The sequence below is a fragment of the Lemur catta genome, chromosome 22 (assembly GCF_020740605.2).
Source record: "Lemur catta isolate mLemCat1 chromosome 22, mLemCat1.pri, whole genome shotgun sequence".
Lineage (NCBI taxonomy): Eukaryota > Metazoa > Chordata > Mammalia > Primates > Lemuridae > Lemur > Lemur catta.
Genome location: NC_059149.1, coordinates 7,170,032 through 7,237,368, shown reverse-complemented (window position 1 = coordinate 7,237,368; position 67,337 = coordinate 7,170,032). Strand labels below are relative to the sequence as shown.

The 67,337-nt window shown below is 44.4% G+C and overlaps 1 protein-coding gene across 1 annotated transcript; it reads left to right on the top strand.

Annotated features, from left to right (window-relative positions):
* The first annotated feature begins 7,843 nt into the window (after positions 1 to 7,843).
* Positions 7,844 to 53,707, top strand: IDO2 (indoleamine 2,3-dioxygenase 2). Its single transcript, XM_045535772.1, has 10 exons — positions 7,844 to 8,063; positions 18,203 to 18,298; positions 30,947 to 31,066; positions 33,774 to 33,892; positions 35,764 to 35,778; positions 37,223 to 37,322; positions 38,648 to 38,765; positions 45,657 to 45,708; positions 51,213 to 51,361; positions 52,612 to 53,707. Exons 1-10 carry the CDS (start codon positions 7,965 to 7,967, stop codon positions 52,965 to 52,967), a joined length of 1,224 nt encoding a protein of 407 aa, XP_045391728.1. The 5' UTR covers positions 7,844 to 7,964; the 3' UTR covers positions 52,968 to 53,707.
* Positions 53,708 to 67,337: the final 13,630 nt, after the last annotated feature.

Here is a 67,337-nt window from a genome sequence, read left to right as displayed (position 1 = left end):
GTGCAACGACAAGATCATAGCTCACTGCAACCTCAAACTCCTGGGCTCAAGAAATCTTCCTGCCTCAGCCTCCAAGAGTGGTTAGGCAAGCCTACTATCACACCCAGCGATCTGCCTTGGCCTCCCAGAGTGCTAGGATTACAGGCATGAGCAACTGTGCCCGGCCTGTTTCTTTTTTTTTTTTTTTAATTCTCTCTCAGTACATGTTCTTTTTGTCCTTATGGAGAGATTATGGCTGCATGAGGGCATGTGTTATTTCATTTGGTAATTTGTCAGTTCCATATGGATAAATCCATGGCCTTGTCATTTTTGCATCATAACACTTAGCAATGTATTTAAATTATTAGCTGTTAAAAGAAGAATAAATGAATACTGTGTTGGTTCAGAGGATTGCTTCATGAACAAGGTTAAATCTGATCCTATAAGCATCAGAATCTCTACCTAGACCACTCATTTGTTCAATCACCATTTAGCAGACAAACTCAGTGTGGCAGTTGCTGAGTAGATACTAGCGATAGAAAGATTAAGGGTACCAACTCCACCCTCAGAGAACGTGCTGGTGGCCAATTAAACCAAGGGATTATCTCAACCCAGTGGAGGAGGAGCTGTACGGATGTGAACAGAGGGTCGTGGAACCCAGAGCGGGAGCCCCTCACCCAGGCCAGAGGGCCACAGAAGGAGAAGGGAAACTCCCACGGCCAAAACGGGGAAGGAGAGGGCAGTCTGGAGGGGTGTGTGGCAAGAATAGACCTTCCTAGATGAGGTAATAGATGAGATGTGTTCTAAAGGGTGATTAGTATATATGCATGTAGACAAAAAACGATAGAAGTTTCCAGAAATAAAGATGTGCAAAGCACAACACTGTAAGCGTGTTCTGCGTGAGGAAGGACGCACAGCTCAATATGACCGAAGCACAAAAGACTAGAAAGGGACTGGAGTGGTGACAGACGAGGCTGGGTAGGTAGGTGACACTCAACCATGACTGGCCTCAAGGGCCTTGCACGGAGGTCGTTTTGATGTACCCTGAAAACAAAGGGAAATATTTTAAACAGAGAAATGACATTAGTATATTTGAATAGTTGAATAATATTTGAATGAATGACTGAAAGGCTTTTTTAAATAAATAAGTATCTACATAGTAAATATTTAAATGACTCTAGGAGTAGCTGGCAGGGAAAAGTGCAGGGGTGAGGTGGCGTGGAGTGATCATGAAGGCAGGGTGAGGAGTTAGGCAGCGATACGAGTAAACGAGTCTGAAATGATGGGAAAATATTACAGGGTCTGACTCGAGGCAGAGAGATCAGCCAGGGGATTACTATGGTATAATGCTCCAACAGTAAATGGCAAGGGACTCCAGACGGTGACAGCGGACTGGAAACAGAGAAACATGAGAGCGCAGTAAGGCAGCAGGCCTGGCAGGCTTGGAGTTCTGCTGGAGGTGGCTGTGACAGAGGACCTGCAGGTCTCTGCCTGTGGCGTGCAGCGGTGGTGGGCCAGCTCTGTGCGCAGCCACACAAGGTCTTGCATGCAGAAGGGCACCACACTTGGCTTAATGCTTAATGCTTTATTGTCACGGTCTTAAAATTATTCATCAATTTGAACAAAGAAACTTCCATTTTCATTTATCACTGGCTTCTCAAATTATATTGCAAGTTCTGAGAAATACCATTCACTACGAATGGAGTCTGAGAAGAAGATGAGGCCGGGCGCCCTGGCTCATGCTTGTGATCCCAGCACTCTGGGAGGCCGAGGTGGGAGGATCCCTTGAGTTCCGGAGTTGGAGACCAGCCTGGGCAAGAGTGAGACCTCGTCTCTACTAAAAATAGAAAATATTAGCAGGGTGTGGTGGTGTCACTCACCCGTAGTCCCAGCTACTCGGGAGGCTGAGGCAGGAGGACCGCTTGAGCCCAGGAGTCTGAGGTTGCTGTGAGCTAGGCTGATGTCACAGCACTCTAGCCCAGGCGACAGAGTGAGATTCTGTCTCAATAAATAAATAAATAAATAAAATAAAAAATAAAAAGAAGAGTTTTCGTTCTTTTTATGAAAGATGATGAGTATACTTAGACCTGTCATGAGGCTGCAGGCTTTCTGCTCAAGGCCTTCAGCTAGTGAGTGGGGATTTCTGTTAAGCCTTTAACCCTGCCTGAATGGACGACACCTAGTAAGTATTTGCCAAGCTAAGATATTTCATGGGAAACCTCTCTGGAATGGTCACGGGAAGATGTCTAGCAGATGAGAGGATATAGGGGTCTGCAGACCAGCAAAGACCCGACCAGAAATAAAATGTTGGGAGGCATCGGCCTGGAGAAGATGACCTGAATGGATGAGGTCACCCAGGGAGAGGGGCCAAAGCGAGAGTAAGTGAAGGCCTGAACTATGGAGAACACCAGCAACAAACACAAGCAGAAAAACAGAAAAGAGCCACAGACAGGAAACCTCTGAGGCTGGAGCAACGGCTTTGCGTCAGATTTCCTGGGTTCTAGCCTTGCTCTGTCACTTACTAGAAGTATGACACAGGGTTTTAACTAAACTGTGCTGAGCTGCGGCATCCTCAACTGAATTATGGGAATAACAAGACCTAACTCACAGGGCTGTCCTGAGGGTCCAGTGAAACACTCCAGGGCAGACACTTACCACAAGACTGACTTACAGAGGAAACTTCAGTGATTGTTAGCTATTATTCATTATCATTATTATTTTTTTTAATTATTATTTTTTTTTGAGACAGAGTCTCACTCTGTTGCCCAGGCTAGAGTGCCGTGGCGTCAGCCTCACTCACAGCAACCTCAAACTCCTGGGCTCAAGCAATCCTCCTCCCTCAGCCTCCTGAGTAGCTGGGACTACAGGCATGCGCCACCATGCCCAGCTAAAATATGTATATTTTTAGCTGTCCATATAATTTCTTTCTATTTTTAGTAGAGACGGGGCCTCGCTCTTGCTCGTGCTGGTCCTGAACTCTGAGCTCAAGCAATCCTCCCACCTCGGCCTCCCAGAGTGCTAGGATTACAGGCGTGAGCCACCATGCCCACCATCATTATTATTTTTAAGTGTAATAAATAGATGAGAAATAGATGTCGTGGAAGATGTCACGAAGAGAAGAGAGTTAAAAAATAAACCAAAGGAAGTAGGCTAAAATGCCAGATGCCTGAATAACCTAATCAAGGAAAGGACTAAAAAGTCCCCATTGACTTTCAGAACAAAGAAGTAATTAACGTGCCGGTTGGGAACATTCTCCGTGTGCCAGTACTGTTTCTGCTGATTGCTCTCTACCACTCAGATTTAGGACTTTATCAATATGGAAAATGAAACTAAGCTTATCTGATGTTGCTCTCAGTAAACACATAAATGATGCCCCAAAATTTCAATTGTGAACATGTTCTTCCTTTTCTAATTATCTCTTGATCCATTTCCAAAAGGCCCTAATACCCAATTTAAAAGAAGTGGGGCCCTTGTTATGCACTGATAGCAGTGTGATTTATAGGAAAGCTGAACATGGAGCCCAGGACTCTGCAACTCCCAGCCCTCCTGTTAGCAGAGGAAGTTTCTGAGCACAATTATGTCCTAACCAACTTCTTCTTAATAAATAGGAAAGATGCCAGACGGCGCTTCATGCAGGGTGTGGCCCTGTGTTTCTCACTGCAAGGCAAGTTCCTAGGAGTGAAGTGGCCAACAGAGACCAGTCCAAAGTTCTAGCTGACATCCAGACCCCAGTTCTAAAAATATGGGGTCCATATGAGACTCCCAGAGATCATTCATTCAACAAATATTTACCGAGTGCCACACAGTGGCCTTGCTGCTACAGGAAAATACAAAATTGGGTTAGATATGGGTTCTGTTGTCCAAGTGCTTATAATCTAATAGTAAAGGAAAAGTGAAAAATATGAGTAATAGTCAAACTAGGTAGAACCTGACATGAGACGTGAATGAAGTACAAATTGATTGTAGAAGTTTGCAGCAAGAAAGAGTAGTTCTGGAAAATAGTCCCTGGTACTGAGGTAGTAAAAGATGGGTGGAGTTTATGTTGGGCACACTCTAATCCTCTCTTCTACCTATTTGCAAATATATGTACGATAAATTATTGTTAACCACAGTCACTGTACTGTGCTGCACTAGAACTTATTTCTTCTAATTTAACTATAATTTTGCACCCATTAGCACACCTGTCCCACCTCCCACCCCCCGCCTCTCATTCCCAACACACAGAAATGACAAATGTCTGAGTTGATGAGGATGCCTATTACCTTGGTTTGATCATTACATATTATTAATATGTATCAATTAAAAATTAAAATGAAAAGAAAAACTTAAAAAAAAGATAAATGGAGTTTGCACGTGGTGACAGTCAAGAACATTTTTTTCAAAGAGGAGATGTTACGAATAAAGATGTAATAGAGGGAGCGGCAGAAAGATTTTCTGTCTCCTTAAAACTCCCCCCACTCCTTTTGGAAGCTGCATTCTGGCTGCATCCCTGAGGCAGGTTGAGTCTGTGGCTAAAACTCCTGGAAGGCTCCAGCCCCCGGGTGGGCGGCTGCTGGAGTTCACAGGCTTTGTCTTAGCAGAGACGGCACATTTAGAAAAGTTAACTTTATTGCCTGAAGCTGAGAACTGTCCCTTTAAAAGCTCTGTATTTCTGCCTGTGTTCAGGAAATTTGGCATTTTGAGAGGAGAAGGTCTATCTTATTTCCTCCTTTGCCGACAAAGTAGACTCTCTCTCCTTCCTCATCAAACTGCTTGTCCTCGTTATTAGGCCTCATGGACACGTGGCCGAGTTTTCAGTAACAAGGAGCCGATGGTCACTGAGTACCGGTTGTTTCAGGAGCAGCGAATCACTTTTGAGGGTTTGTGCAGCTAGAAAGGCGTTTAGGGGTCAGATCACAGGCATGATCATGGGCCAGACCAAGAAAAGTTGGACTTTATTTCATTGCCTGCTAGGCGCTCTGGAAACCTGTTGTGGCAGGACCCGGGACATTCACAGACCCACAGGTAACATGGGTCTCGAGTTTGGGAGCCAGAAAAGCCAAGACTGAATATGCAGACACAGGGAGCTGGGAGCAGATGGGTGGTTAGGATCAGATGGAAATACACATGAACACGGAGGTGGAGAAATCACTGTAATTACTCTGCAAGTATCTGTAAGTCCAGGGCTGAAATAGAAAAAGGAGTCAATGATCTAAAACAGAAAAGATATAGTCGGAACAATAGGAAAGGACACAGAAATGCATCCTATGAAGGATTTCCAGAATGAGGAGAAAACAACATGAGAAAAGCAACCTTCACTGTTATATGTTAGGCGCTCACTGGTAGTATCTCATTCATTCATCACATGTCTCGGGGGTGAACATTACTTATCGCCGGCAGATGTGGGGACAGAGGAGGCTCAGAATTCTAAGCTACTTGATGGAAAGGTCGCACCGCTAGTGACTGATGGAACAGCCTACCCTGGCAGGGCTGAGTGAACTAGCAGGGGGGTCCTGGACAGGAAATGTGGATTGTGGCCAACTCTGGTGCCAACTTCCAGGACAACACTTGCTAAGTCACTTGATTCCCATAATACTTGGGTTACTCGTGTTCAGTGACAGCTTTGAGCCACGTCATTTCCTATGTCCCTTTCAGTTCTAATATTTCATGATTCCGTGGTTTTACTATGTTACAGTAAACTCTTGAGAGGGTGCAGAGGAAATGGGAGGAAAAACTAGGCCTGGCATAAAAAATAACTGGGATATCAGGGGAAAATTCTCTTCATCTGACAGCAAAGGGAAGGACGAGAGGGTGGTTCAACATACAAAGTTTGAGAAATTGCATGGTGGAGGCATAAGATACTGAACTTCAAAATTGGTTGGATATTGGGCTGAGGGGAAGTGGATAGTTTTTTTTTTCTTTAAGATAAAAATTCTTTTAACAAATTAAGTATAGAAGGAATGTACCTCAACACAATAAAGGCTGTATAAGACAAATCCACTGCTAACATCATACTGAATGGGGAAAAGTCATCATATTTTCTTCTAAGAACGGGCACGAGGCAGAGATGCTGGCTCCTAGCACCCTTATTCAGCATAGTACTGGAGTCCTAGCAGAGCCTTCAGGTGGGTGTAAGGTTTGTTTGGAGTGGCCGGCGCCAGAGAAAGAAAGATGAGCAGAGTTGAAAGGGATAAGTAAAGAGGCTTTATTGGGGTGCTCCCGGGTGGAGGCAAAGGGTCCCAAGAGAGGGGCCTGGGCGAGCCTCATGGTCCCACGAGTGGAACCAGAGAAGCCGCCCTGCCCAGAAGTCTGGGTGGGTTTATATAGGTTCTTAGGGATGGGGGATGGGAGCTTCTTCGGCCAGGAGATGTCTGCTAGAGGAGTAAGAAATTTCTTTGTTTCAGTTTTGGGGCGGGTATTAAGGAATAGGAGGGGCTTCTTCTTTTTTCATTAGGGAAGGGAGGGGTACCTACCACCAGCCTTACAGTGGGGAACTGGGGAATTGGGAAGGGCTCCTGGGAGCTTCAGAATGGGCTGTCAAGCAGTCAGGCTGCTTTGGGCACACAACCTTCAACACTGAAACCTCCAACCTCCTCGGGAACTGTTAAGTGAGTTATCACAGCACTGCCTGCTTTTAGCTTTTCTAAGTATCTTAGAGAAAGGAAGGAAGGAGAGATGTGTATGGATACATTAGCATCTAAATAAATTTTTTTACAACCTTATGACCTAAGTTCAGGATCCACTAAGCAAAGGACACGGCCTTCAGAATGTCCCCAGTACAGATCTGTGACCTGGAAATTATTACACTGGGCTCTACATTAGTGTGAATTTCGAACTGTGACGGCCCCTTTGACAGACAGACCAGCAGCCTGCTCTGGTGAACAGAGCAAGGGCTTGAAAATGGAGACACCTTAGCGCAAGCCCTCGCTCTGCTGATGAACAGCAGAGTGACACTCACAGGGCTATTCACACACGTGTGTCACAGCTCATGATCTGTTGACTCTGGTAGTATCGACTTCCTAAGTAAAACTACCTGTCAGCAATAGCTTCTCACAGTCTGTCTGATGAAAGTAAAGAGTTGGATCTGACGATCTGTTCAGGCTATTGCCAAGTTTGTTGGTATCTATTATCTCATTTGTGAAACTTAAAAATATATATCCTACTTTACTACTTTAATATGATCAAAGATCTCAAAAAATTATTAAATATTTCTTAATAAATACAATCAGAATCTTAGACTATTTTGTTCAAATGACACACAAGCCCTTCTGAGCTTCTGATATGCCCTCCGAGTCCTCTTCCCACCCTCCTCACTGTCAGTCACTGAAGTGACAATAGTTTACTCTCTTTGGAATAATTCTGACCCAGTTGTCAAAGTCGTCATGGACCAGATTCCTGTTAGGGTATGAGTTTGATCAGCCATGTTTAAAGGTCTAGTTCATTTCCCCTTTTCCAAAGTGGAACATGTTTTTCTCTGGGTTTAAAACCAATCTTCTCATATTGTACATGTGTGAAAGAAAAGGAGAGGGTGTCTGTGTGTTTGTGTGTGTGTGTGTGACAGAGAGAGAGAGAGAGAGAGAGAGTTAGTTTTGTCTATTTGTCTTAATCACTAGCCTTTATTTATTTATTTTTCTTTATTTATTTCAGACTATTATGGGGTTACAAACATTTTGGTTACATAAATTGCTTTTGCACCATTTGAGTAAGTTATAAGAGTGCCCATCCCCCAGATAGTGTGCATTGTACCTGTCAGGTGTGGGTTCACCCGTCCCCTGCTCCCCCTACCCAGCCAGTCTTCAGCTGTTTACTCGGCCTGGTCTCAGAGAAAGCTCCTGGCGGTCTGGACTTCAACCTCAGGGCAAGGTCCTCCCCCCTGGCTGAGGCACTGCACAGCCAACTGCAACCAACAGGTATAGTGTAGAACTTTCCTTAAGCTGGGTCTTTGGTCCATTCGGAGTGGTTGTCTGTTCAGTGGCAGCTTCAGTGCAGACACTGCAAACAAAATAATGGCGCCTCCAAGACACAATGTGAAGACGGCACTGCCATTGTCCTTAGGAAGATATCACATTTCGGAAGAGTACGGCTTTCTTCTTCCAAATCCTCTGGTAAGAATAGAGCCTCGCACCAGGTCAGAAACAAGTTTCTTGAGATACTGCTTGGGTGGCTTTTTGTAAATATATGTGGTTATTAAGAGAGGTGTAATATTAATACCAAGTTATTAGCCTGAAAAAGATGCTACATATAAAATAGAGTTATAATTACCAACAAAAGAGAAGTGATAGGCCAGGCACGGTGGCTCTTACTGTAAAACTAGCACTCTGGAAGGCCAAGGGGGAAGGATTGCTTGAGCTCAGGAGTTGGAGACCAGCCTGAGCAAGAGTGAGACCCTGTCTTTACTAAAAACAGAAAAAATTAGCGGGGTGTGGTGGTGCATGCCTGTAGCCCTAGCTACAGGGGGGCTGAAGCAGGAGGATGGCGTGAGCCCAGGGGTTTGAGGTTGCAGTGAGCTAGGCTGACTCTACTACACTCTAGTCCAGGCAACAGAGTGAGACTGTCTCCAAAAATAAAAATGAAAAAGAGAGAGAGAAGCGACAGCTACAGCAGAGGATATAAATGGAATAGTTTTTGTGCCAGTTTCTTTTACTAGATTGTCAGTTAGCCCAGGAAAATGATAAGCCAATCTGTATTTACCAAGAAAAAGAATGAACTTAGATAAAGATCAATGATATGCACAAATATAAGAGCCACAGCAATAGCTGCACGGGGCTTCCCAGGCCTGTTCTCCTACACACTGTAAGGTATTAGCCAGACTCAAGGTCTTCCAGCAGAGAACAGCTGGGATTTCTCTATTACAAATTCTATCTTTCTCATTGCATATGTGCTTGTAATGCAAATTTTTCCAAGGGGGCTTATTGATAAACTGCTCTGGGGCACTACCTCTAACATTTTGGGGTAAATTAGCCAAACTGACTTTCTCCTGGGAACAAAAAAGAGAACATGAAGGATCTTGGGTGCTTTCAGGGGTGGTGGGAAGAATTTCTGAGAAGAGGAAGGAACTGATAACAAACAGTACCTCTTTCTTAACTCTACTTAGGGATTAACCTGAAATGAAAATCTGGTTCATTAGCTGGGCCTTTTCAACAATTTTCTCATTGCATGTAGTCCAAGGCCTAGAATGCTAAAACTCTACGAGTTTTTACAAACCATCTGGTCCCAATTCCCTCTTTTTACATTTGGGCCACTTGCCCAAAGTCATTATTAGTGGCAAAAGCAGAGCTAATACTGAAGACTCTTAACCTATTTTTCTATCACATCCTAAATAAGGGCCAAGACCACACAGTTAACAGTCTCGGGATCTGATGGTGCAGACATTGCAGTAACGGCATAAACTGCCTGCCTTTCTCCCACCAGCCTAATTTTCCATATAACGATGAATGAAGAATGGTCTAGAATTCAATGAGCTTTTATTGAATACCTACTCTGATGCCTATTTACTTCTAAGTGTTATCGGAGAGATACCAATGACAATAAGAAGTATTTGCTGCTTTCAAAGTTCTCTGTAGAGAGCTGTTAGCTTTGAGCCACGTCACAAATCTGCAAGTCATTTGGGCATGGAAGTAACGAAGGGTGTTGTGCAGAGTGGGTTGTGGTCCAGAGTACTGGACTGTGTTCTCTGACAGTTTCACTAGGGTGACCAAGTGGACCCATTTGCCAGGCACTGAATGGAGTCCTGAGATGCAAGACTTTCAGTACTAAACTGGGAAAGTCCTGGGAAAGCCAGATTGAGTCAATTGCCCTAATTTTCATTTACTAGCTCTTGTGACCTTGAGTGAATCACCAGCACCTGACCCCCAGTTTTGACATTTGTTGGATGGGATCTGATGCTGCCTCCACTACACTGCTGTGGAAGCACTTTGGCAAATCCTGTGCAAGGACTAGAAGGGAGTCCTCCTGAGTCTCAGCCCAGTGCTTGTTAAAAGCTCGACTCTTCACGCCTGTAACCCTAGCACTCTGGGAGGCCGAGGCAGGAGGATCACTTGAGCTCAGGAGTTCCAGACCAGCCTGAGCAAGAGCGAGACCCCGTCTCTACAAAAAAGAGAAAAATTAACCAGGTGTGGTGGCTCGTGCCTGTAGTCCCAGCTACTCAGGAGGCTGAGGCAGGAGGATCGCTTGAGCCCAGGAGTTGGAGGCTGCAGTGAGCTGTGATGACACCATGTCACTCTAGCCTGGGCAACAGAGCGAGACCCTGTCTCAAACAAACAAAAACCAAACAAACAAAAAACCCTCCATTCTGGCTGTATAACCTGATTCAGGAATTTTTCCATCCTGCGTAGTTCACAAGGAAGAAGAGGCCAATAGTCCATCTTAGTCTTATGAGGATTAAATATGTACACTAAGCTGAGGAAAAATAGTGTCACAACGTAGGAGCACATCAGACAGGGCCGCAACTGTGGAGTTCTCTTTGCTGTTCCCTTTCTTACCAACATAGGGAGCAGGTGAGAAACAATAACAGCATCAAGTTGTCATGACAGTCTGACCCCTCAGAAAAATCTCCCTTCCTCAGCTCGTATAAAAAAGTCCCTGACAAACTGGTTCTACTCTGTTCTAGCCATATTCCCCAGAACTCTCAAAAGATAGTTCTTTGTTTCAGTTTTAATTTTCCTTTCCTTTGTGTGAAAATGTTATTTATCTTCCTTTCTGGGAAGAGGTAGGGTTTGCCGGAATCTCCCCCAGGTTGTGTCACAAACAAGGAGAGCCCCGGTGGCTGCCCAGCAGATGGTGGCATTGCCAACACAGATGGAAAAATCACAGTCAGCGCCTCTGCTCACGGGACAGCGGCACTGCTTCCTTCAGTGTGATGACAAGTGTCCAGTGGGCTGCTGCTCCCTCCTGTCAACTGCCCTCAAAGATGGTCTTGGGGCATCTCTTTCAAAAGAGATGCTCTGTTGGTTTCTTACTATAAAAATGTGCTTGAAAGTCTTGCTGAAGAAAACACAGTCAAGCTAGTAAATAAAAAAAAAAACAACATTCTGACTTCAAGGGAGAGATCTGACCTGGCTTCAATTATTCTATCCCACTGTTTTTATAAATGCGCAAACCTTGCCAAGCTCCAGTGTTTCAGTGTGGCAAATGTATGCCTCACAGACTCATATCCACAAATATACCACAAAAATCTTTTGCCAGATCATGTGTCTTGTGTGTGTGTGTGTGTGTGTGTGTGTGTGTGTGTGTGTGTGTGTGTGTGTGTGTGTGTTTTGAGGGGAAAAGGGGTAATTTCTCTTTAGATGTAAAGATCACAAGGAAATTACTTTGGCAGGAAAGGAGGTTACAGCAGGGGCAGAACTGTGAGGTCTCAGATGCCAGGCTCAGAGTTCGGATAGCGTGTCTGGCAAACGATACAGCGCTGGCTGGTATTTGAAGAGTTTCCTTGCAGAATGTCAAGGGCGTGGTTGTCTGGAGTGGTGGTTCATGGGCTGCACTACTTGGGGAGTTTTACAAAATACTCATGCCAGAGCTCCATCTAGAATGGTTTGTTCAGGATCTGCAGCCTGCCTGGCCTCAGTGCTTGGAAATCAGACTGAGTAGAGGCACAGAGACCACCATGGTGGCACAGTTGAGAGAGAAGGGGACAGCTGCGGAGCGAGAGGTGCCATGGCATGAGAAGCACCCAGAAGGGACTAGGAGTAGGTTAACACATTGACAGCCATACTAGAAAAAAATTTTTCTCCCTGGGGCCACAGTGTTTTATTAAAACAAAACGATCCTTTCTAATTTGTTATATTTTATTGGTTTCTGTGCGTCAGTTATTTGCAATGCAATCCACGTTTTTATAATCAGATTGTCAATATTCATTGTAACAGTAAGAACATTGACAGGTAAGATTTTCACGAACCAACTGCAGGGTTTTGCTTCATGAGGCCCCCGGGTCAAAACCAGCCTGAGTTAAATACAACTCATGTGGCAGTCCATGTGTTCAATAAAAAAATGAAGGACAGGAGAAATTTTCATTGTACCGTGGGGGCAAAAGGAAAGGAGGGCAAAGAGTCAGGGCTCTGCAGTCCCAGGCTCGCTCTCAAGGCTCTGGGAAGATTCCTTATTTGCCTTTTCCGCCTCCTGGGGGCTCCAGGTGTTTCTTGGCTTTGTGACAACATGACTCTACTCTCTGCCTCCACCCTCACGTGGCCTCTCTGCGTCTGTGTCTTTTCCCCTCCTGTCTGTGTCTTCTGTTAGAAGAACACTTGTCATTGTGACACAGGAAAGTGGCTCCCAATGCCGGGAGTCACTTTTAGTCCACGTGGGTCCTTGGCTTCGGGCAAGAAAGAATTCAGGAGCGAGCTGGGCGCACATCACTGCCTGACCTCTGCCCCTTGCCCGTCCCCGCCTGTCCCCCCACAACATTGGGAGCACTTCAGCGAGACGTCACAGCCTGGCCTCTGCTGTATTTGAAGACTGCTGTGTCCCGGGTGCCCTGACAGCCCGAGAAGGAAGAGCTGGCGTGATTCTCAGGGAAGACGCCTGCCACTCAGGGCGGGTGGGCGCTGTCACCTACAGCTCTCAAACGACAAGATAAACATTCCCCGTCAGATCCACAAAGACCTGTTCATGGAGAGTGGGAGGCTGGTTAGGGGGGTCTGGGGAAATGCGCTTAGATCTGTTCTTTTCTACTTATTTGTTCTCACTCTGATCCATGTTCTTGTCTTCATTTTCAGGTCTCTTGTTACTACACTACTAACCTGACCTTTCTCTCTCCAGCTACCGGCTCAGCTTTTTTCTTTTTAATTTATAAAGAGAAGGAATTTATTTCTTACAGTTTAAAGGCTGAGAAGTCCAAGGTTGAGGGGCCCCATCTGGTGAGGGCCTTCTGGCTGGTGGGGACTCTTCGCAGAGTCCCAAGGTGGTGCACGGCATGGCACGGCCAGGGGGCTAAACGTGAGGCTCAGATTTCAGTGTGTGAAACCTCTAGGGAGCTCAGAAAATTTCACCCCAAAATATGACTCCTTGATATAAAGAGTCGTTTGAATTGCAGGCCCCTGAGATCAACAAAGCACTGGAGGGGGCTTTCCCTCCACCTGCATGAATCGGACGGACCCAGCAAAAGATCAAAGGGGGCAACTGACTTTTCTTCCTCCCCTTGTTACCTCAATATATTGCCCAATGCAATGCAGTGGACCTGGCCCCGATCATTTAAAACATAATACCTGTCCCTCGTTAATTTACAAGTCAGTCTGTCCCCTGCCCCATTCACCCTCCCTTGCAACCAGTTGTCACCCCTAAACAGAATTACCCATTTTCCTCATTTCCCTCCTCCCCTCTAAAGGCATGTATAAAACTGTCTGGACTTCCTTGGGATGCTGAGTAATCACTCTGTGATTCTCCCCATGCACATGGCAAATAAACCTTTCTCTTATTAATCTGCCTTAATTGTGAGTTGATTTTTCAGCAAACTTTCAGGGAAAAGGGCAAGTTTCCCTTTACCCCTACAATATGCAAAAAAAAAAAAAAAAAGAAGAAGAAGAAAGAAGGAAAGAAAAAGAAAATTTAAAAAACAGGGAATTTTTTTTATAGAAAGGAATTCCAAAGATTTTATTATTTCTGTCCATCTCACTTCTGTCTGGGTCTTCTGACTTTGGGAATGAGGGAAAGAAAAACATTTAAAGTTGCTTCAATTTTTTACTCTCTTGCCCCCACGCCCATCCTCTCAGCCCCACCGTTCTCTGTGTGCTTACTCTGAGGAGGTTTGGAACACACTGAACTTTGAGTCAGAAGAGGTTTGATCTGGTCACTAAGCAGATGTGTAACCTCAGGAAAGTCATCTGACCTCTCTGGACTTAAACCTTCTCTATTTTAAAATGGAAATAATGAGATAATATGAATATGTCCTAACTCATAACATGTGCAATACAAATGTAGAAGGATTACAGATTTAAGCATTAACAGTAAAACTGGAAATACTTTAAAAGAAATGATGTTAGGATGGGAAGGACCTTCTAAGTGAGATTGAAAACCCAGAAGCATAAATGAAATGTTGATTCATCTGACTACTCTGTTAGGAACAGGTATTTCAGACACACACAGAAAAACCCAATGACCAAAGCGTAGGAAAAGATTTTCATCTGCTCACATTTTACTGGCCAAGTCAGTCACATGGTTGTATCTACCTGCAGTGGGCAGGTACTTGCAGCCGTACCTTGTGCCCAAACAGGGAGAGCTATAGCATATTTGAGAGCACTCGTAACAACTGCCTCCTAACACACCTCCTAACATCTCTCAGTTAAGAAGAAATATGCTGCTTGGACTAAGCAAAAGACGCTACGTTCTTTGTTTCGCCTGTGCCACAGTAACCAATAATGCTCCAGACAGCGGCCGCTCCACTGATAAAGAACAGAGCCGCCACCTGTTCCTTGACAGGCAGTGTGAGAAAGCAAGGAAGTCTTTTTGTCAAACTGAGCCACTGGCTTCTGTGTTGCTCTGGCCTAATCGACCCATCCAGATGCTACGGACAGGGGTGGACTTGAGGTTCAGCCACGGTGCCCGTCCATCCACCTCTTGTCTCTCACCCAGGCCATTTCACTAATTCTCACAACCAACCACGCCCTGTTGGCTTGCTAAATTGTAAAGCAACCTTGCATAACTCTGTCTTAGTGAGGTTTGTTACAATTACACCAAATTATGTAACAATCACTTGCCTGATAAGCAAAGGCATTCCTTTTAATTTTGCCTTTCTGGAATGTATGCTAGCAAAACTATTGTGCTAAGGCTCTTAGTATCAAAATTTCAAAACATATGAATAGTTAATATTTTCCTCTGGGATAATGCCCATTACACTTTCAGATGCTTTGCTGCTGCTTTCTTTACTGTGTGCGTGATCTAACTTAACTTCTACTTGCAGGAGACAGTCTTGCTTTTACTTATAACCAAATATCCTTTAATGTCATTACAAAAATGATGGAAAGTACTGAAAGGGAAGCTTTGTTACAGCATGGAAACTAATTTTTTTTAATTCTTAATATAATTTTTTGTAGAGATGGGGTCTCACTGTGTTGCCCAGGCTGGACTTGAACTCCTGGCCTCTAGGTTTTTTCACTTCATGAACACATTAAAATTTGAACCCTGCTTACACGACCTTGACCTAAATTATACTATGCCATGTTTAATATATAAACTAATATATATTCGTGACTTCATAGTTTTGGTTTTTAAAGGGGGCAATCTTACTTTAACTTTCTAATGATGCATTTGAACTGCTGATGATTCCCTACTTCTGTGAAATCCTCTGACGTCTTGACTTCTGTAGGGTCATCGTATTCCGGCTGACTGAACTTCTCTAGCTGCCTTTTTGATCTGCTTTGCTGGATTCAGTTCTGCTTGCCATGTGAACATTCCCCATTGTGCTAATCGAGGCTTTCTTCTCGTTACTTTGCTTATTCTTTCAAATGACACCCTTGAGGTTAGCCATGAACTAGGGATTTTACTGCAGTTTTGCTTTCCAATTGTATATTTCTAATATGACTTTTCTCCTGAACTTTACGCTGTATGTCCAACTTCGCAGTACACAGCTGTATCGTCAGATTCCACAGACATTTTTAGCTCAATATATTTCAAAATAAGTTTACTGTATTTATGACTACTCTCTGAATTCCGGTTGCATTTCTGTTGCAATTTGTGTTCCCACCCACTCATTTGATCACCTAATTCATAAATGTGGAAATCATCCTTACTTCCTCTTCTTAACCCAAAGACATGACATTTAGTTGTGCAGGTTGTGCACTGAAAAAGGAGGCCCAGATCACCGGACAGATTGAGGACTGGCGAGCTGTTTCTCAAGGGCCAAATAGTAAGCACTTTAAGCTTTGAATACCATAGGGTACCATATGGTTTCTGTTGCAACTACCCAACTCTACTGCTATAACGCAAGATCAATCACAGACAATGTATAACCTGGTAAGAGTGGCTGGTTCCCATAAAAATTCACTAAAATTCAGACTGTGTTCTATTTGGCTAGACCATGGGCCCAGAGTGGGCACACAAAGAGTGCTACTGGGGCTGGGGATTTTCTTGCCTTAAACCTCCACCCCCCAAATTTAATCATCACATCGTTTCAATTTTATTTCTCAAGTATATCTTGAATACATGACTTCAACTTTCTAAATTCACTGTCATTGCCTGAGGTTAGCCCTTGAACAGTAAATATTTCAAAGGCTTTCTAATCTGACTGTATATCCTAAAATCCTGCAAACAAAATTATCTTCCTAAAATTCAAATCAAACCATGTCACCAAGTTCCATGAAGGGAAAACTCATGTATTCTATACAAAGCACATTTGATCTCACTTTCTACCCCTGGTCTTCCATCATCCCTTCTCTGGAGCTTTGTGTTCTGGCATCACTGAGTCACGTGCAGTCCCGAGATGCACACGTCTGTTCACCCACTGTCCCCTCTGCATTTGCTACCTTCCCTTCTTTAGATTTCCACCCCAAAAAGTCACATTTGGACTCCCAAACTAGGCTCAATTGTCATATTTCTTTTTTTTTTTTTTTTTTTTTTGAGACAGAGTCTCACTCTGTTGCCCAGGCTAGAGTGCCTTGGGGTCAGCCTAGCTCACAGCAACCTCAAACTCCCGGGCTCAAGTGATCCTTCTGCCTCAGCCTCCCGAGTAGCTGGGACTATAGGCATGCGCCACCATGCCCAGCTTTTCCTATATATATTTTTAGTTGTCCATATAATTTCTTTCTTTTTTTTAGTAGAGACGGGGTCTCGCTCTTGGTCAGGCTGGTCTCGAACTCCTGACCTCAAAGCGATCCTCCCGCCTTGGCCTCCCAGAGTGCTAGGATTACAGGCGTCAGCCACCGCACCAGGCCTCAACTGTCATATTTCTATGAATATTTCCCATTAATTCCCCCTAACAGCTGACCGAATTAACCACTTCCTGTTTTTTGCATGTTCTTAAACGTACATACACGTTGGTAATTAATCATACTGTACTGAGCTGGGAGTCAGATGTACAGCTGACTACATTTCTTTCTCCCTTACGAGACCATGTGCTTGAACGAGTGCAGGAAATTTCACCCCAAAATATGACTCCTTGATATAAAGAGTCTTGTTAGTGGAAAAACCCTCAACTCTGGAAAATGATTTAAAGACATTTATTCTACATGTGACCGTCGCCGGCGGAGCCACACTCAAGATGTCTTGACTAAGTGGTCTGGAGGCTGCTGGGTTACAGTTTGGTTTCATACATTTTAGGGAGACAGGAATTGCAGGTAAAATCATAAATCAGTGCATGGAATGTGTATCTTACTGTCTCAAGAAATCTGTTTTGATCTCTGTTTTAACATTAATGCTGGTCAAATGTTGTATCTGAACTATTAACACAGAAGGGAGTGGCATAACAAGATGTGTCTGACCTCCCTTCCCTTCATGGTTAGAAACTCAGTTTTAAAGTTTCTCTGGGGTTCCCTTGGCCAGGAGGGGCTCTCTTCAGTGAGCAAGGGGGGCTCAGGATTTTACTTTACTTTGTAGCCCTTAGAGAGCAAGAGGCCTTGGAAGGGGGCTTCTCTTGTCTCCACAAAGACCAGAGGGAGCCGTCAAGAACAGCTGTCTTCTCTTCCCTTCCCCATTTGCTCCCTACTTATTGCAGGAAAGAAGACCAAGCAGGTAACCAGAAGGGCCTGACCCTTTTACAAGATAATGCCTGTCTCTCAGGTTCATTGAACTTCTAAAGAAAATCCTTTATAAGTCAACCTCTGCTCCCCCCTCCATTTACTCTCCCAAGTATCCATTCATTCTCACTCTCAGTAGTAATCATTTATCGCCCCTCAACAGAATTATCCATACTGCCCATCTCCTCCCCCTCCTCTGAAATGAGGTTAGGTGGGTATCTGGGTCTCACTGGGATACCAGCTGATCACTGTGATTCTCCCTGCCTGCGTGGTAACGATAAACTTCGTATGCCTTTTCTCTCATTAATCTGCCTCAGTGTGAGTTGATTTTTCAGGAAACCTTCTGAAAGGGAAGGGCAAGCCTTCTCTTCACCCCAACACACTCCCTAAAGACAAAAACTGTGTTTTCATCACCTTTAATTCTGCAGCACCGAGCACAGGACCTAGCATATAGTGAATTCTCAAATGCCACTGAACTGAATTGACTTGAGTTCTCCTGAAGACTGAAATCTGAAAGCAGCTGCCATCTGAAACCACCTCCCAGAGAGGCCTAAAATGTGGACATGTTTCTATTTTAACTCCAGAAAGAACTTCCAGATCATTATAGTCCTTGGATGGAAATTGCCAACAAACTTCCTCACTTGATCGAGAGTCACCAGCTTCGCGCTCATGTGAACAAGGTATATCCTTTTCTTCTTCTTCTCTGTCCCTTTCTCACCATTCTTCTCTCTCTTAGCCTTGCGGAAGTGGGTCAATGGAACTGGGAAAGTAATCATTGCCACTGAGCTCACCAGCAGAGCTGTCTCAGCCTTTGTGAAGAACAGATCAACTCCTTGCTGTTATGATACATGTATTTGCCTGAGGTTTCCAGAGCCGGGGCAGTACATGCCCAGCACGTATTAACCAACCACCAAATGTTTGTTTAAAGAGGAATCCGAGTGGTAATTTCAAACAAGATAATGGAGAATTTTTAGCCTGGGAAGGGCAGACATGGAAATTCTTGGGGTCCTCATTCCACGTTCCATGGCATTGCCTCTGAGTGGGTCTCCCCTGCTTGTCAGGAGTCTCATAGAATAGCTGAATCCAGAGAGTCTCTGGTTACAAAGTCAGGACTGGCCATGAGTCCTACAAGGATAACTGATGAGTCTGAAAATACCACATATGTATTTCCATACACTTATATATATGATGAACATTATATGATAAGATGAGCGATTTTTCTCAAACATATGTAAGGAATAGTGAAACTTCTAGTTCCAGAAAAACTGACATTACCCCCTCAAGGAATAATAAAAAGGTGTATGGGAAAAATACAGATTTCGGTTCAGAAAGCCCTGGATTTAAATCTTGGATTTATTACTTAGTATAATAGCTATGTAACCTTGAGAAAGTTACATAATCCTGTAATTACCCTTTCTTATTTATAAAACAAAAGAAATTCTGGACTCGTGGCACTGTTGTGAGGACAAAATGACCTTTGAGGTGGCCCTTGCACAGTTCTTGCCCCACAGCAGCAGGAACGTATGTTCACGACTCCCCCTGCTCTTCTCTGCGTCTGTCTCACTCTCATCAGTTTGGAGCACCCCGTGATTTCGGAGGTGCAAGAAGGATTTTTCACCCTCTAAAATTTTCCTTTGCTGACATAGTCATACTTAATGTCTGTAAGAACAAATTCATTTAAAAATATGCACAAGATTAGAACCCTGTAAAAGATGAATAATGTAAGGTTTTTTGGAGTGGCTGGCGCCAGAGAAAGAAAGACGAGCAGAGTTGAAAGGGATAAGTAAAGAGGCTTTATTGGGGTGCTCCCGGGTCGGGGTAACGAGTCCCAAGAGAGGGACCCGGGTGAGCTTCACAGTCCCACAAAGTGGGACCAGAGAAGTTGCCCCGCCCAGAAGTCTGAGTGGGCTTATATATGTTTTTAGGGCTGGGGGATGAGAGTTTCTTTGGAGGGAAGATTTCGGTGCGAAGAGTGGAATTTCTTTGTTTCAGTTTTAGGGCGGGTACTGAGGAATAGGAGGGGTTTCTTCTTTTTTCATTAGGGAAGGGAGGGGTGCCTGCCACCAGCCTTACAAATAAGAGACTGTCTTTAATGTCCGTGAAGATGACAAACTAAACCTAGTAATCTCTTTACCTGTTGCATAAAAAGTTTTATTGACACGACCAAATAAATACGAAAAGAAGGAAAAAAAATCCATAAAAGCAGGAAAACAAAGGAAAGTACCCGTGATAGAATAAACACTTTAGGGATTTTTTTGGACTATATTAAGCAAATTGTTCATTAGATCCACAAATAAGTTTATAGTACTCATGCCAAGCACTTAACCAAAGGAAAAGGCGACCCTCACAAGTCCTCCTCCCCCATCTAAGAATAGTAGAGAAGAGAAAGAATGGGGAGTTTGGGACAGTTGGCAGGAGGGCAGACTAGAATTCAATTTGTGAACTATGCGATCCTTTGGACCAGGCTTTATTTGATTAAACTGTCATAATTGCAAGGAAGGACTTCTTAAATTGGGTCTTCTCATAGCACAGCACTGAAATCAACCCCTTAACATTTGCAGTGGGTTAAATAGTGTCTCCCTAGAAGTTACAGACAAGCAGAATTCGTGAAAATGACCTTATTTGGAAATAGGGTCTTTGCAGATCAATTTAAGATGAGGTCACACTGTTAATAAATTAGAGTGCACCCTAAATCCAACGTAACTGGTGTCCTCATAAGAGGAGGGAAATCTGGACACAGAGACACGGACACGCAGGGGAAACTGCACGTGGAGACGGAGGCAGAGCTACAGCGACGCAGGTGCAAGGCGAGATGCACCGAGGGCTGCAAGCACCGCCTGAAGCTAGGAGAACACGTGAGGGATTCTCACGTAGGCTTCACAAGAAATCGGCCCTGCTGGTGCTTCCCACCACTGTGAGAGAATGAATTTCTGTTGCTTTTATCACCTAGTTCATGGTAATTTGTTACGGAAGTCCTGGGAAACTAACTGAACGCTCTCAGCCTCTATCCCTACTTCTGATTACTTATAAAATATCTAACAAGGTAAAATCACTTTTTAGACTTCACCACTAAAGGCTGAGACCAAATCAGTTAGAAATTGTTTGTAAGGAATAAATATAATGGTTTCTAGAACCACCCATGGAGCTATAGGCCCAGACGTTTGTCTTCTGGGGTTCTTTACTTGGTACAGACAATTCACAGCAGGTGAGTTTACAGCTGTGATCTTTCAGGACACCCTCCCTACCACCTGGCTCTGAGAAAGCCTCAACATACCTGTCTGCATCTGGAAGCAAAACTCGATCATTTGCTTAGACCCATCACTCACATTTCCCAGAAAGATGTGTTCAAAAGGAGCTATACAAGAACAAATTCAGCAGCATTCTGGAAAAACAATAAGAAAAGCCATATTAGCCACTAATTCTAATAAAACTGACCTCCATTCATGAATTTGAATGGACAAACCAAATTATAAACAATGTGGCCAGAACAGGCAACTCAAAAAGATGTGGGTGGTTCACTGGACATTCACAGCCGGTGGCCTCCAACGAGTAACCAAAGATGAGATTAATGCTTTAAAAATTCTAATTAGTGTATACAGTATATTGTTGCCTTCTTAAATTAAGTGAAGGCTGATATGTAAAAGGAGTTATTAGAAAGCAAAACAAAATTCAACTACACAAAAAATCTCAGTATAAACCTGATACATTCCATAAAACATTGATTGTTTAAGACAAGTGATTTAGGGACTCCCTTGAGAAATTCCGTAAAGCATAAAGCAAAAATCAAAGAATGCAAACCATCAGAAAAATTAAAATATGTAAAAAAGAGAAATATAGGTGGTGTGAATTTCATATAATGGAGGTCCCACAAGCTGATTCCTGTGTTGGAAGAAAAGCAAAATGTCAAACATATCAGAACAAAAATTTTCAGATCTTAAGAAATATCTGAGTTTTTACATTGGAAAGACAACGTAGGGGGTGAGGGTGAGGGATACATGTAAATACTGTAGTTTCACATTTTCTAGCATAGAAGGAAATTCTGCAAATTCTTAGGAAACAATAAGAATGAAAAGGAGTTTACTTACAGAGTAACAACATAGGACTATTTATCTAGAATACTAAATATTAAAAGAAAATTTAGGCTGGGCGCAGTGGCTCACACCTGTAATCCTAGCACTCTGGGAGGACAAGGCGGGAGGGTTGTTTAAGCTCAGGAGTTTGAGACCAGCCTGAGCAAGAGCGAGATCCCGTCTCTACCAAAAATAGAAAAATAAGCCCAGCTACTCGGGAGGCTGAGGCAGGAGGATCACTTGAGTCCAGAAGTTTGAGGTGATGATGTTCGTGCTATGATGATGAGCTATGATGACACCATGGCACTCCAGCCCTGGCAACAGAAGGAGACTCTGTCTCCAAGAAAAAAAAAAAAAAAAGAAAAGAAAATAAATTAATAACTATTGAATAGCTAAAATTAAAAACATCTGGCTATACCAAATGCAGTAAAAAATGTGTAGCAATAGGGACTTTCATTCATTGCTGATGGGAATGCAAAATAGTACAGCCAGTTTAACAGTTTCTTTTAAAATTAAATACAGACAAATATTTATTAAAGTAAATTGAAAAGTTATGTCCATAGAAAAAAATCAGTGTATGAATAACAAGTTTTATTCACAATCACACACACACAAAAAAAAAAACCTTGAAGCAACCAAGATACCCCTCAACAGGGGCACAAATACACTAAATAAACTGAGTTACAGTCATCTTGAAACAGTGGGATGCTGTCACGTGATAAAAATGAGCTACTGATTTGTGCCACGACATGGATAAAACTTAACTACATTTAGCTAAATGAAAGATGCCAGACCCAAGCGGCTACACATTCTATAATGCCATTCATGTGATGTTCTGGAAAAGGCAAAACTGTCAGGGAGGAAAACAGATGAGCGATTGCTGGAGGTGGGGGAGGAGGAAGTAGCCAACTACAAAGGGGCCTCCCCAGGGGAATCTGTAGGCTGAGGGAACTGTTCTATGTGGCACTCAGGTGACGGCTAGGTCACTACACATTGTAACACCCACAGAACTGTTTGTCACAAAGAAGGGACTTTCACGTATGAACATTTTTAAAAAGTGAAACAGAATGTTGGGGGATCCCAGGATGGAATGGGGACTGTGATGAATGTATCTAACTGGACTTCAGGTAACCTCAGTGAGGAGTGCTGGGGGTGGGGACATGGAGGTGACCTACGTAACTTTGGGAAATACTGTTTTGACTGGAATCTGTAAGGCTAAAGGAAAAGGAATGTGATATGATTGCTGTACTCCAGTTGGTAAACTGGAATTCCGTGGGCACCGGTGGAAATTTCTGCGGCTGCTTTGCACACAGGCTTGCCTCTCACTCCACCGCGCTTTGCAGATGCTACACTGTTGACAAACTGAAGGTGTGTGCGAGCCTACACCAAGCAGGGCTGTCAGCATCATTTGTCCAACTGCGTGTGCTCACTTCGTGTCTCTGTGTCACATTTGGTAATTCTCACAATATTCTGAACTTTTTCTTTATTGCTATATCTGTTAGGATGATCTGTGATCAGTGATCTTTGACGTTACTATTGTAATTGTTTGGGGGCACTGTGAACCAGGCCCATATAAGACCACAAGCTTAATTGATAAGTGTTCCGTGTGTTCTGACTCCTCCACCAACCAGCCATTCCCCTGTCTTTCTCCCTCTCCTTGGGCCTCCCAATCCCCTGAGACACAATAATATTAAAATTAGGCCAATTAGTAACTCTACCATAGTCTGTAAGTGTTCAAGTGAAAGGAAGAGCCAAGAAGTAAGAAAGTGCATCATCCAAGCACTTTTCAATTGCTCAGGAATGATTTCAATAAAGCAAACACAAATTATAATAAAGGACTATGGAAAGGGAAACACGAATATGTAGGAAACAATGACAAACAATGAAATCGGTAAATGTTATGGTCATTTCTAAACAATCATTGATAATGTGTGAAATAAGAAACAAATTGTTAAAATAATTTATGCATGCAGGAGCAAAAACTCCTTATTTCTTTTTAACAAAACTCGGGACAAGAACACAGTGGTGTGAGAGTTGTGAAAGTAAAATCACATTTGTATTGGTTTGATATGTTGTGTTATAAAGCAAATGCGTGATATATATATATATATATATATATATATATATATATATATATAAATAACAGCAAGGTAAGAAGATTTGCCCTCTCAGTTATCATGACTTTATAAAACTATAGAAATTAAGAACAGATGGTATTGGGGCAGCAATAAACAGAGAGAACCAAAAATACAGTAGAGAACCTACCTGCAGACCCACGTACATATGGAAACTAAATATGTGACGGAGTTGATAGGGCGCATCAGTGGGCCATAGCAGCGGGGGATGACTGACAGTCCCTAAGATCACACGCGTGTAGCAAAATGGTCAGTTGAATCTGTTCCTTTCACCGCAAACACAAATATTGTTCCAGACAGATATCACTTAAATGTAAAAGAAAAAATATTAAATCTGGTAGAAGGAAATTTAGGAGAATATCTTTGGGTGAGGAAGAAGTTTTAAACGACATAAAATTGGGATATTTGCATGATAAACTTTATACCATTAAAATAGAACCTCTGTTCATCAAAATAGGTCAAAAGAAAATGAAAAGCTAAGCTACAAACTGAGAGAAGATATTGTCACAAATAAAACTAAAAAAAAAAAAAGATTCCTAGCCTGAATCCTGGAAATCAATAAGAAAAACAACCAAGTAAAACTGTGTTCACTACACATTAACAGACATTTTATGGAATAGGAAACAGAAGTGCCCAATGACATATGAAAGCTGCTAACTATTACTAATAATAAACAAAATGAAAAAACTGATGGGCTAACATTTTACAATCACACAGCTGAAAAGTGTTTAAGGGTCTCGCATTAACAGGTATTGGTGAAAATCTAAAGCACCTGAATCTCTTTCAAAAACTGTCATTATCTGGTGATGTTGAAGATACACATTGTCACTGCTGAGGATTCCATTCCTGTGTATATAAATGTCTTAAAGCTTCTTGGGCATCTGTGTACCCTGAGAGATGTAAAAGCATTATTAATATTTATCTTAACAAAATCATGAAACAACTGTGAATGACAATGAACTGCAGCTGCTCACAGTGCTGTGGCTGAATCTCAAAGCCGTGTAGTGTTGAATAAGAAAAGCAAATCACAGAATATACTGTATTCAGTATGATTCTACTGTGCAAGGTTCAAAATCATTTAAATTAAATAACATTTTGCTCACGCTTGAAGCTCTGATTGGGGGGGCAAGGGCAATATACATAATGTAAACTTTTGTACCCCCATAATATGCTGAAATAAAATAAATAAATAACATATTGCTTAGTGGTCATATATATACAAATTTTTAATGATATATAAATAGCAAGGAAATAAATACAGAATTCAAATAGGTATCTGCTCCTTAGTTTATATTATTATTTTTTGAGACAGGGTCTCACTCTGTCGCCCAGCTGGAGTGCAGTGGCACGATTACAGCTCACTGTAATCTCAAACTCCTGGGCTCTAGTGATTCTGCTGCTTCATTCTTGTGAGTAATTGGGACTACAGGCATGTGCCACCACGCCAGGCTCAGTTTTGTATTTTTGTAGAGACGAGGTTTCACTATGTTGCTCAGGCTGGTCTTGAACTCCTGGGCTCAAGTGATCCTCCCACCTTGGCCTCCCAAAGTGCTGGGATTACAGGTGTGAGCCACCACACCCAGCCTCAAATAGGTGCTCTTGAGGGGCAGACAGGGTAATACCACCAATGAGAGACACAAAGAGGACTGCAAAGCTTTTGGTCTTTTTCTGTTTCTAAGCCAGTTGATGGATATATGTGTTTATGTATATTCTTTAAGCTGTACATAGATATTACATGTATTTAATTAAAAGTTATAAATTAATGATATAAATTCATAAAAATACTTCTAATAAGTTAAAAATCATGAGGTGCACTTTGAAAATGTTCAGAAGAAAAATATAATGCAAACATGTTTCTTTGAGTCATGTTGTAAACTGTAAAGAAATGTTCACAGCGTTTCTGAGAAGCTCTTCAAAGTATGTTTCACTCCAAGAGGGAAAACCACACATGTCTCTCCCAGCGTACCTGAGGCCAGAGACCATCAAACTGTTAGTGGCGTTTCCTCAAGGAGGATGAGTGTTCAGTGGTGGAGAACCTTCCCACTATGACAGAAATCCAAAATCACTATTGCTGTTTTTAGTCCAACCTTATTTATTCTAATCCACGAGTTTTTAATACCCGTCATAAGGGACAAATAATTATAAGCTCACATCCCCCAAATCATTTACAATTCAGAACAAATTGGTTTAGGAATAAAATGTGATCAATATTTTTAAAATTCATTTGTGAAAAAGTATTAATAATAATTCTCTAAGCTGGGCGTGGTGGCTCAGGCCTGTAATCTTAGCACTCTGGGAGGCTGACGTGAGAGGATCTCTTGACTCAAGAGTTCAACACCAGCCTGAGCCCTGAGCAAGAGTGAGGCCCCATCTCCACTAAAAACAGAAAAAATTAGCCAGGCGTGGTGGCATGCACCTGTAGTCCCAGCTATCAATGCTTGAGAGGCTGAGGCAGGAGGATCACTTGAGCCCAGAAGTCTGAGGTTGCTGTGAGCTAGGCTGACACCACAGCACTCTAGCACTCTAGCCCGGGTGACAGAATGAGACTCTTGTCTCAAAAAAAAAAAAAAAAAAAAAAAAAATTAAATAAAAATAATTCTTTAATAATGTATATTTTCAATGTCTAACCAAAATATAAATAATGTTTATACAGTGTTCAAAATAAATTATTAAGAAGCAAACAGTAAACTAGGGAAAAATTTAGAATATTTATTTCAAAGATTAATATCCGTAATACAAAACTTAGTCTACCAAATCAATAAGATGAAAAATCAGTGGGGAAAAAATGGGCAAAGAAGATAAATAAGTTACAGAGAGATATCTGAATTAACAATAAACAGGCAAAACTACTCCATCTCAAGAATAAACCAAAAATGTAAATGAAAACAATGAAATATCTGGTTTGGGTTAGCACATTGGCAATAAATTTAAAAAAAACATTTAGCATGCCGTCACTCAAGATGTGTAGGGAGAAACACTACGTTGAAACCAGGAGAGCAGATTAGTAAAATCTTTCTGGCAAGCAATTTTATAACATCCACTAAAATTTTAAATATTCATATTCTTTGATGCATCAATTCCATTTTTGTGAATTTACCTTGCAGAAATACTCAAAAGGGAAAGATGACTAAGCAAGGGTGTTTATTGCAACCATTGTAATAGCCAGACAAAAAAGAAAAAAATAACAAAAAAATCCCCCTAAATTCCCATTAATAAATATATTTGCTAATTGAATGAAAACTATAAAGCTATTAAATGACAATGTATATGTGTGTGTCTCTCTGTTTCTCTCTATGTATATCTTTGTTATATAGTTTACTGAAAAAACAAAGGAATATCACAGTATAAATATGTTAGGTCCGGAGCCAAGAGAGAGACACACGAAGCCTCATGAGTAGCAAAATGCTGTTCACTTGGGGGCGGGGGAGAGTAATTAAGTAGCCAGAACAGCCACTTGTAATTAATTCTTTTTCAAACAACCAGCTCCCAGGACCCCGGCCCCAGTCACATCCTTCCTCTGGCTCTGGCCTCAGCCTTATCAGGAGAGCAAGGGAGGGACAGACTTCCTCTCGTCAGGGAGGGAGTGGGGAGGAATGCCGGCTGCAGCTGTCTGTTAGATTTACAACATCTGGGGATTCTCCACACTCACTCTTGCAGCTACTGTTTTACAAGCCTAAATTGTGCATTAACCACATTCTGTCCTATAGGCTATTGTTTTACAAGCCTAAGTTGTGCATTAACCACATTCTGTCCTATACATACTTTTCGGGTTCCCACCTGGAACAAACCTAACAAAATTAATATCTTTAATGTATATAAATATGTATATAATTACATAAAACATATACAATTATCTTTACAGATATTTATGTCATATATTTAATGTACATACATATAAATTCATATTGCAAACTAAAATAAAATCTTAAGCCTCCCCCACCCACTGGCTGACCAAATGGACCTCCCTCTTGGCCAAGGGGATATTCTAAAACTAAATTGCCTTCTAGGAGGAGGGGGGGTCAGACATGCCTCATCAAGCCCCCCTCCCTTCTTGGGGACATCCTTTGTAACCCATTAACAGGCCTAAGGCTATGCAAGACACACCTGCAGGTCCTCAATTTACACAACAAATACATGGCCTGTGGCTTGTCTCTGATTAACAGACCTCCTTATCTTAAAACTTCCCAAGCCTTTAGACAAAGCTTCATGTAACCCAGCCACGGCAAGTCCACTTGCTCAAGACTTCTTGGGCGTGGTTTCGGGTCATGGTCCTCAAATTTGGCTCAGAATAAATCTCTTTAAAATTATTGTACAGAGTTTGGCTTCTTTTCCATTGACAAGATGTATACATTCAAATACAAATTCAAATACATATAGATATTTATGTTCTATGTATTTAATGTATACATAAATTCAACAAAAATTTCATATTTAATATATATTTTAATAATTCATAATTCTTTGAAATTTATAGATATTTAGATAGAAGTAGACACAAAACTTTAATTTAATGGTGATTATATCTAATGAGTGATATTGAGGCTAATAGAAAATATTTTCTATTTATAATATATGTACACTATATGCATTCTATATGTACAAATATGCATTTGTATTTAAAATTTTTTTACAGTGACATTCTATTGATTTTCATTTTTTCAAAGATATACCATTCATCTTCTCTGGAAAGTCAGTCTAGTTGCCAATATAAAAGGTTAATGGTGGCCCTTTTTAAATACTATAATGTTCACGCTAGCAAAGTAAAAGTAATGTGTGACTAAAGAGGCAGTCATTCAGCTAAGAAAATTCTGGGGAAAGAAGAGTTATGGAAACCAAATTGTGAAAATGCCGACTCTTGCTCCTGTGTTAGAGCTAACGTGTCCTCAATCTAGCCTCCTTATATCAACTTAAAAGGAGATCACAACAAATATTTAAAAAATCAGGAAATGAGCCAGCTCACTGTGGTATGGTGCAAAAAGAAAAAATGTTTTATGTTAGGATGAAATTAAGCTAAACTATTTCTGCAAAGTACTTACTTTCCATCTTATAATGAAGCAAAATGTGAAATCAAGTCGATTACCCTAAACTGAGGGAAACATTAGGTGTCTGACTCACTCCCTAACCATGTCACCTTTACTTGTAGGGGGAAGAAAGTTCCACTATAAAGGTGTTTTGCTTTGTTCTGTTTTTTCTTTCTTTTTAATCCCTTAAGCTGTTTTGTTTTGTTTTGTTTTGTTTTTTTGTTTTTTTTTTTGAGAGAGTCTCACTCTGTTGCCCCGGCTAGAATGCCGTGGCCTCAGCCTCGCTCACAGCAACCTCAAACTCCTGGGCTCAAGCAATCCTTCTGCCTTAGCCTCCTGAGTAGCTAGCACTACTACCAGGCCCGTCTAATTTTTTCTATATATTTTTAGTTGTCCAGCTAATTTCTTTCTATTTTTAGTAGAGACAGGGTCTCGCTCTTGCTCAGGCTGGTCACCAACTCCTAAGCTCAAAGGATCCTCCCGCCTTGGCCTCCCAGAGTGCTAGGATTACAGGCGTGAGCCACCCTGCCCAGCCTTAAGCTGTTTTTTATTTGTATGTTTGCTTGGACGGGCGAGGCCAAGGACTCTGGAATGTGCAAGTAGTTTCCAGAAAAACGTTTCTCTCTAACCAAGAGGAAATTCTCACCTTGATCTTACTCCTTTCCCTGAGGCTGCACCATGGGAGCGGAGGCTGTTGAGCACTTGAAAAGCTGCGAGAACAAATGAAGATGCAAGATACCAGATTATGAAGACTTTGAAAGACTGACTTTAAAATATCTCAATATTTTTTATGTCGATTATATATTGATAATATTTTTGATATATTGACTTAGACAAAATATATTACCACACCTAATTTCACTTGTTCTTTCTTACTTTTTTTTTTTTGTTTTGTTTTTTAATGTGGCTGCTGGGAAATTTAAAACAAAACATCTAGCTTGTGCACAGATTTCTGTCGGGCAGGGCTGACTTAGGGACACAGCAGGACGGTGGTGACAGCGCGGGCCCCGGGGGCCTGGGCAGGTGTCCTCCCCTCTCTAAGTCTCAGTTTGTCTTCGGACTCTTGTGAAGACGGAGTGCCACGTGCAGGGGACGTTTTTAGCACCTGCCTTAGACGCTCTTTAGTGAGAGGCTCATAGGAACCACCCGACAGCTGCTGCTCCAGCTCTCCGCGGGCCCGGACGAAACGCAGCGTCGCAGCAGCGCCGGCCCCGCCAGCCCCGCACGGCCCCGCCTTGGGGATTCTCTGAGCGTTTCTAGGAGGCGGAGCCGCGGCCCGGGCGGCGGGGGAGGTTCGCCCACCGCCTACCCCAGGCCCTGGCGGGGCCCAGACCCGCGCGCACGCGGCGGCGCCTGCAGGCAAAGGGACACCAGGGTCGCCCTTCCTGGCGCTGCGGGCCTGGGAGAGGGGCACGCGGACGGATGTAGGTCAGGCTGTGTCCAGAGCCTGGGAAGGGGATGGAACAGGGGTCACGTCAAGGACGATACCAACCTTAAACGGTCACAGTGACGCTGCCGTCAGTTCCCCACTGTGACAGTGAGGAAACGGGCAGGGGGATGGTGTAAGAACGACCTAGCAGCGTCACGGCACCGTTCCAGCAAGGGCTGAACCCGCTGGCCCGGCTCAGCTGCCTCTCTGTGGGGTCTGGTCCGAGTCCTGCCTCCGCGAGCCCCGCGCTACCCGGGTATCACGTGCGGAGAGGAGCGCCCGCGCAGGGCTGGTGCGGGGTCACCCGGCCACGGGTACGCGGACGGCGCCGTGCAGGTCGCCGGGCATCTGCCCTGATCACTCTCGGTCCCGGGAGCAGGTTATCCGCACCCTCCAACCGAGCAGGGGCTGCCGTGATGACAACAGATTTGCACAACCGTGAGCGACGACGTGGGGGCTCCGCTGGGCACCCAGGTACCTTCCCAGCAACATCCTCTGACGCGTCCCGCGCTGCGGCCTCCCAGGTCTCGGGATAAGCAGCTGCGTGCAGGCTCTTAGCTGCCTCATTAAACTACAGCTCCTGTCCTTACACCCAAAGGACCTTTCAAGTCCTAGAATGCCTATTCTGTCCCCATCCATGTGACTCACAGTCTGTGGAACTTCTCTCGCACAGATGCCCCTCCTGGACTGCCAGTTCCTTACGAGCTACCGGGCACGGCGCCTGGCCCACCTGGTCCTCAGCTGCATCACCATGGGGTACGTCTGGCAGGAAGGGGACACGCAGCCTGAACAGGTAAGGGGCAAAGACATGCTTGTCCCCTGTTGTCGGGCAGGTCTGCTGCCTCTGGAAGGACTCTGTGCTGGGCACTGCAGTTTTCCTGGAACAGGGGAACTTTCTTGTTCTTTTTGATGGGTATCCATTGAAGGAAGGGTGGAGGGCCCATTTACATGATTTTCTTTTCCTAAGGAGCTAATTTTCTTTTAAACTGATAGTCATGGCTCCCTTTAATTAGTAGCCGAATCTATTTTTCTCTGGCACCCTCTTCCAAGAATGTGTAAAGAGCTGAATTTGAAGGCAGATTCTAAGAGTTCATTAAAAACAAAACAAAACTTAACAGCATTTTAAACTAGTATACATATCAGTTATCTTGGTTGCTTTTCGAGTTCCTGCAAAGTAAGGCTACGCTATACCCAGACCACAGAGGAGCACAGAAGTTGAATTTCATGCCCAAGGTCAGACAGCTAATTAGTGGAAAAGATGAGATCAGAGCCCAGATCTTCTGATTTCAGTAATGCAGCCTTCTTTCCCCAGAGCGACACAAGGAGATTTACAACACTAATCTTTATTTTTTAATACTGCTTTCTCTCTAGCTAATTTATTAGTCTGTCGCCAATAACGCATCTAAATCTCTTCTGAACCTTTGTATAACTTTAAAGTTTGAACCCGAACCTTGAGACGTGAAATCTGCACGTTCCACTACCTATACTGTAAATTACTATTTCTTTTCATTTTTTATAAGTGCACCTTCCCGGAAATCAGGCAGTCACCCTTGTCCTAGAGCCCAACCCGGCTGTTAAGGGAGCAGCCCCAGCCCATGGCATTTGCCTGGTGGATTCTGCCCATTCTCTCACACGTGAACACTGAGGCCAAGGGAGAAGGGAAGTGTGGAGCTGCTTCAGATTTTTATATGTCAGTACATCTCATTTTATTTTTATTTTTTATTTTTTTTGAGACAGGGTCTTGCTCTTGTCACCATGGGTAGAGTGCCGTGGTGTCAGCCTAGCTCACAGCAACCTCAAACTCCTGGACTCAAGCGATCCTCCTGCCTCAGCCTCCCGAGTAGCTGGGACCACAGGCATGCACCACCACGCCCGGCTAATTTTTTGTATATATTTTAGTTGTTTGGCTAATTTCTTTCTATTTTTAGTAGAGACGGGGTCTCGCTCTTGCTCAGGCTGGTCTTGAACTCCTGACCTTGAGCAATCCTCCTGCCTCAGCCTCCCAGAGTGCCAGGATTACAGGCGTGAGCCACCACGCCTGGCCAGTACATCTCATTTTAAACATTTGTGTGTCTGATGGTGAAAACTGTGACATCTAGGCACATCCACGTGGGTCCCCCCTGCCATCTGCTCCTCAAACCATTATCCTAGACTGGGGGAGGCCTAGAGGAAGGTGATGGGCATGGACGTCTCCAGCTCCCAGCGTCCATGTAGTTCCGGGCCACCAATGAGGGTTCTTGTCCCCACTGCCACCACCTCCACCTCCGATCATCCCTGACTTTCTCTGTTTCTCCTCCTTTGGCTTTTCAGCCAAGTGAGTCCTCACTTCTCCACCGCCTTCTGCAGAAAGTGGACCTTACATTCACATTTCTAAACTCTTTAAGGCTCTTCATGATTTTCTTTTTTTTTTTTTTTTTTGAGACAGAGTGTCGCTTTGTTGCCCGGGCTACAGTGAGTGCCGTGGCATCAGCCTAGCTCACAGCAACCTCACACTCCTGGGCTTAAGCGATCCTCCTGCCTCAGCCTCCCGAGTAGCTGGGACTACAGGCATGCACCACCATGCCCGGCTAATTTTTTTTTTTTCTATATATATTTTAGTTGTCCATATAATTTCTTTCTATTTTTAGTAGAGACGGGGTCTCGCTCTTGCTCAGGCTGGTCTCGAACTCCTGACCTCAAGCAATCCACCCGCCTTGGCCTCCCAGAGTGCTAGGATTACAGGCGTGAGCCACCACGCCCGGCATGATTTTCTATTTAAGAAATAATTCTATCCCAAATTTGTCTAACAATCTAAGGGAAACAAAGGCAGAATCAGGGCTTCTTTAATAGATCCTTCTGTCTTAAGGGGAGGTGAAGGCGGAGATGGAAAACGGGGAGCATAGGAATGTTCTGGTTTTTTCCTTTTGAATCGAGACTAATGTAACCTTTAGCACGGATAGAAACCCCGTGGTCCGAGTAGCTTTTCTGGACTTACAGCTGATAGAGATCTTAGAGCGCTCCTCAGGTAAAAGGCAGTGAATGAGGTCTCCCTTGAGGTGGCTTATTAAAGTTGTCATTGGGTTCGACTTACGAGTGAGCAGGAGAGTCAGTTTCCACGCAGGCCGAGGTGGTCTGTCCTCCCATTCCGCTAGGGCACCCCGGGCCCCTGATTCTCACATGTTCCTGTGTCTGTTTATGTGTCTCTGTCTGTCCCCCTACTGATCTCCTCGGTCCTCTACAAGTTTTGGTGATGGCCTTCTTTGCAGAGTCAGCTTCCAGAGGTTATTTTATAGTCTGTGTGTACGTGTGGCCCAACCTGGCAGTTTTCACATATATTCCACTGTGTACTCGTGAATACTGTTTCCACTGGGTTAACAGAGAGATGTGCGTGAGGTGTACGAATACGGGTCACTCAGGTAATTCCAGCTGGCCGCCAGGTCACTTCTCTGCCGCAGGATTGCTGGAATGAAAGACCACGTTCTTTCTAGGATATGCTGATTGTCTGGATTTGTATCTGAAAGGTTCTGCCGAGAAGTCTTGCCCTTCCCCTAGTGGAAGTCTCCAGGAACTTGGGGCTCCCTCCTATCCTGGTCCACGCGGACTTGGTGCTGACAAACTGGACCAAAAGGGACCCGGCAGGGTAAGGAAGGGAGAGGGTGGTCTGAATTTTAACTGATGACACTCGGTGGGAGGCCATCGTGCTATGTCGACTCTTCCCTTGGGAAACGCCCAGGCCTTTGCAGCTATTTGATGTTTGGAGATGTTCCTATTTATTGTCTGATTTTATAATGCCAAAGCAGGGGTGAACTTGAACACAAGTTCAGAAATCACAGGCCCCAGAAGTTTCCTCTCGATACACTGTGAACACGCTGGCCCAGACACTTTTTCTTGTTTGCTTCCAAGTCACATCTGAGTTTCTCAGTGTGACCTTCAAGCTCCTGCAGAACCAGACTTCATTCATTCTTTCTCACTCAATCGTTTGTTCCTAATATGCCTCCCATTGAAGCCAAGTGAGAACCAGGAGCTTCAATAAGCGATCATTATACAGTGATCATGAATGAATGATTATGGGCTAATTAAGAGCACGTGCCCTAGGTACATTGGGTTGAAATTTCCATTAACAAAGCCATCATTCCACTGAGCTCACATCGTTCTTCTGTCAGTTGGGCTGAGAACAGGATAATTTGTTTACAGAAGAAACAACGTGAGTTTTGTTTTGTTTTGGCTTCCGACCATATCCTGCAAAATACGTGAGTTTTTAACAAATATGAAATCTAATAAACAGTCAGAATTAGGTGGAAGAGATGAAATGTTAAATTTCCCTTTGAACTTTATTGTCACAGCCAAGTTTATTTCAGGCCGTAGATGGAAGAGATAGCACTTTCCTCGTGACTGGATGAGGAGACGTCGAGGCTGCATCTTAGGAAGAGTGTCCTTAGCTGAAGGGTTGTGGGAAACCCCGGAGTTGCCAGAGGAGATGATGGGAATCTGTTTGAAAGGAATAAACATTTTAATAGCGAGCTTAGACTTCGGGATTAATTGATGTGCTCCTTGGAAGAAGTGAGACTGGGCCACCTCATCTCTCTACACACCTCTGAGCCCTGGGAGCTTATGTTTTCTATAATTATTAACTGTGATCTTTGACCAATTCCGCTTTAACAACAAAATAGGTGATCATTGAAAGCTGCTGAATCTGGCTCAGAATTTGGATGAAAAATAAATAGTAAATAGATGTGCGTAAGTCTGGTCAAGTTGGATTTTTGATTCAAAGAGAAGGAAGGGAGATTGAAGGGGAAATGGCTGTACTGGGAGGGTAAAGTCCAAAATGTAACAACAAGCAGCTGGCGTCCTAGGACGAGGGGCGCAGGGCTAGTGCAGTCCCGGACATGCAGACTCGGTTGTCGGTCTCACCAGACGTTCTTCGTTATTATCTTTTGCAATCTTTTATTCATAATATGCCCAGCACAGAGCTAAGTGCTATGAAGAAATGAAAGACAGAGAAACAAAGTACTGCCCAGATGGTCAGATAACAAGACAAAGCAGTGTGCCAATGTCAGAGCAGTTCAAACAATACAGCCTTTAGAATTTCAGAGAAATAACATCAGTGCAGGCTTCATAAATCAGCAAGAGCGTTGGGAAGGGGGCAGAGCTTGATCTAAGGCAAGTCCTAGGAGATAAATGGGAGTAAAATAACTAGAACCAAAATGAGGGCTGTGGGAATTACACAGATATAAGGGGAGTGAATAGTTAATCTGATTGCCACAGGTCAGATATTCTGGGGCCGATACGTGAGCTGAGACTTGACTCACTCTTTGTCACACAGTCGCCCTAATCGAGTCACAACCTGTGGCACTCAGTGCGTGTGGATGTACGCGTGTCCGCAAGTGCATTGCACATGCGTGTGCAAGCCTGTGTCCATGTGACCCTAGAAGGTAGATCTGGCTAACAAATTGAATTGTTTTTTGATTTTCTTTTTCTCTTGGTGGTTTCCAATAACTGAAATTGGACTAGACCCCTGGAAATCAGGTAAGTTCTCAGAAATCCTTTGCTCACTTTAGAATCCATGCTAACTTTAGAAAGTTTACAACAAAACAAAAAGGAAAGCATACAAGATTATATACAGTATAATAGTCACTAAATAAAATGCATGAAAAAGTACTAGAAGAAAATGTGCCAAAAATGAACAGTCTGAAAGCTGACAGTGGCTGCCTCTGCCTGGCAGGCCATAGGGGATTAATTTTCTTTCCTGTATTTTCCAATTTGTACATAATAAAACAAGTAAAGTGCAATGCAAGAAAAAAACTTCACCAAATTTCTGTGACTCTTTGAAGTCAACTGGTCTGAAAAGATTCCTCGTTTCACTATGACTTCTATGAAAGGCCAGCGTGCAGGCAGTGGTAACTGCGGGTACAGAAGAATCCCCTTGACGTATCTGTGGCTACATGGGCTGTGGCGCTCATGGGCAGGGCTGGGCCGGATGGCTCCTTAGGCTCCACTTCCCGCAGAGAGCAAAAGTAGCCCCTGAGACAACGTCACCTCTCCCATCAGCAAACCCATCAAATAAAGGGGTCCGGAAAAAAAGCTACAGCTCAGAGAGGGGGGCGTGGAAGATAAAGACATCACTTCCTAAGCTAATGTACCCGCTGGAATAAGAAAAGTCCTGACTTATGTTTGTTTTATTTGGTTTTGGCGTTTGGTTTGTTTTTCACCTTTTCTCATGCTAAAACTGTTAGAGGCCAAAGTGATCTATGGAGGTAAGTTTTGAGGTTTTGTAGACTGGATCTACAAAGTGACAGCAGGTCATTTAAAAATTGTGTCTCTGTAACAGCCTTCCAGCTCCCACTCTATGACACAGCATGTGGGTAAATAAATAAATACCTATATATATATATATATATATGTGTATATATATATATATATATATATATATATGTATGTATCACAGATCAGAAAGAGCTCTAGCCTGCGTTATTAAACTGTTCCCAACCTGGTCCAGCTATGTGACTTTGGGTGAGCTACTTTGCTTTTTGGGGCCATAGTTTCATGCCTGTAAAAAGGGAGCGTGGACTTCACTGTTGCCTGGGTCGGTTTGGCTCTGAGACTGTGGCTTTTGACAGGGACGGTGTGATGGGCCATAGACTTGGCCCCGCAGCCCTGTGAAGAGTCAGGTACAGACTGCCCACCCGTGTTTCAGCTGTTCCACTGCGGGGTGGGCTAGGACCATCAGGGCCGTGCTAGACTTTGAGCGTCCTCTGGTCAGCTGAACCTGAGCTTGAACCGATCAATTCTCTTTCCTGCCTGGACGTTGCTGAAGGCAGAGGCTCCCGCTCAGGGCTGTCTCATGGAGAGGGGAGTTGCTCACTGGTTCTGCCTCGAAGCTGTCTAACTGGGGCAGGGGGACACCCGCAGGCAGTGAGTGCTCACAGCACGGTGTCCACACCTCTGATCCCGCCACCGTCTCCTTCCCAAGGAACTTGGAGACCATCATCTCATTTCCGGGGGGAGACAGCCTGCGTGGCTTCGTACTGGTGACTGCTCTGGTAGAGAAAGCAGCAGTGCCTGGGATTAAGGTATCTTCTCGCTTCACGGCACTTTATTCTTTTAAATGAGAAATCAGTCTGAACTCTACTCCCTGCTCCCAGCCCATCCCTGTGGTAGATTTAGATTTCTCAGTACAGAGGAACACAGACCTTGTCCTACTTAGCTCAAGTCTTAGAGAAAAGATCTAAGTTCTAGTCCACAGTGTTAGCTCCTTTTTCTCAATTCCTGTCAAACCTGAATGGCCCATTTGTCCATCCTACACCCACACAGTATGGCCCTAGGCAATGGGAAACCACAGTGAACAGGCAGACGTTGTCCCAGCCGCTGCAGGAGCTCACCTGGGGGAGCTTCCCACAAGATATCCAGGGGAGGAAAATGGACTAGAATAGGGTAATAAGGGGAAAAGTGTGGGGTTTCATGAAAAGACAGCTAAAACCTAATCCGGACTTGAAGGGTCAGGCGAAGCTTCCCCAGAGAAATGACATGAAAACCAGAGTGATGTATAGAGAGAGAGAGGGAGGGAGAGAGAGAGGGAGAAGGGGGGGAACAAAGCACATTATTATTACTCCTGGCAGAGAAAACTGCTGTGAAAAGGCTCGAAGGAAAATGAAATGAAAAGTATTTGGAGCTGGAAGGCATCGTTCAGGGCTTGCAAACTTGAATTTCTTCAAGAATCAGACAGGTACCAGAAAGGCAGATAAAAGACAAAAGACATCGTAATCAGCTCGAGTTTCGTGCCTTGCCTCAAGATATTTAAGGCAGATTTATGACTTCCCTCCCCACCTTCACCAGTGGGCATATGTTGGGTGCCTACCATGTCCTGACATAATTGTTCCAGCACTTTCTTTTACTCTCAGAAGCGAAACTCCATGGTTGCTTTCATTCTCACTCATTTGTCTAGTCCGTTGGAAGGCACAGGATCAAACACTGGCCTTCTATGTGTAGTTCAGTAAGGCAGAGACCGCCCTAAGGCAAGGGACGCTTCATGGCAGAGGTGCTCTGAGTTCATGGAACACAGAGCTTCAGTGTGAGGATGCCCTGGTTGGAGATGCAGAAGTAGAAGTGATCATAATGTGTGATAAATTAGGAAGAAGAAACAGGCCAAACAATAAAGTTCAGCCCTTGAGAGGTATAAGTAGCATCCAGTAGAAAGGTACAGAAAATCCTAACCAGGGGTCTGTCTGGGAGGTGCCCAGAGAGATCCGGCCCTGGGGCGACCCCACAGCAGAGCTAGTTAGGCTGCCCCCAGGGAGCTCTGACCCAGGGTGGCAGTCGGGGTGCCCTCCCTGGCTCGCTCCACCCCCGCGGGCTTGAATGCAGTGCTAATGAACTGAGTGTGGAATCTCGTCTGCAGGCCCTGGTCCAGGCAACGCACGCCATCTTGCAGCCCAGCCAGGACGCCCTGCTCCAGGCCCTGCAGCAACTGAGACTCTCCATACAGGCCATCACCGGAACCTTAGGACAAATGCACGGTAGGATGCTCCTGCAGGACCCTGGAGGGAGGGCTGTGCCAGGGGCCTGCACGGGCGATGGCACGTCTGCCCACCAGGTGGCGCCCGTGCACCGTCTTCGTTTTGAGGCATTTGCTGTGCACCTGCTCGGGGAACCATTGCTCCTCTGCAGAGCTGTTATGCCAGGTCTGTCCTTTGTGTTCTCCTGTGACTCTGTGGCCAGGTAGTTCTGTGGCACGTTGCCGTCCTGCCTGAAGCTTGGGAGGCGGGCCTGGGCTAGGCGATAATATTGGTCGTGTGTGCTCGCCCGGCGAGGAGAGGCTGCGGCGGGGCAGACCTGAGATGATGCGGTTGTCTTTACGCCCTAACACCCCTTTATCCTCCTCCCTCCCCCTGGGGTGACCGACCCTGGCCTTAGGCCTCATCCACCGGACGGCCTGTGCTGCTTTTCTGTGGCCAGAGCAAGCATGAGGTGTCACGGATGAGAAAGTTGTCACCATCAAAATGGAGTCACTTGATCAAACCAAACCAAACCAAAAAAATGGAGTCACTTGTGTTTAAAAAAAAAAGAAAGGAAGAAAAGAAAACCTGACAAATAAAGCCAGGGAGGGCAATGAAGAGAAGATTCTCATGCCCAATAATAAAAACTATCAGAAAAGACTCTGCAAAAACCACAACCTTGTACAAAGCCACCAAAGCCTTACACAAAAAATGCTTTTGCAAGGACATCTGCCTGGCAACTGCCTGTCCAACCTTGGATTGGCATCGCCTTTGTTGTTCCTTGTAGCCAAGGATAATTATCTTAATAAATGATGTCATCCTCCTCATTTTTCCTTTGAGAACCTTTGTCTTCCTTTACCTGCCTGAACGCACACATAGTTTACAACGCAGGCGTGGTCCCCTTGCAATGCCCTGCTCTGGAGTAAATACAGTTTGCTTTCAGATAGCCCGTCTCTGGTATTTAGGTTGGCACAGGTGTGGTCAGTTAAGTAGCTTGTGCTTCCTGGATGGTTATATCTTATTCTGGTCGCTGTGTTCAGTCTCCAGTGCCTGGGAGGTTCTTCAACTTCAGAGGAATCTGACCTGGTATGTGTTTCAGGAGGGTGTGGGGAGAGGGGTGTGAGCTGTGAGTAAGAGATAAGCAGAATGTTAAGTATCAGTTTCCCTGAATCCTGCTTCACTGAAAGAAAGAGCATGATTGTGGGGAAGGAGGGAGTTTACAGGAAACAGGACGGGAGGAGAAGGAGCCAGGTGGTGCTGAGAGCTTCATTACCGTGTATTAAAAGAGTAAATTTATTTGTCATCACTAGTAGAAATCCACCTGAAGTCACAGGATGATATATTTTTTCCATTCAACTTCCCTGTTTTAAGTTTTATATTTGCATTTTCTCCATTCCCTTGAATTTTCACTCTAGAGCCCTCATGATCACATCAGTAGTTCTCCTGCCAAACTACTCCCCTAAGTCTGTATCGTGGCGTGGCCAAGCTGACATGAGATCAGCGGTGTTTTTGCTGTGCCAAGAAACTCTGAGTTCACTACTCAGGGTATGGAGACGACTCGGGATGAGCGTTCTGGAAGGTCAGGGCGACACTCACGGTGCGTGCTGCAGCCGGGCGGCTCGGAGCATCGGGCGGCACAGGCTGCCCTGGGGCTCATTTTCAGTCCCTTTGTAAGCCTCTGCAGGAGGTCCCAGGGCCACCTCTCTTGCTTCCCCCAAAGGCAAATCTCCCCACACAAATATAATTTGTTTTAAATGTTTCCCTACTGTTCACATTTATGTATATGGTCAAGAGGTGAATGTATTAGACGGTATTTTCCAAAGGTGGCTACGGCGACACACCCCGGTGCCATCCCACACGCTCTTCCGCAACGTGGCCCGGACCCTGCTTGCATCAGGGGATGGAGTCTGAGTCCCTGCGTGTGTCGTGCTTGTAACTCACAGAGTGCAGCAGGACAGCACGCGACCTCTGAGGCCAGAAAAGGTGACGCAGCTTCTGCCTTGGATGCTGTAAAGAGTCCACCTCCCCCGAGGCCTCTGTCCTGTGGGTGCGAAGGCAGAACACACAGAGCAGCCAGGCGTGGGTGCTCCAGGTGACGCCTGGCCAGGAGGGACCGCGCCTTCAGGTGACTCTGGGCCCCCATCCCCAGTCATCTTCTGTCTTCAAGTGCCCCCAGCTGAGGTCCCAGACACTGGCGCACAGAGGAGCCGTCTTCCCTTTGTCCTGTGCAGATTCCTGACCAGCAGGATGTAACGGTGGTTTTATGCCACTAAGTTTCCAGTAGTTTCTGTGCAGCAATAGTAACCACAAAAATGAAGTTATAAAAATAATAACGGATACTAGAAACTGCAAGGTTTAAGGAGTCACACAGATTCCCCAGTGATTGTCTCTGGTTATAGTCACGAGCTTTCTTCCGTAATGAGGAGACGATGCCTGGAGCTTGGCTGGATTCTTCCCTCTGCTTGCATTTGCTGACCAATTTTCAGATTTTCAAGTGTTCGAATCATGGGCAGACATATTTCATGGCACGTTTGTGAGGATAGCTCCTGTTCTCTAAGCATTAGTTTTCTCTTCAGAAAAGCAAAAGGATATTTTTCTCTCCAAAGAGCCAGGGAAATGTTTGCCTTTGTTTCCTTCTGAATCAACAGAATTTCCAGCTTCTGCCTGACTCACTGGCAGCTTTAAGCATTTTTTCTTAATAGCCACGAGGAGTCAAAATGTTTCCTTCTGACAGTTTAGGGGACGTGTTTAAATCGGATTTCTTACGAGTAGCTTGGGCTAAACTGTACTGTGAACTGCTGCTGCTATTCCTTCTGATGGGTTCTCTTAATTTTGTGGAAGGAATTTTCCATCTTAGCTTGTGAACTTATTTTGTCTAAACTCAATTAGAAAGTAATTAACCATGGAATTCTTCTCTATTTAATTCCATGTGATAATAAAATCATGTTAAAGTTTCTTTTTTATTTTTTTGACCTGGAAACGATGTCCATGATATATTGCTAAGTGGAAAAAGCAGGTTACAGGACAGTATGCACATGGGGCACTGCAGACGCAATGTATGGAGCCTAAACATTTGTGCCCCCATGACAATTTTGAAATAAAAAAAAGAAAAGAACATTATGCACAATATGCACCCATTTTTAAAAAAGTACACATATTTGCTTGACTGTCCACTCATTTCTCCCTATTTGAATTTTCTATAATGAAGATTATTTTTAATGGGGGGTAGGCAGTGAGGGAGTTATGAAACTCAGACTAGCCCAAATGTGCCCCCAGAGGCTCCTTCCAGCAAAGTAAATGCTTCTGTCCAGCCCGTGTCTGGGAAATGGTCATTACCTTATGGATTTGAGTGTCCCTCAAAGATGATGTTCACTCAGACTTCCTTTCAGCCGAACTGTACAATAGTAATTTTTTATATTAAAGCTTAAAACAAACAAAAAAGTTAATTAATATCCAAAAGAGGAGATGAGAAAATACAAATCTTCTCTTTATTATCTTACTTTTACTTACTTTTAGAGACAGAGTCTCGCTGTGTTGCCCAGGCTGGCCTCAACCTTCTGCCTCAAGCAATCCTCCCGCCTCAGCCTCCTGAGTAGCTGGGGCTACAGGTGCACGCCACTGTGCTCAGCTCAAATAACTTCTTTATTTGTAGATTCTTTTTGTAGAGATGAGGTCTCACTTGTTGCCTTATTGCTTATTCTCATCTAAGACACTGGAAAACACAAGCCCTCATTTTAATAATGAAACAGCCCAAGTACATACTACTAAATTATACACAGCTACATTTCCTAAGTTTAGCTTATTGGACAGTACAGTAGGAGTTGGTGGCTTCTATTTCACACCATCTACAACACTCACTCTGTTCTCCATGTCCGTCACTCGCCCATGCTCAAGGCGGGTATACACAATGAGGTCTGATGTTTCCTGGTTCCCATTGTATTACTATAATAGGAACTTGATATTTCAATTAAAAAGGTAAAATGAGGACATTTTACCATCAGACTGTAACATTCCTCTTCTGAAAGGATACTATAGTACTTGAAGATGTGCTTTCAAAAAAAATCATAGACCAAGTGAAAGGGGCACCGTTTCAAGCACACTGGGACTACATCTAACTTAGATAAATTCCTGCAGTCGTAATCACATAACTCAAAAACACAACTCAAAAACAATCTAGTCTTAAAAGCTCCAGTAATTAAAACAACAGTAACAGTCATAATGAACAGTATAAACACCATTAATGGGCACTGAGTGTAATAGGGCAGACAATATTTGCTTCTGTATTCATACTTACTCAATTATGTTTTTATTTCAAAAATGGTGCTGTTCAAGCTATTAATGTTTTACCACAAATTAACATTGATAAATATAGCAAATGCTAAAACTCTAGCTGGGTTATCATGCATGTATATAACCAAGGCAAACTCAAATTTATAATAAAGGCGACTTGCATTCCAAATGAACTCTACCTTTGTTTTGTATTAAGAGAGCAAACAGGCCGGGCGCGGTGGCTCACGCCTGTAATCCTAGCTCTGGGAGGCCGAGGCGGGTGGATCGCTCGAGGTCAGGAGTTCGAGACCAGCCTGAGCAAGAGTGAGACCCCGTCTCTACTAAAAATAGAAAGAAATTATCTGGCCAACTAAAAATATATATACAAAAAAAATTAGCCGGGCATGGTTGCTCATGCCTGTAGTCCCAGCTACTCGGGAGGCTGAGGCAGTAGGATCGCTTAAGCCCAGGAGTCTGAGGTTGCTGTGAGCTAGGCTGACGCCACGGCACTCACTCTAGCCCGGGCAACAAAGTGAGACTCTGTCTCAAAAAAAAAAAAAAAAAAAAAAAAAAAGAGAGCAAACAAGGCCGGGCGAGGTGGCTCACGCCTGTAATCCTAGCACTCTGGGAGGCTGAGGCCGGGGGAACGTTTGAGCTTAAGAGTTTGGACCAGCCTTTTGCCCAGGCTGGAGTGCAGCGGTGTCAGCCTAGCTCACAGCAACCTCAAACTCCTGGGCTCAAGCAATCCTTCTGCCTCAGCCTCCCAAGTAGCTGGGACTACAGGCATGTGCCACCATGCCCGGCTAATTTTTTTTTTATTTTTGGTTGTCTGGCTAATTTCTTTTTATTTTTAGTAGAGATGGGGTCTCGCTTATGATCAGGCTGGTCTCGAGCTCCTGAGCTCAAACGATCCTCTTGCCTCTGCCTTCCAGAGTGCTAGGATTGCAGACATGAGCCACCACCCGCGACCTCTTATTTCTTTTTAAAATATTTTTTTCTTATTCTCCTGGCTAGGGCCTCTAACACAATATGGAGTGGAAGTGCTGATCCTTGTTTAGTTTCACATTTTAAAACATTGGTTTTAATATTTCACCATTAAGTATGCTACATACCGTAGGCTTCCTGCAGATTCCTTGCATCAGTTTAAGAACATTTCCTCCTGTTCCTAATCAGCTGAAGTTTTTTGTTTGCTTATTTTAATCACGAACAATTTTTTTTACATCTATGGAAAGTATTTTATGTCAAGAATATTTTACATGTGTTGAAATGATTATTTGATTTTTCCTACTTCAGTATGTTTAAGTTGGGTAAAATATTAAATTATTGCTGGTTATTACTGCTTCAGCACAGAGTTGCAGCTTCTTAGCAGCATTGGTGGGATCAAAGCACCACGTGGGAAAGACCCAGAAGTAAAGGCCCAGAAAAAAATCCAGCACACGGCCCTTGTCACATATGAGCAAAGAGAATATGACACCACCAAGAAGTATGTGGACGAGTCACCTAGACCAGGGGGGCAAACCTGAGAGCAGGAAGAAGAAAAAGAGCCATAGATGACATGTGATGGCAGAAAAGGAAAACTGACCATATGGAGATGTTACTGTTATTATTATTATTTTATTTTTATTTTTTGAGACAGAATCTCGCTCTGTCACCCAGACTAGAGTGCGGTGGCATCGTCATAGCTCACAGCAACTTCGAACTCCTGGGCTCAAGTGATCCTCTTGCCTCAGCCCCCGGAGTAGCTGGGACTACAGGTGTGCACGACCACGCTGGGCTAATTTTTCTATTTATGATAGAGACGGGGTCTCGCTCTTGCTCAGGCTGGTCTCGAACTCCTGACCTTGAGCGATCCTCCCGTCTTGGCCTCCCAGAGTGCTGGGATTACAGGCGTGAGCCACCACGGCTGGCCCGGAGATGTTATTATTTAGCCCTTATATTAAGGATGTTTTTTTCCTCTCAGAAACAAAGAGACAGAGACAGGAATCTGGGCGTGATAAACATACACCAGGTCACAAAATTCACAGAGGCCCCGTTCTGTGAAGACCAGAGCAACCTTCGAAAGCTGATGAACAGAAACGTGCACGAATGAGAGGACCCACCTCACACACGAGCTGACAGACCCAGTGGGGTCAGTCACCTCCCAGCACGGGCAGCGCCCCAGAAACAGCCGCACACGTTCACGAATGCAGCTAAGCATGGCGCTAAGTGGCCCCGTGCCTGCCCTGGCGTGGCAGTCTCTGGGCAGGGGACAGTGCACTCCCGTCCCTTGGCTGACTACCCAGACCTGCTCCGCGGGGCGGAATTGGATTTTCCCCTCAGGGCGCTCTGGGAGAGATCATCTGTTTAGAATATTACAGTTGTCAACATGGCCTTGATCTCTTTTCTGTTGTTGTTATTAAGGACGCAGAGGGGAAGCACCGCAAATAGAACAGGGCGGCATGTGGAATAGTTTAAACGTCCCCTGCGCCCAGGAGGGGCCGCAGAAGAGAACATTCCATCTCCCGCCGCTGCTTCTCTCGTTCCGGGTCTCCGTGCGGATGGGGGGACGAGGCAGCCCCAGGAGAGGGCCCTGCACATGAAACCAATTGCTTTCTTTGTTCCTGTTTGCCTGTAGTGAAGTTCACATTTTGATTGCTTCTCCAGATTACGTAGACCCAGACATATTTTATGCAGTCATCCGGATCTTTCTCTCTGGGTAAGTATGGTTCAGTTGCTTGTCTGCACGAGGTCTCTGTAGCATTGTCCGAATGTATGAGGGAGAAACAGAAGCTTCCTAGAGTAAGAAAGAGGTCACTAGCCAAGTCTTCACCTGAATCCACTCCCAGATAAAGACCTGAGACGCCATCTGCATGACAAATGACACAGGGGGCCAAATATCTAAGCTCAGATTGTCCTGAGGCCACTGCAACTGTTTGTGCTCACTTTTCTTAGAATTCTGTCTTGCTGACATTTAAAAAAAAAAGCCCAATATGTCACCCACATAGTTCTATAATTTATATCCGCTGTTGCCCTTGTTAGCGAAGCAGCTGGAGGGCAGGACAGTGGCATAAAAGCTTCCTTTTAAAGTTCCTGGGAGGGCTGTCTGCTGTGGCTGAATGTCTGTGTCCCTCCAGAATGCACGTGTTGACCATAGTGGTCAAGGGATGGGATGAAAAGTGGGGCCTCTGGGAGGTGATTTCTTTTCACCAACTTTCGCAGGCTGCTCTCTCGTCTGCACAGAACGGGGCCTCTGTGAATTTGTGACCTGGTGTGTGTTTGTCACGCCCAGACTCCTGTCTATGTCTCTCTGTTTCTGAGATGGGGAAAAAAATCTTTACTATGAGGCCTAAATAATAACATCTTCGTGTCATCAATTTCCCTTTTCTACCATCACATGTAATCTCGTCCTTTCTCTTCTTCCTGCTCTCTGTTTTTTTAAGTTTTAAAGGATGCAAAGTAAAAGGCGGAGGCAGAGGGACGGGGTGACAAATGTGAAATAGATGTCATCTTGTTAACTAGGCGACGCAGGCAGGGCTATGGATGGAGAGAACTGAGGCTGCGCCCGGAGGCAGCAAGAGACGCCCAGGGCTGAAATCTAGCGTCTGCTGGTGCAAGGACGGAGCGGCAGCAGGAACTGGGCCCTTCCTCCAGACTGGGCAGATCTGAAGTGCGAGATCCTTCAGGGGAGTCCAGCGGGTGGGGAATCTCCACTGTAAGAGTGGAAGCAAGCCGGTTTCCAAACAGTAACTTGAGAGCGGTGGGGATGGGTTGATGGAGGAAGGAGTTAAGTAAAGAGGGAGAAGCGAGCAACACGGAGTCGAAAGTGGGTCTCAGAACTTGGGCTCTCCGTGCACCTCGGGTAGGATTAGACGAGAGGGAAAACGGTCATTTAAAGAAACTTCATGCTACCATACAGCAAGCTCATGCTGAACACAGAGATAGACCGGGATCGAGGAAGCACCCAGTCCTGCGAAGTCTCTTTTTGCTTCACTTTACTCTCTAAATCTGTTAGTTTTCCGTTGTTTCATAACTAACGACCACACATTCAGCAGCTTAAAACCACACACATTTTTTATCTCACAGTCCTGTAAGTTAGAAGCTCAGGCAGGCTCAGCTGGGTTCTCTGCTTAGAGTCTGAGAAGGCCAAAGTCTTTGGGATGTGAAAGAATCTGCTTCAAAACTCGGTTAGGTTGTTGCCAGAGCACAGGTTTTTGTGTCCTAGGCCTGAGATCTTTGTCCTTGCCGACTGTCACATGGGAGCTGCTCTCGGCTTCCAGATGCCTCCCACGTTCTTGTCATGTGGTGGCTCCATCTCAGCAATGGTCCTTCCAACCCTTCCAGGACTTGGACTCTCTCTGACTTCTCCTTCTGCCACTAGCTAGAGAGAACCCTCTGCTTTTAAAGGGTTTTTGTTGTTGTTTCTTTGAGACAGAGTCTCACTCTGTTTCCCGGGCTAGAGTGCCGTGGCGTCAGCCTAGCTCACAGCAACCTCAAACTCCTGGGCTCAAGGGATCCTCCTGCCTCAGCCTCCCGAGTAGCTGGGACTACAGGCATGCGCCACCATGCCCGGCTAATTTTTTCTATATATATTTTTAGTTGTCCAGATCATTTCTTTGTATTTTTAGTATAGACAGGGTCTCACTCTTGCTCAGGCTGGTCTCAAACTCCTGAGCTCAAACGATCCACCTGCCTCGGCCTCCCAGAGTGCTAGGTGCTTTTAAAGGTTTTATGTAATCAGATTCCGTTACCTAGGAAATCCGGCATAACACCCTATAGTAAGGTCGACTGATTAGTAACCTTAATTACATCTGCAGAGTTCCTTTTGCCATGGAATGTGTCTTATGGACAGGCCTGATACCTCATAGGACTAACAGCCTTAGGGATTAGGATGGGGATCTTGGGGAACCATTTTTACAATTCTGCCTACCACTGTATCTTTCAGAGGAATCAGTGAATTCCTCGTCTTCCTTATATGAGTATCTGACAAGGAAATCCTTATGGTGAGATGAGCACAAGAGGGTGACTTTGTTTTTGTTAAAATATAAGTTCTGGGTCAGTGACACATTTTACTTGTGATTTGTGTAAATTCCTCCCTTCTGTTTCTGATCCCCAAAAGATTTCCCATGTCACTAAGTGGCCAGTACTAATCCTAAATGCATCCGTAAGTACAGCTGGCCAAGAACATCTGGATTATTGGAAATTTCCATTAAGTTTGTCTTAAAAAATGTGAATTTGCTCCTTTGTTCTTGATTTTTTCCTATGTTTGGTTTATTATTTTTTTGTTTCCTTCTTTAAAATCATTTTTATTTCAGAGAATAGAGATTTCATGTGCAGATGAAATATATTCCCTTTAGTTCCCAGTCACATTGAATTTCTCAGGGAAGTTAGCCCCTGAGGGGAAAAAATGTCATCTTTTTTTTTTTTTCTGTTTGAACTTCCCCTTTTCTTAGGGTTGCTAGAAATATGCTACAAGAAAAGGCTAAAAATAACCCTGCCTACAGAGATTTGAAATGAAAATAATTCCTTTTTTCCACAAACAGAGGACCTCAGAATGCATGAGAGCGGTCCCGGGGCTACTCAGAGAAACACGATGTCACTTCCTCAGACTAGTCGTGTCAAGCTGGAGAACGTGGGTTTTGAAAGGAGATGTGGTTCCTTCATCTCTCTGGACTGCCGTGCTGGTGTGTACTCCGCCACCTTCGCTGTGGCTGCCCCAACCCTCTGGAGTACAGGGGGGACCAGCCGTAGGTGTAGACATGGAAACAGTCAGAGTATCACTGGGCTAAATCCGTGAGGCGAGATAAGAGTGCTTAGGAGGTGACAGTAGTGAGAAGTCCAAGGACTGACCCTCGTGAGAGTCCAACAGTGGTCAGGACAGGAAGGAGCTAGTGACGGAGCCTGAGGTGACTACAGAAGAGTGTCAGGCAGATGACAAAGAAAGATCTGAGCCAGTGTCCCCCGGTGCGGTTGCTCCATGTGTCACCCAATAGCAGTCACATCTTTAATGTCTCTTCCCCATAAAATGTTGCTCAGCAATTTCACGGGGCCAGTGTCCTTATGTGGAACAAGTCACAAAACTTCTTTGGAGCCTATTTCACACTTAGCCGTAGGAAACAGATACAAGTTGGAGACTACGGCTCAGAAAGATCTTTACAAAGTTACAAAACAGCAAAAGGGAGGAGCAAGGATTTCAGTTCACTGTAAATGATCTGACGCCGTGGCTGACACGCGCCCACTGCGCAGTGTGTTCCCAGCCCCGGGCAGCTGGCGTGTCCGTTTTCCCCGTAACCCAGGAATGCGATTCTCGCATCACCGGGACGAGGAAACCGAGGCTGGGGGAGTTACGGAACTGAGCAGGGGCTCGCAGGCTACACGGTCAGGCAGCAGCTCGCTGGGGTCTCGCAGCCGGAGTCCTCCCTCTGTCCCTCGTCCCTTTCAGAGCGAGGCCGCCCGGCTGCGGGGGCCACTCTGCTGCTCCGCCCTTTCCTCCTCGTAGCGTGTCCACCCTCAGGGCGGTATTCGTAAAAGGTCACGAACTGCACACACAGCAGTCCCCTGTGCCCTCTGTGTGTGCGTGTGGTGTGCGTGTCCCTTCTCCCGAGCAAGACGACTTTGCGAATTACAGGAAGAAAGTGAAGCATCAGCGTAAATCTGTTGTGTAAACTCGTAACAGAAGATTGCTTGTTCCTGGTCATGAAAAGATTCTTTTTCTTAGGAAAAACAGAAATCCACATAAGGGGTTCTTGGGAAAATGAAAACAGAGGATTATGAGTTTGGGGTTCAAGTTCTGGTTCCATCATTCTTTGACAGTGTGACGCTGGAAACTCAATTGCTTTGGGTCTTTGTTTCTTTGTCTATAAAATGAGGTAAAATGTTCCTGCCCTGCCCTGGTCACAAGAGGTCAAATGAGAAAAGGAATGTGGAAGCCTTGATGAGCAGACGCGAGGTGACAGCGTCGGGTCCCTCGCGGTCCTGTGTCACCCCACCAGCCGCCCATGTCCACTCTGCTATCGATTGTTCAGGATGCCGTGAAAATCAGATGCAGAGAAACGAGTAGGACAGAAGGAGGCAGGAAGGGAGGACCCAGAGAAAACAAGAAAGGACGTCAGGGAGACAGGGGAGGTGAGGGAAGGAGGGAGGCGGAGGGGGAGGAGGGAGGGAAGAGGTGAGCTCCCCCCCAGTCTGGCGTAGCCAAGAGCCCGGCTCCAGCCCTGCGCGGCCCTGACTCAGGGTCTGGTCGGCCACAGGCTGCACTGAGCTCTCTCTTCCTACCCTCCTTGTCCACCCTGACCGGTGCCTGCTGGGCACAAAGTGTTAGGTAAAGGCATGCTCACAAATCCAGGTAATATCTACAACTGACAGTTTAATGTGACAACTGTTAAAATTGTCACTGTTTCAGGGAAGGACAGCGGTGGGTGTGTGCCTATCTGTGTGTGTATTTGTGTGTATCTGTGTGTGTGTGTGTTTGTACAAATTTGTGAAGCTTTATTTGTAAAGTTGCAAGTATCGGGTCATTAAGGATGAGATTAGAAGAGGATGTGAAGAAGATTTTTCCAGAAGCTTCTGGATTGTTCCTGTTGACTAGCATTGATGGCATCTTTATAACTGAGTGTTTGAGTTTTTTCAATAAGTATGTCATGGCACCAATGCCAAAAATTCCTCACTAAATGGTATTTGCTTCTCTGAAAGGATCCTTTTTTGTTTTTTTGTTTTTTTTGAGACAGGGTCTTGCTCTGTTGCCCAGGCTGGAGTGCAGTGGCCAGATCGTAGCTCACTGCAGCTTTGAACCCCTGGGCTCCAGTGATCCTCCTGCCTCAGCCTCCTGAGTAGCTGGGACTATAGAAATGCCACCACACCTGGATAACTTTTTTTTTTAGAGATGGAGTCTCACTATTTTGTCCAGGTTGCTCTCAAACTCCTGGCCTCAAGCAATCCTCCTGCCTTGGCCTCCCAAAGTGCTGGGATTGTAGGAGTGAGCAACCAGGCCTTGCCTGGAAGAATCCTTTAAATGAGGAAGAGAAGGGCTGTGATTTTCTGACCTGTTGTGAAGCTGGAGTTACGATACTGCAGTAATTATCCTGCAAAGATGCCCAATCCCTTGCCCTAAAGTTACCACTGAAATCATGTTCCCTTTGGGGCCCACTCTCAGCTTCCACATCAGAAAATATACTGTCACCTCCAACCACCCCTTTCTTCTCTCCGCCCCTCACTCTTGCCTAGATGGAAAGACAACCCAGCGATGCCTGCAGGGCTGATGTACGAGGGCGTCTCCCAGGAGCCCCTGAAGTACTCGGGAGGGAGCGCGGCCCAGAGCACGGTGCTGCACGCCTTTGATGAGTTCCTGGGCGTCCGTCACAGCAGGGAAAGTGGTAAGGCGGACTTGTTTTTTCTTTTCCTTTTTTTTTTTTTTAGAAGAAAAGTAGAGGGAAGAAAAACCATTTTCATTGTTGTTGTTGTTTTGTTTTTACCAATTGATAAAACCAAGTATAAATTAAAATGCAACGAAGTCTATACTTCTCTAAATCAACCGAGAAACTGTGCAGCTGCCAAATGTTATCATTTCGAGTCAATTAATATCAGAATATCAGATCTCGGCAGGATCTTGAGTTTCATTTCCAAATCTTAAAACATCGCTGTATTTCCAACTGTTCGCTGTTGGGCTTGGATCCTTGGGCGGTATTTTCCTTGTGCTAAAACGGGGGAGAGATCTGGAGTTTGGAGGCCGTGACATTATGGTGACGAGCCAGAGCCGGCTGGCAGGGGGCCTGAGCTCCGACAGGAAAGCCCTCCCCGTATAGTGGAACAACCTGTAGCCAAATGTTTTTAGACCAGAAGAGGGTTTAGTTTATCACATCAGAAGGTTAAAATTGCTCATTTCCTCACCTGCCAGCATCAAGGCCGTGTGCTGCACAGCTGCACAAGCAGGCACTTCACACTGTAGAGTTTTCAAGCTGGATTAGCAACAAATGACTAGAACTTGGTGTTGTAGAGTCCAGCCTCTTCCACAAAAGTCAGTTCTCCAGAAGTATGATAATTTTTCATGGATATTTATTTTTGGTGATGTTAGCAGTTGATTTGCCATGCATCACATTAAACATAGAAAGAATTTTCTATAAATATCTGTTATTTTGATTTTTAAACAACTTGGCTTTAAGAGGCTATTCCTAAAACAGTTGCTCATTCCTTATTTTTTTCCCCTTATACACTCTGTGACTTTCTCGTCTTTCCTAACACTCCCTCCAAACCAAAGCAGTTAGGAAACAAAATTCAGGAGAATATTTAGCTAATCAGTGTAAGGATTTGTGTCCTGCCTTCGTGGCCATCCAGCTAGCTGCTGGATACTTTGTTTCCACCTAGTAAGAATACATAGTTAGACATTGGCTGGTAGAGCTAGTTCCAGCTGAGTTATCTGAGACGTGCTTGCCTCATTCTGTCTTCCACATCTGTCAGCAGTCAGAAATATGCGTTTGAGTTTTTGACGTCTGTAAGCAAAGGAGCCAGCACAGTAGACTGAGTCAGGACACAGCAGCAGCGTCTGGGCACTCGTGTCTGGAGAAGCAGGCGGGCTCCCTGCGTTTCCATGCAGAGCTGTGACATTGTTCTGGGCTGTTTCTTGCAGCGGACTTTCTGCACAGAATGAGGGACTACATGCCTCCCTCCCATAAGGCCTTCGTAGAGGAAATCCGCTCAGCCCCTCCGCTGAGGGAGTACGTCCTGTCCCCTGCACACGGCCACCTACGGACAGCCTACAACCAGTGTGTGCGGGCCCTGGCAGACCTGCGCAGCTATCATATCAACATGGTGACCAAGTACCTCATCACAGCTGCAGCCAAAGCAAAGAGTGGGAAGCTGAACCCTCTCCCAGGGCCACCCCAGGCTCTGGAAGACAGGGGCACGGGCGGAACTGCTGTTCTGAGGTTCCTAAAGAGTGTCAGGGATAAGACCCTAGAGGCCATCCTTCACCCGCGTGGTTAGGAGACCGCCCTCCCCAGCAGGGCAGAGCCCCTCTGGAGAGCAGGTGGCCCTGGGGAACGAGGGTCAGATTTCTGCCTGGGGCCCCCCAAGGAGGACCTCAGCCCTCTTTCTTGTTTCTGCTCTATAACACGCCACTTTCTCCTCCACGTGAGCTGCTGTCTTCACAAAGGCGAGTTGGCGCGGCCGGAAACTTCCTTTCCCTACCTGATCGCCACTCAACTGCAAACAGTGTTGGACACGTTCTCATTCGGATCCCACGCACAGGGAATGTCCCGCGTTCTCTCTGCTGAGTAATGGAAAACCATTCTAAATTTCAAAAGCCAAATAGAATTGCCTGTGTGCAGATCACCTTGTTGATTTCTTTAAAAACAAATTCACTTAAAAATGTATTCAGTTCCTACTGAGCGCTGCCTCCGAGAGTAGAACAGGGATTCCTGTGACCGCAGACCAGCCTCCTCTCCCTGCATGTGTTGGATTTGGCTCAAGTGGACAAGTGGATGGAGGAGGACGCTGACGACAAAGACTTGGGAGTCACTAGTGTGAAAACAAATAGTTAACCATATGAGGACGGATGAGACTTTTCCACAGGGTACGTAGATTTGCAAAGTCTACTGTAATCCCTTTCTTTATTTTTAGAAAATGATTATCTCTTCTTACCCTGAATGTCTGCATTTGTAAGATGAATGAACTGACCCTTTGTTAAGTAAATGAGCAAAATGGGAATAAATGGTAAATCCACATGTTTAGTGTGTATGTAAATGTAACTGCCTCTGCTGACTTAGTTTCTATCCAAGTTCTCATTCAACGTGACAGTAGAAAATGAGAAAACTTTAATCAGGCCAATTTCAATTTAGAATAAATTCTATTAAGTTCTTCCCCCTCATCCACTATGCACACACACATATACCTGGAATAGTTCCCAAACTCCAGGGACCCTATCTAGCATCGTGGCTTCAGGCACCTGATCATGGAGCGGCCACTTATCTGCTAAAAGGTTCCCCTGTGCACGTGGGCCCTGGGCAAGTGGAACTTGCGTGTGTTGTCCTGTCTAAAAGGCCTTTCATACCCTGCAGCCCACAGGGGCCTATCATGCCACTTAGAGAAACATCTGACTACTTCCCACATCCCCCAGGAGTATTTGGAGTCACGAGACTGGCTCAGGGCATCTGGCTGGCACCCACAGCAGCCGTCTTCACGCACCAGTGCCGCGGGGAAAAGAGAATTCTGGACGCTTGTCCACTCTCGGAGGCGAGAAGACATGACCTAGCATCTTCTGCTCCAGGCACTGGGAGAGCCCTTGCTGTCTTCTATTCCCCGGGGTTTGCTCTGGCAAAGACGGGGAGGTGGGCAGGACAGCACCAAAAGCTTCTTCTTAGAGACACTCACCGATGCTCTTATCTTTGTCTGTCACCGCTTCCTCTTCTCTAATCCAAAGAGAGAGAGAATCTCTTCCCCGTCTGGGTGGGCCAAGGACAACCACTGGGTTTTCCACTGGGTCTGCCAGTGTGCTCTCTGCCTGCGGTTCAGGTCAGAGTCTCAGCTCAGAGACTTACGCTGCCATAGCCCAGAAAGCCTCTTCTCTCCACTTGCCGTCCTTGTCTTGTTTTTCGAAAAGTTTATTTTGAATCTAAAAAAGTGTGCACAGATATATTTGTTTGCCTCTGATTTGCTCTGGGATCAATAAGCCCAGATTGTCTAAACTGCCTGGGCTGTGCGTGTGCCGTGGTCCAAGGACGTGGCCACGGTGGGGAGAGAGCAGGGAAGCACATCGGGAAGCAGCCGAAACATCATCCCTCTGGCCGCCTTTCCCAGGCGAAAGGAACGTGACCTTTGGAATGAGGCCGGCATTTGAATTCTGACTTGCCCATGTTTTTAACACTGTGGCTTTTGATCAATTCAGAAAGTCACGAATTCCCAGCTTCCTGTTTCTTACCAAACCAAGATGATCCAAAGGGTGTCCGAGTAGACATGAATAACAGACGGGATTGTGCCTGGCACAACAGAAGTTTATTTGGTTGTGAGGTGGGCTCAGAGCACAGTGTAGGTATCAGTTCAGCAGAGGACGTGTGTTCTTCAAGCTCCACAGATTCATAGTCTGCAGAGCAATAAAATAACCATTTATCGTTTGGGGATGGGAAGTAGAAACTGACGAAAGCATGGACCTGAAGAGATGGAAAGCCTGGGTTTGTATTCCAGCTTTGACACACTTCATACTGGCAAGCATGTTGTTGAGTCTTCTAGAGCTGCAGTTTATTAATTGTAAAACAAGGAATTTATAGTTATTGTGAGGAGCTAACTGGTGGTTATCGTGCTGTCATTTTCCCGTGTGCCCCTGAACTGCAGGGAACCACGTCCAGGGGCTCCTAAGAACCAACATAGAAGTTGGAACTGGCTGTTTATCTCCCTGTACTTGGGGAAGAAAAGGGATAACATGACCCCAAAACAAGCAAGCCAAGTGAGACAGAATCTGGATTTTACTTGAAATCACGTAGGCGTGTGTGGTGAGTAATGACAGGGGCCTTTGACTAGGAACTTACGAAAGGATGCCAGTCACTTCAGGTTTTAAATCTAGACCTGTGCTACATGAAGCCCTGTTTTGTCCCTCAGATGACAAGAGTAATAAGCAATCATCTTAACTGGTTGACTTTCAGCAGGGCCAAGTCCACTCAAAGAGACCACAGAGCTTGATATGGAATTTCCAGTAAATACTGAAAAAAATGGAAAACTGGGTAGACTAAATGGGGTAAGAAGAGAAGTACACAAAGTTTTTTCTTTCAAAGACTTCAGACTATATTTTGTTTGTTGTCATTACATCTTATACACAGGAGGGAATAAAAGCAAACGGAAGTCTTTATGTTCTTTGCTAATGAACAAGGATGAACCAATGAACCTAGTTCATGTGTCAGGTGTGATTTCTTGGGGTAGGGAGTTCTAGTCTCAGCTTTATGGTATAATGGTGAAAGTAAAGCTTCAGTACAGAAGAGAACACAGTTTTCTCAAGATTTGTAGGAACAAAGCATATGCACTTCAGAAAAAAAAGACTGATGATGGAAATACATTTTTATTATTATGTGGGGATGCTTCTTGCAAGCTTGAAGAAATAGCAGAGTGGGAATTCAAGCCTCAATGTATCTAGTGTAGACACTGACTTACAATAAAAGTTGTTTATTAATACCTTGCTTAACATTTCTGAGTCACAGTAATTGCATTTGCAAATGAGGGCAATAGCTACCTTGCAGGGTTCTCATGGAAAGTAAAGCTGATACAGCTTTGTTAGATATAGGCGCTGAGTAAGTGGCAGTACTGTGATGATGCTGTATGTTCCCTGAATATCCTCTTGGTCTGGGCAAGAAAATAAGTCTGGGGAAAAGAAATGAAGTAGGAAGCAAGGAGAATGCAAAAGAGGCGCAAAGACATGCACCCAGGAAGTGCTGCAGAAGCCGCTCCCTCGGGGCCTGTGCGGGGTCAGGGTGGATGTACATAGACGCGGACTAAGAACAACGAGGCTGTTGAATCAGCCCGGGTTCGGGTCCCAGGACAGACACACTCTGATCCAGGATTTGTAGGTTTTGTCTCATGATGACAAGAACAGGAAGGATGTTGTCATGGGATCATGCTTTAAATCCATCCAGATACAGTCACGGCCAATGGTAGCGTCTGACACGTGGTTTCTCAATAACTGGAGAATAAATCGGCACCTACACTGAATGGAAGAGAGGTCTACACTGAGTGGAGTAGAGAGGTCTGGACTGAGTGGAGTAGAGACGTCTACAAGTTCTTGCCTTCAGAAGATGGTTTCCGCCAGGGGAGGAGAGGAGAATGCATGTTTTCTTCCCATCATAAGGGAATTTGTGTCTTCAATTACTGTAGGTCAGTCCTACAAATAGGTGGAGTGTGTGCCAGTTATGTGTTCAATTTGAAGATTCTCCAAATCTGTGGTGACATATTGATCCCTCTTTCAATGGATTTGTAAATATTTGAGATTCCTTACTTAGAGCCTTGTATTATTAATAATTACGGGTCACCAGAGAAACAGCACAGATAGAAGACGTGTGTGTGTGTGTGTGTGTGTGTGTGTGTGTGTTTGTGTGTGTGTGTGATCCCTCAGTATCAAAGGGGATGGGTTTCAGGTCCCCTTTGGATTCCAAAATCCACAAATGCTGAAGCCCCTTATATAGAATGACACAGTGTTTGCCTGTAAGCCATGCACATCCTCCTGTATACTTTAAATCATGTCTAGATTACTTATAATACTTAATACAATGTAAATACTATGTAAATAGTTGTTACAATGTATTTTTAAATTGATATTATTTTTTATTTTTGTATTGTTATTTTTTGCCCCCCAAATATTTTCGACCCATGCTTGGTTGAATCTGTGGATGTGGAACCCACAGATGAGGAGTGTGTGTGTGTGTGTGTGTGTGTGTGTGTGTGTGTGTGGAGAGAGAGACAGAGACAGAGAGAGACAGAGACAGAGAATGGAGGCCGACAGGTCCGAAGCCCGCGGGGCAGGCTGGCACACCGGCGACCCAGGGCAGAGCTGACGCTGCGGTTGGAGTCGAGGACCACCTGCTGGCAGAATTCCTCTTTCCTCCTCGCCCAGGGGGGCCAGTCTGTGTCGCACCGAGACGTCACCTGATGGGGAAGAGGCCACCTGCATTCTGGAGGGAAATCTGCTCCACTCAAAGTCCGTCCATTTAAATGCAAATCTCATTCAATACAACACTCCACAGAAACACCCTGAATAACGTTTGACTGAGTGTGACCCAGCCAAGTTGACATAAAATCCACGATCGCTCGCCTCCTTAGGAAGAACTCCATTAAGATAAGCTACGGAATCCGACACGAACGCCCCCACGCTCTCTATTACAGAAAAAGAGTCCTTGTATGACGACAGGGAGGTCAAAATGGTGAAGAGCGTAGCTGTCCCCCTAGAGGTGCCGGGAGGGGTCCAGCGGGGACTGGATAACAGCTTCTGAGACAGCAGTGGGCACCACCACCCACACAGGCCTGACTTAGGTCACAGCTAAAGACTCTTCATGCTGGGTGGTCCCTGTGGAACAAAAACATTGTCTCAATAAAAACAAACACTCCGTGCCCTGAGGTTGGGAGCACTGGGTGACTCTCCACCGGGGAATGAGTGACAAGCCCTTGAGTCCTGAGCCCTGTGCAAACCCTTCACTTTGGCTGTCCCCACTACTCACTGCTCGGCACCCGGGGACATGGATGCCTGTTAACATTGTGCCTGAGTCCAGCTGGGATTAGTCTGGTAATTTTAAGGAGACTTTAGTAAAACTTAGGATGATTTTGAAGGCAAGCAAAAAACATTAAAGAAACGGCAGCTAGCTAACATGGCTATCAGGGAATGCCCACTCCCTGGTGCTCACGGGGAGATACTGTCCTGTTTCCCGGGGCTAACTGTCGTCCCCTGAAACTGGGACACAGATCTCACAGCTTATGACAGTGAGGCTCATAGCCCGAGTTCCTCTTCCTTTGTCATTTGAAATTCATCTTTTGTTGTTTCTAAACCAGGGTTAAATCAAAATAAAACTAAGAAAAGAAAGAAAGAAAGGAAAGAAAAAGACAGAAAGAGAAAGAAAGAAGAAAGACAAAGAAAGAAGAATGAGAAAGAAAGACAAAGAAAAAGAAAGAAAATTCTTAAAAACCGCGCAATCCTGGTCAATGTAAGATCTGGAACACAAAACTTTCTGCACCTACCAGTCAATTATTCCTCTCACAGCGATGAATTTCACCCACCAAATTGCGTCTTGCATTTTCTTGTGCACAGATGTCCTATTTGCTTTGCTAATGGAAGAAATTCTCTTCTTTTTCTCTGTTCACTTAATAGTAAATGTAATAAAGGAGTCGGATATTATTGCTTTCTGAAATGCAGTCGCTAGTTAATTTTTGCAGTTTAGCATCTGCTTCCCAGTAACATTAAAAAACTGAGTTCTTGAGTGTAAGCATCATCAAAAATAAATGAATTTTTTGCAAAGTAATTTCCTTTGTAAACTCACAAATCTATTGGACCACATGTTTCTGTGGCAGCTGTATAGATATCGAACCAAACTCTATTATGCATTTGCCTTTAATTGTCCATAAACAGCTTTCTTCCTTCCTAAAGTTACCATTACCTGCAGTCTGTGTTGGAAATCGTTTGCGGTAGGTCCTGAGACCCCATTCCAGCCCTTCTCAGTCCATATCTCTCCTGAGAAGGCAAAAAATCCCGGGGCCAAAGAGATTTGCCTTCAGGACTGGCCAACCTTTTAGCAAACCAAGCAGGGACACAGCCATGCCGTGTGAATAACAATAATAACAACAAACATATGATTATTTTATCATCAAAATATAAAAGACACATCTATTTGAAATAGATTATATTATTAGATTATATATAAATTATATGCTGCAACACTTTTCTGTTATATAAATGCTTTTAAACATAACAATTGCCTATAAGTGACAATTATTTGTAGTTTACAGTAGGACTTATTAAACAGATAATATGTGATTATTCTCACTTTAATTATCTAAGTTTGTAGAAAGAGTTCAGAAAACATGATTACAATATCCACAGTGTGAAAAATTAAAATCATGCTACCTGCACACAGCACAACGGCGAATCCACAGGCAAAGGCAAAGACAGGCTGTGAACAGGCGGTCAGGATGCGCTTAGCTGCACTCTTTGAGTCGGGTGGCTCAGAGTGAACAATGATGGGTGATCCATCACTGGGAACTGCAAATCACAGTTGCCAGCACCAGAAATTGGGGGGAAAACAGTGAAAATGACCAGGGATGGATAATCTATGCCATATTCATTTGACACTAAAAACGGCATCATTTTTAGCCTCTATTGGGGAGGCTGCCATATAGATTTTGCATTTTTCTTTTCATCTTTTGATGCAGGACCAGAAAGTGGGTCTGTAGCAGCCTGAGGAAGTGTCTCCTGGGATGTGGGACTGTCAGTATGAAAGCCAGGACGGACAGAGGCAAACCAGTGGGATCACCCCTAATTGCCTTCCAAGAGCCTTCACCACCTCCACCACCAGCACCTGCTACACTACGCTCTGATACAGGGAACTCCAGAACATTTAAGTCTGGAGCTGCATAATCCTCTCTCCCGAGTTTGCTCTTGACTGTGTCGTTGGTATTTATTTGCCGGTGAGCGTAGGGGAAGGAGTGGGCTCACTGCAGGTGTGTGCATGGCCCTTGGCCAGATGACCGGGATGTCCACACGCAGGACATGGATCCTCTGGAAGTGTGTAATAGAGCAGGGTTGGGAAGCATGAAGCTGATGTGAGACCCACTGTCTTCATGTCTCCATGTTTGACACGGAATTCTAAGGAGTCTGAGAATTTTAATTTGAATATGGGCTTCCAGGTCACTATGAAGGTAAGAGCAGCTTTCCCTGAATAGTTTCTAGATTGATTTATGATCTTTAAATACGTGTAGAAATGGTACACTAATGTCCCTTTATGCTCTCACCTCAGGCCCTGCAAACATCAGGGGCGGGGATGGCTCTGAGTCTTGCTGGAAAGTTTAATTGTTGCCTGTAGGTCTGACTAGTCACCACCAGAGGGCAGGAGCAACCTGCAAAGCTAACACCAAGCTCCAAGCAAGGTGTGGACTCTGCACGGATTTCATAGGCCTGGTTTTTAGAAATACGGTTATGGAATTTCTTTTTTATGTGATGAAGGTGTTTTTAAATTGGTTGTGATGGTTGCACAACTCTGTGAACATATGAAGAGCCACTGAATTATACACTTTGAATGGGTGAATCGTACAATACCTGAATTATATCTCAATAAAGCTGTTTGCAACATATGTGTATGTCTTTTCCCCACAGTCCGGTCAGCAGGAGCTGGAGAAGTTATCTCCCCCTTGGCCGGGCGCGGTGGTTCACGCCTGTAATCCTAGCACTCTGGGAGGCCGAGGCGGGAGGATCACTTGAGGTCAGCAGTTTGAGACCAGCCTGAGCAAGAGCGAGACCCCGTCTCTACTAAAAATAGAAAGAAATGATTTGGACAGCTAAAATATATATATAGAAAAAATTAGCTGGGCATGGTGGCGCATGCCTGTAGTCCCAGGTACTCGGGAGACTGAGGCAGAAGGATCGCTTGAGCCCAGGAGTTTGAGGTTGCTGTGAGCAAGGCTGATGCCACGGCACTCACTCTAGCCCGGGCAACAGAGCAAGACTCTGTCTCAAAAAAAAAAAAAAAAAAAAGAAGTTATCTCCCCCAAGGTCTTGCCTCCAGACAGACCCACATTAACTCAATCTGGATGGATGTCTCTAGGTCCAAAAGCAAATGATATTTTATTCATTATTAAAAGTTAATGGGCTATTCTAAGTGGTAGAACTATGGATCATTTGTATTCTTTTATATTTTCCTTTATTGAAAACTAAAGCGCTAAGGATTTGTTATTTAAGTTGGAGAGGAAGTCTTCACCCTCCCTCGGTGACCAGGGATATCTGTGCATCTCCGCTGTCGGAGAAGCTGAAACGGAGGCAGATCATGGAAAGAAGATTAGTAACAGCATTGAAATGAAAGATCACATAAATAGTCCAACAGGAAAAGCCAAATCGCTGCCTTGGGCTTTGAAAGAGATTAGTTGGCGTTTTGTCTAAAAGAAAAGACAAATAGCATTACTGAAATTAAATCTCTCTCTCCCCACGGCCCCCAACCCACCCAGCTGCACTGCAGTCGGCCATGCGTGGCTCCCGGGGGACCCTGCCCTGCATTCGGCACGTGCAAACAGACAGCCCAGTGACGGCCATCACCAAACTGCATTCAGACTCTGCAGGGAAAATACGGACGGGACCGGGCACCAGCTAGCTAAGACAGTGGGATAGCTACCTAATCTGCTCATGGTCACCACCTCCAACCTTCTTTTCTTTTTTTTTTTTTTTTTGAGACAGCGTCTCACTTTGTTGCCCAGGCTAGAGTGAGTGCCGTGGCGTCAGCCTAGCTCACAGCAACCTCAAACTCCTGGGCTCAAGCGATCCTCCTGCCTCAGCCTCCCGAGTAGCTGGGACTACAGGCATGCGCCACCATGCCTGGTTAATTTTTTCTATATATATTTTTAGTTGTCCAGATAATTTATTTCTATTTTTTTAGTAGAGACGGGGTCTCGCTCAGGCTGGTCTTGAACTCCTGACCTCGAGCAATCCACCCGCCTCGGCCTCCCAGAGGGCTGGGATTACAGGCGTGAGCCACCGCGCCCGGCCCCAACCTTTTTTTAAAATATAAAACGAGCATAAAACAAAACTTAAGGAGTCCTTTATCATCTCTCTTGTCCATTCATATCCAGTGATTAATAAGGGTGCTGACCAGAGAGTTAAAAGTTCTTACATGACACTAATGAAAACAACACAGCTACATATTGCTCAATCCCCTCTAGCCACACAATAAACATAAATTGGGGTTCGTGATTGCAATACAGAGGATTGCCCGCACAGATCTGCTCCCGACACTCTTGCTGTCTATGTCGCTTGCCTGGGTACAGATTTCAGTTCCTCCATTCGACACATTTGTAACATCTCTGTGTGTCACTTTAGGGTAGTAACAACGCTGCCATTATACGGTATGGATAAGAGTTAATGTATGTGAAGCGTTATATCAGTGTGTACATAGAGCAAACATTGTGTGACAGGTTGCTGCTATTGTTGTTCCCTTTATTAATTAAAAGAGTCCTTAGACACATGGTTGATCAGGGTGGGAGGAAAGCTTGCTTTCTCCAGTCCAAGGCATGGAGTCACTGAAGAGTTCCACTCATTTCTACCCACTCAGGCTTCACCTGGGAGGAAAGTTTGTGATCTAAGAACCTCAGAGAAAGGCCTTTGGAAAAATAAAGAAATTTCTAGAGTATCGCATTCTCATCTTTTTAAGGAAGTGTTTTTCTAACACTGATTACTGTCATGGTCACTATAGAAAAATTTCTTCAATCCCACTCTTACATTCCAAATGTTATAAAATATCTACTTTTAAAATCAAACTAAAGCCATCCTCTTGTTGTTGTGGGACATTACAACATTCTTTGAGAGAACTGGAGATACCACAGACTTTGGGAAAATCAGAAGTAGAATTAATAGAGCTAAAACTCATAAGAATATTGGCAGGGAGGAGATAGTTTTCTGGGTGAAGAAATCTAACATTCTGCTGTCGGACAGGACTGAATAAACTGTAAAGGATGGGAAGATTGGCTTTCACATTTCTAACCTCTTTTTGCGCTACCAACCCCCCAACTTGATGCTATCTTTTCTAACATTCAGGACAGTGCTGTATTTTATATAATCAGAAAAAAATACCAAGAATGGATATTTATTTCTCTCTCATATTTTAAAATGTCCATGGGTGAAATGATGTTTCCGTAGTGTCATTAATGACTGAAGTTGCTCTCTCTCTGCCCTGACATCTGCAGGAGGTTTCTTCTGTCTTGTGGTTTAAGATGGCTGCTGAAGCTCCAGCCTTTACATCTGCCTCCCACATCCTGGGAAGTATAGAGGAAAGAGAGCAAACTTCTCCTTTTAAAAGTTACTTCGGAGAAGTCAACTACATATCTTTTGCTTTCAGTTGGCTGTATCTTAGTCTTAGAGTCTTCCTAGCTATAATGGAGACTGGAAAATATAGTCCTTTAACAGACAGCCATGTATGCAGCAAAAAATAGAGCTCTGTTAAAAAAAAAAAAAAGGAAGAAGTGAGTGGATGTGTGTTGAGGTAGGCAACAAAACCCACTTATATTACATCTTTCTTAAATAGTTGAATTTTCTCAGTGCTCTTCATGTTCCTTGACATTTTCTCAGAAGGGAATCTAAAACTCACACCACTGTGTAAGAGATTGATAAAGGATGAAAGTATTAACACTACCTAAGGAATTAGCATTTCTATAGGCTTCAGACTTAGTGTGGTTATTACACTTCACTAGTAAAATTTCAAGGGAAGGAAGGGAGTAAAGCCAGTGTTTGGCAGGAACAGAGTATGAAATTGTGGGACATACACAACTCACACCTTCTTCACCTTAGGCTGGTCAGTTTGCACTAAAAGTTGTCATATCATCTTCAACTTGCAGCCATGCTGATATAAAAAAAAGTCCTGCCTATGTAAAATAGCTGATCTCAGATTGGAAGAAATTCTACCTGTTGTCATGGAGTCAAGAGTAAATTCTTCAAATGGGTTGCAGTCCTTCAGTTTATAGCAGTTCTCAAACTGGAGACCTGCATCAGAATTGGGTGGAGAACTTGATAAAACACAGATTGCTGTGACCACTGTCAGAGTTTCTCGTCTGTACAAGGAGAACTACAAAGCACTGATGAAACAAATTGCAGATGACACAAACAAATGGAAAAATATCCCTTGCTCATGAACTGGTAGAATCAACATCGTTAAACTGTCCATACTGCCCAAAGTGATGTATAGATTCAATTCAATCCCCATCAAAATACAGACATTGTATTTCACAAGTCTAGAAAAAATAATCCTAAACTTCATTCAAAAAACCTGAATAGCCAAAGCAATCTTAAGCAAAGAAAACAAATCTGGAGGCATCACGTTAAAGTAACCAAAACAGCATAGCGCTGGTATAAGAATAGAGACATAGACCAACAGAACAGAATAGAGAACGCACAAATAAAACCATCTACCTCCAACCAGCTGATATTCAAAAAAGCAGACAACAATATACACTAGGGAAAGGAAGCTCTATTCAATAAATGGTGCTGGGAAAATTGGATAGCCACATGCAGAAGAATGAAACAGGACCTCTATATCTCACCATATACAAAAATTGATTCAAGGTGGATAAAAAACTTAAATGTAAGGCATGAAACCATAAAAATTCTAGAAGAAAACATAGGAAAAACTGATCCAGTAGGTTTTGAGTTCAACCTGAGAATGTTGCTTTTCTAAGTTCCCAGGTGATGTCATTACAAGCTAAAGTTTGAGAACCACTGGTTTATGGTGTTTTCTTCTTTTCCTTCTTAGCAAGAGCACCATAAGCCATACTTGTAATTCATCTCACATTTCATGAAACAGTGTTTTCCTTTCTGGTTGGGAAAAGCTTAAGTTCTTCATGATCATCTGAACAGGAAGCAAAAAGTGCCTAGGATGCTCTGATGGTCCACAGACCTCTCTCTCTCCAGAAACATACAGAAAAATGTCTGCATCTATTATAAAGAGAAATATTTCATTTTGACCCTTCTTTTGCACAATTAAGTGTCGACATCATATCTGAGAAATAGAGAACCAATCCAAGTTTCAGAAAAAAGCAATACTACTGTTTAGTGATGACCATGGTAAAAATTCAAGACAGCCTGGGCCAAAAGACACAGGAAATGACATGGATGGTTTCCTCAAAATGGCAACATCCCAAATCAGCTGCTGACTATGATTTTATCAGAAGGAAGACTGGCTCAGGGATTTACATTCAAACTAGTTTGGTGTGTTCATTAAGTGATACTAAAATTAATGGATGCAATATCCCTTCAAAAAGAAGAAACAGAGCTGGAAAATGCTTAACACAAACAAGGATTCTTCTGCAAATAAATCTAAGTTGTATGGCAACATTATTGCATTACTCCTGTATGCATATCCATCTTAGGAACATTGCCTCACCTCTTTGAGCCTCAGTTTCCTCATCTGTGCAATGAGCATGCTGGACTGGGTGGGCTGTAAGGACTCCCCCTTTTCTAACACTCGCTGATTCACTAATGAGTGTGCAAGGGGCATTCTTGCGCTGCGTGCACAAGGGATTGGTTGGTTCTATTTGTAATGTCAATGGGCACTTATTCTAAGCCCTAGTCAGTTCATTGCCATTTAAGCTGAACTCTGCCTGTTTGCACTAAACCCACGCAATGCTCACGACACATAGAATGCTTTAAAAAAAAAAAAAGAACAATTAATCATATTTGAACAAAGAAATTCACCCAAGAAACTCATCGTATCCCTTACCCAAAACCCCCATCCCGAGACCACCAGCTCCACTGAACAAGCCCTCCCTATACATGGTCATCTGCCTTTTCCAAGTAATATCATGAAATATTTGAAGTGGCTATTGTTATTTTTAATCCTAATTACAATTCCTCAGAATTCACAATATTTAACTAAGTCAATCTATTCCATATGGCGAGAGCCTGGAATGTACCCTTCCCTCCGTCATATCCTGACAAGCTCCTCCAAATCCCTGAAGACTCAATTCAGGCCTCTGCTCTGGGGGTTCTCCCTGCCAAAACCATGGCCCCCCCCAGCCCATGTGCTGCCTAACACCTTGGGCTTGCCCCCAAGCTGCATTTAGCTCATGGAGTCATGATTATCTGTTTATATAGCTGCTTCCTCCACTCAACTCTGAGTTCCGTGAAGTTGCCTCGGTACTCCCTATGCCTGCAAAGGCAACACTTACTGAATGTTCTGGGAATGAAGGAAGAGATGCATGAGCTGGGAGTGTGTGTGAAGATTGGGCATTTGGGCAGAGCCAGCCGGGCAAACGCGGTTCACACTTCTGGTGCAGGCACACAAGAACCACCTGGCCAGGGAACAGGGGTCTACTTATCTCTAGACAATCCGCAGCCCGGGGCAGATGACTTTGTGGGTCTTTCCCTCAACACATTTTTATACTAGTAAAATCTTATTTAAATTTACATCAAGAAAAGCTTTGAACACTGAGACCTAGGGCATAAGTGTCAAGACTGGCTTAGATAAAAGTATTCAGCATATACAATAATGATAGCAGATGTGTATGACGATGGATGCTTTCACCTATATTTCCTTTCATTTAATTTTCACCACAGCCTGGTAAGGTGGGTACTATGATTATCTCAGTTTGGCTGGTGAAAAAAATGCAGCTTAAAGGTAGGCGACCTGCCCAAGCTCAAGAACACAGCCAGGGGCAAGACTAGAATCCAACCCGGATTTTTTCATTCCAAATGCAATGGTCTCTCTATTGCTCTTACGTGACACTATTATTGCCAAAGGAATTTCCAACTGGGGCGCATGCTGCCTGGCGGAGAGGGAGCGGGTGTGCTGCACGTCCCTCCAGCATGGGACATCTGAGCACTCAGTGCTTCAGCCCTGGCTCAAAGCAGCTCCAACATGTCATCTCTGAGCTTCTGTGCCACTCCGGGGGCAGAGCACAGGGACACAGGATCCCGAAATGACAGCCCTAATTGGTGAATCTGCACTAATGGCTTTGGGCAGAGACTTCCCCTACGGTGAGTCACCCTCTAATTGCCGGTGAATCAGGCCAGTTAGCTCTGATCTTTAATTCATATTTCATAAACAGTTCCATTTGCTTCAGAAGTCTTTAATTTAAGAGCCAGGGGCAATGGCCACCACAGTTCCAAGAAGTCCCCTCACCAAAAGAGAGTGGAAAATGAAA

Excerpts from the sequence above, each read along its gene's own strand:
- IDO2 (XM_045535772.1), top strand. The coding sequence starts at position 7,965 with ATGGCGCCTCCAAGACACAATGTGAAGACGGCACTGCCATTGTCCTTA. Across the intron at positions 8,064-18,202 it reads TTCTTCTTCCAAATCCTCTG|AAAGAACTTCCAGATCATTA; the intron begins GTAAGAATAGAG and ends TTTTAACTCCAG. Across the intron at positions 31,067-33,773 it reads GGGACACGCAGCCTGAACAG|GTTCTGCCGAGAAGTCTTGC; the intron begins GTAAGGGGCAAA and ends TGTATCTGAAAG.